This window comes from Lynx canadensis, chromosome E2, assembly GCF_007474595.2.
Source record: "Lynx canadensis isolate LIC74 chromosome E2, mLynCan4.pri.v2, whole genome shotgun sequence".
NCBI lineage: Eukaryota > Metazoa > Chordata > Mammalia > Carnivora > Felidae > Lynx > Lynx canadensis.
In genome coordinates this window covers 54430434-54499004 of record NC_044317.1, presented here as the reverse complement: position 1 = coordinate 54499004, position 68571 = coordinate 54430434, and the positions used below count along the sequence as shown (strand labels likewise).

The following is a 68571-nucleotide window of genomic DNA, read 5'->3' as shown; positions in this document are numbered from 1 at the left end:
AATGAAGGGAGCTGTCAAGATGTTATCAATAGCAGTCAGAATGGCACCTAGCACAGAGTGTCTATTCAGTCTCTGGTCTCAAAGATGGACCTCCCGGGGCGCCTGGGTGGCTCAGTCGGTTAAGCGTCCGACTTCAGCTCAGGTCACGATCTCGCGGTCCGTGAGTTCGAGCCCCGCGTCGGGCTCTGGGCTGATGGCTCAGAGCCCGGAGCCTGCTTCCGATTCTGTGTCTCCCTCTCTCTCTGCCCCTCCCCCGTTCATGCTCTGTCTCTGTCTCAAAAATAAATAAACGTTAAAAAAAAAATTAAAAAAAAAAAAAAAAGATGGACCTCCCTTTCTGGAGACAGAGTAAGACACCCAACAACCACGAGTGACATGTATTGTAATGGGGGCAGCATGGGACTCTACAGGAGATGGATAAACGTGTTATATTTGTTGAATGCTTACCAGGTGCCCAGCACTGTTGTAAGACTTCAGATGGGTTAATTTGCTCAGTCGCCCCGCGACCTGAATTGTTATTACTTCTTAATAGATGGGCCAGCTGAAAGAGGTCCAGTGACTTGCCCAAGGTCACATACCTAATAATGGCCAGCATTGAGATTTGGACCCTGGTGGTCCACTTCCAGAGTCCATGCTCTAAAAAAAAAAATTTTTTTAATGTTTATTTATTTTTGAGAGAGACAGAGAGAGAGAGAGAGAGAGAGAGACATATATAGTGTGAGTGGGGGAGGGGCAGAGAGAGGGAGCCAGAATCCGAAGCAGGCTCCAGGCTCTGAGCTGTCAGCACAAAGTCCGATGCGGGGCTCGAGCCCTTGCACCATGAGATCATGACCTGAGCTCAAGTCGGATGTTTAACCAACTGAGCCACCCAGGCACCCCTGAGTCCATGCTCTAAAGCATTGCATCAAGTACACACTCAAGAGGAGCCCAGCCCCAGAGTGATAATCAGGCTTACAGCAACAGAAAGTGGAGGAGTCTGTGAGTGCCCAGGGGAGGAAAAGATGTACTCTTCCTTGAGAAATCACAGAAGACTTCCTGGAGGAGGGGGCATTTAGGCTGAGTCTTGAAGGATGAGTAGGAGTTTACCAGGAAAAGAATATAGAGAAAGACATTCACTCCTTTAATTAACATCTCCTGAGGCCTCCCAAGAAGAGCGCAGCCCTGAAAGGGTGATGCTGGGGACACACAGATGAGTCACATCTGGGCTTGGCCCTGCAGGGGCTGTCCACCTGATGAGGAGGAGGGATGGGGATCGAGGCAGGTAGGATGGGCGGATGGGAAGGGCAATGGAGGAGAAGAGATAAAAAAAAAAAAAAAAAAAAAAAAAAAAAACGGGCAATGTTCTCAGGACTTGGCCAAGATCTGGTGGTATTAAGAGAAAAGGAAAGCACTTAAGTTCCAGGTATGTTGGGCATGTGGGTCCTTGGTGGGTAGCGATATGAAGGGGATGGGGTAGTTTATGCCAAGAGTGGGTTAATCCAGTTGGGACCATATTTCCTCAACCTTCTAGGAGAGAGCTTTGTTCTTGCGGGAAGGGGCCTGTGGCTCCTTGTGGTCTCTGCTTTGCTCAGTCTGTATCTTCCTTTCTCTCCTTCTCTCACCCCTGATCCTTCTATCTCTGTCCTTCTCTCTAATTCTTTCTCTCTCTTTTTCCCTGCCTTGCCCCATCCTGCCTGCCTCCTTCCTACCGAGTCTCTGTTCTTTCTCCCAGCCTCAGCCTGCTTTCTGGAAGGGCGTCCTCCTGCCCAGGACACTGGTCACAGCTCACCACAAGCTTCATTCAAGATAAATTTGCTTCCACCTCAGGACCCAGCCTTAGGAATCATCTTCCTATCCCTCTTCCTCCTCCAGATCACAGGATATCCTGTATCCAGGTCCCACATCCCCAGATCATGGGAATGAGGGTTCCCCTCTCTGGAGATCCCAGGGCCCCTCCCTCATTCCACCAAGCCCTGCTGGGGGGGGGGGGTCTCCCGCATCACCTCCATTCCCAAGGCCCCCAGTCAAGGCTCCAGGGCTTCCCCCTCCTCCTGGGACATTTCTCAACCCAGATTAATCACAGGGGCGGCCCCAGAGAGGAGGAAGGAGATGGCATGGCTTACCTTAAAGAAGCACCCAGCGCCCCAACGCATGCTCAAGACCCAGGCACCCCGAGGTCATGAGGCTGGGACTCGTCTGTGCTCTGCTTTCTCTCCTGACAGGTGAGGCTCCTGCTGCCCATCCTGCTGCCTGTGCCCACGGCCCCCTGAGAGACCCCTCACCCCCTCCCCCGCTCTCCACCCCCCCCCACGCTTGCCCTTCCCCTTCCTGCTAGGTATCTCCCAGGTCTCCCCCAGCCCTCCCACCGTGATTGTCATTTACCCCTCTGCCTCCACCCCACCCCAGGGCACGGCGGGGCAGATACCCGAGCAATCGGGGCCGAGGAATGCCGCCCCAACTCGCAGCCTTGGCAGGCCGGGCTCTTCTTCCTCACCCGCCTCTTCTGTGGAGCTTCCCTCATCAGTGACCGTTGGCTGCTCACAGCTGCCCACTGCCGCAAGCGGTGAGCGACCCGGGCACCACTATGTGTCGAGGGGGGGGGGGCGGTGAGGAGGAGGAGGAGGAGGGGGGAGAGGATAAGGAAAGGGTGGGGGTGGGGTCAAGGGGCCTTCGGAGGGAGGGAGGGAGGGAGCTGTGGGCAGGAAGGATTTAGCCTTCATTTCTTTTCCCAAAAGCTCAACTGTTAGAATTGACTCTCCAAATTCTAGAGTCCCAAGTAATCTAATTATTGGAGTCTAAAATTTGAAACTCTTAGAAGCCTGGACTCTGACCCAGAAAAATCCAGAGTCTTGAGCTCCTGAAATCTCAGATCCATGAAATTCAGTGAATTCTAGAATCAGAGATTCAGAGAGTGGTAGAAACTTAGGAGTCCGGCTCTACCCCCAGAGGATATAATCACTCCAGCCACACTGGTAAGTTTACATTTTCTAGTACGTGTATTACAAGAGTGAAAAAGAAATGATTAACATTAATGTTAATAATAGATTTGCTTTGACACACTCAAAATATTATTTCAATTTGCAATCCACTTTTAAATGTTTATGAATGACCGTTTAGTCTTTTTTTTTTTTTTAATACTACGCCTTTGAAGTCAGATGTACGTTTTACACATACGGCACCTCTCAGTTCAGATGAGCCACATTTCAAGTGCTCAGTAGTTGTATAGGATAGCACAACTCTAGAATCTTAGATTCAGTTTCTAGGTAGGTTCATTGAATATAGATGTTCATGGTCCTAGAATATTGTATTCAGAGTATACTAGAATACTAAGACTTGCAGAATCCTAGAATCTTGCATCAATAGAATTCTAGAAGCTTCTATTCATGAATGTCTAGAATCTGGTGAATTAAACATCCCAGAATGCTATCATTCCAGATTCTTAAAATCCCCCAGGTTTTAATTCAGAGAATTCTAGAGCCTCAAACTATTTGAACCCTAGCTTCCTGAATTTCGAAAACCATTGATTTATAGAATTCTAGAGTGATGAAATTCATCTTATAGTCCCAGGATACTAGAATTCTAGGCTCTTTCAGTTCCTGATTTCACTCAGGTAATTTAACACCCCCCCTCAGACTTTTTGATCCAGAGAAATCTAGAATGTTAGAACATTGAATTCATAACATTCTAGAACATAGAATTCTAGAATTGTGAATTCCTAACATGTTAGAATCTTAGAATTCTAGAATTTAGATTCTGGGCATTCTAATGCCCAGAGTATGAGAATCTAAATGATTCAGTAATCTTTTCTATATTATCTCTGGAAAGGAGTCATTCACCTTGTTCCAATATTCTTCCCTCCAGGAATAAAGCACATGGGGTTGGTATAGAATGTTGTGTGGGAATTTCCCATCAGTCATTGCTCCACGATAGGGTCTCTTTCAGCTCAGGTCTGTGCTTCAGGCTAGGAGAACAATGCTCAGATTTCAGCCCCAAAGGCCAAGGAGAGAAGCAGAGATATGGAGGTAGAAAAGATTTAGGCATTGGGACGAGTTGGGGGGGATTGATTTCCCAGATATGGAACCAAGGCAACGAGGTGACAGAGAGTCAAAGATAGAAATAACACCTCATACTCCTTAAATCCTGAATTCTCAATCAGAAGCCTGTTCCCTAAGGAACAGAGGTCAGAGGCTGAGGAATGGACACGTATACTCCCAGATAGTCCCCAGCTGTCCTGGGACGTGGACTGGGCTTGCAGTGAGAGAGCTTGAGGGTAGGCCTCAGGAAGACACACACTGAGGGTAAGGCATACGGCTACAGGAAAACCCTGAGTTCACGGATGACCCCTAACTTGGGGATTTTCCATTTCCCATCCCCTTCCATGCATACACACACACACCAACACACACACAGAGCCACTCCCCGCAAAAGCCACCAGACCTGTGGGGGCAGGAGGTGGGGCTGTTGTTGTATGGTAGGTGGAGCCTCCATGTGCCTACACACTTCCAGGGGACCCAGGTCACCTTTAAGGCTCCAGGTGGGGCAGGAAGGAAGGCGACTCACTTGGTGCGGGACTTGGGAGGGGTGTGAGTTTTGGGGGGAGAGCTACAAAGGTAGAGGCAGATGAAAGGATGGAGTGAGGAGCTGGGGCCCAGAGAGGGTGTATACCTTGCTTAAAATCACACAGCACTCTGGGTCGTACAGAGATGATGGGGGCCCAGGGACAGTGTGTGGCTTGTGGAGCACCCAAGCTTGGTGGACACCCAGCTTGACCTCTGAGGCCTGTCCCAACAGGTATCTGTGGGTCCGCCTTGGGGAGCACCACCTCTGGAGATGGGAGGGTCCAGAGCAACTGTTCCGGGTCACGGACTTCTTCCCCCACCCTGGGTTCAACAAGGACCTCAGAGCCCATGACCATAATGATGACATCATGCTGATCCGTCTGCCCAGGAAGGCACATCTGGGCCCTGCTGTGCAGCCCCTCAACCTCAGCCAGACCTGCGTCTCCCCAGGCACCCAGTGCCTCATCTCAGGCTGGGGAGCCGTGTCCAGTCCTAAGGGTACAGTGTTGCTCACAACTCAATCCCTTGTGTCTCACGCTGACGGTCTGAATCCCCTCTGTTTGTCTGTCTCTGCCTTTTCATCTGATAGATAGGGAAAAATTTTAAGACGCTATACATTGAAGGTGCATCATTATTTTACAACCACTAAGAACAGGGGGGAAATAAGGTCCCATTAATCCTTGTATGACACCATTTGCTGGAAGACCCTTCCTGGATGTTGGAGATGTTTCAATGTGAAAATACATGCATCTTGGAATGGAAATGAGGTGTACAGAGTGACTCTCTCAGAGTCACCGATCAGCAACCCATTAGCCATATTTAGCTTCCTCGCATCAGTTTTCAGAGTGCCTTGAAAAAACAGTCTGAATTTGTTGCTGCCAACAACTAAAGCCTGGGAGATTTTACACAAAAGCCAAATTTCTGCGTTTGCTGGAAAAATTCAAAGAACTGGCAACGTTGGAGCCACATTGCCTAAATAGCGGCCATTGGGCAGAATCGGTGGAGGCTGCCCGCTTCAGACCGGATGTGGGTTCTCTGGTTCACTACAGTGCCCCCCAGTGGCTGCTGTGGCTGCACAGTCGCCTCCACCCACTTCTATTTGCTTGTCAAGCCCAACAATGCCATCAGTACCCCTCCACCCACTTCTATTTGCCTGTCAATATCCATATACATGGGTATATGGATATGGATATCTATATTATACATGCTGTGTCTCCCTGTCTGTATCTAGTATCTTTTAAGCCTTTATCTCTCTTCCAATGACCATAAATATCTCCTCCCTTTATCTCACTGTCCTTGGCATTTCTGGGCCTCTTTCCCTCTCTTTCTTCATTGCTTCCTGAGAATCTCTTTCCCCTTAAGAGGTCTATCTCCTGGTATGGTCTCTGCTTTTCTCTGTGTATCATGTATCTCTTCTTGGTTCTTGACTCTCTGACTCTGTTTCTCTGGCTCTCTCCCTCTCCTCAAACATCTGTTTCTCTTTCACGCTGTGATTTCTTTTTGTCACTGTGTCTTGTTTCTATCTTTGAGAGTCTTATGCTGTGGTTCTATGGGTCCTCCTTAGGGAAGGGTCTGGATGGAGGGGCTTCTGAGTGTGATGGGCACAACTGCTGATCCTCTATGGGTTGACCTCTTTTGCCAACAGTGCAGTACCCACTCACGCTACAGTGTGCCAACATCAGCATCCTGGAGCACAAACTCTGCCATCGGGCATATCCGGGCCACATCTCTGACAGTATGCTCTGTGCCGGCCTTTGGGAGGGGGGCCGGGGTTCCTGCCAGGTGAGTCCCGCTCTGGGGAGGCGGGGAATGGGTATCTTGCCAGATTCCTGGGCCCTAGGGAATTAGGGAGTTGGGCCCCAGACTTCCTGGGTGAAAGCAAGTGGGGATCTGGGACACTTGGGTCCTGGGAGAAGATGGGGCCAAGACCAAGATTCCTGGATTTAAAGGGGACTGTGGGCCCAGAGTCCAGGATCTAAAGAAAGAGGAGACTAGTCTTAAAGAACAGACTTTAAGTCCTGAGGGAAGAGGGGACTAGGATCCCAGAAGGCTGGGTGCAGGGTTGAGGTGAGGGGTATGAGCTTTTACTCCTGGGTCTGAGGGAGGAGGGACGGGCCGCCTGGACGCCAAGGTGTCAGGAGAGGAGGGCTTCCTGGGAGAAAGGTAATATCGTGAATACACCCGCTTAACAGTTTCATTGCTCTTCTGCCGCGCACAGGGTGACTCTGGAGGCCCTTTGGTTTGCGAAGGGACCCTGGCAGGTGTGGTGTCTGGGGGTGCCGAGCCCTGCTCCAGACCCCGTCGCCCCGCCGTGTACACCAGCGTATGCCACTACGTGGACTGGATCCGAAAGACCATGGAGGACAACTGAGCTCTCGCGCCTCAGGACCAAGAGAGAAGGGTGGGCGCAGGGGAGCCGGGAATTGCCGGACTCCGGCCTCGGCAGCGCGGAGACGCACTTTGCATATTCAGGCTCCGCCCCCTGTTGGCCGACGGCGTCGAAAAGGACAGGGAGACACCTCCGCCCCTGTAGCCCCGCCTTCTATGATGTCACCGAGAGCTGGCACCGCCCCCATGGAACAGCTTCGCCTAGGGCTCCGCCCGGGGAGCTCCTCCCCTCGGAGCTTTGCCCAATGAGACTTCCCCCTCTGGACCCCGCCCCTTGTAACCCCGCCTCCTCCGTGAGAGATCCCACCCCCGTGACGTCAGGGGCGCGGCAGCTTCCCCCACTAGGGACTGAGGCGCTGTCGGGCTCCGCCCCTCATGGCCCCGCCCCTGGGCGTTTGAATCCTGGCGGGGTCCCAGCCTGAGAACCCAATGGAAGATTTTACAATAAACGCGCGTAGCCGCGCCTTCCGTACGCCTGCTCCGTGGGATGAAGGAAGGGCAACGGGTGGGCGGCGGTGGGCAGACAGGGAACGGCCACCGTACAGCAATTCCCCCTAAGCCCCTAGCAGGTCCTGCCTAAAGTCTGTCTCCATCAGCCCTATTGCAGCAAGGCCGCTGGGTTCTGCTTGGGCCGGTCCCGTCTCCCCCAGGGGAAGGGGAAACCAGGTCACGGTGCCTCCCAAACCTGCCTTCCCACATCCCGGATCTCGCAGGGGGCAGGGGGCGGGGCCAGATCCGCCCTCAGAAGTCGAGACCAAGAGGACTCACCTTCCTTCCATTCCGAGGTAGTGACAGCAGCCCCCTGCTCCCGCAAGAACCCAGGCTCCAAGTCACTCCTTCTAAAAAGACTGAAGAATTCAGCCCCCAACCCCCTGCTCCCTCAGACCAAAAATTCACGCCTATATTATCCTCCCTCCCCTCTCAGACCCAAAAGTTTGGGTCCCCCGCTCCCCCCAACCGTCAGACCCAGGAGTCCAGAACGCCAGTCCCTCCTCCCTGAGACCCAGAGTCCAGAATCCCAGCCCCCACTTCCAGACCCGGAGTCCGGGCCTCAAGACCCCTCCTTCCTCAGACCCAGGAGTTCAGACGCCCAGCCCCTACCTCCCCTGAACCCAGAGTCCAGGTCCCCGGCCTCCCCCCGCCCCCCCCCCCCCCTCGGAGCCAGTAGTCCGCGTCCCCAGCCCTTTCTGATTCAGACCCAGGAGTCACAGCACTGAGGTCCTTCTCTCCCAAGCCCGAGGAGTTCCAGATCCCAGCTCCTCCTCCTTCAAGATTTCTCTTTCAGCCCCTCAGTTCCTTCTCAAACACAGAGTTCCAGTTCCCTGGTGCTCTGCAGGCTCCAGAGGGGGAGGAGGCGGAGCAGGAGGCGGGGATTCCCAGTTAAAAGCCTCCAGAATCTAGTACTCGGCAGACGGAGCTGAAGTACCGGGGCCTCTTCCTCTGGGTCTGAATCAGTCGGTGACCCCGCCCCCTGGATTCTGTAAGGTGAGAGGCCAAAGTACTCAGACACAGGCATCAGGCCGGAGCCCCTCCTCCCCCAGGACTACCCCTTCCTCCTTCAAGAGTTAGGAACCTGGCCCCTGGCCCCCTTCTCCACCCCCCTGCCCCAAGACTTAGGAATCTCAACTCCCAGTTTCCTCTTCCTTCAGATCCTGGAGTCCAGGACCCTAATTCTTCCATTCCTTGGAATGTAGGAATCCAGCCCCCACCTCCCCTCCTCAGATTCAGAAATCTGGGGTCTGCCCCCTTCTTCCTCAACCTAAGAAATCTGGATCCCCAGCCCTTTCCTCCTGCAGGACCCACAAAAATGGCTTCGGATGCGCTGCTCCCTTATTTCAAGATCCTCCTAGGATTTAGCTCTCCCCCCTCCTCAGGTCTCAGCCCTGCCTTCTCGCTCTCCCAGACCCCACCATGGGACATCCCCCAGCCGCTGCAGTCTGGATCTGGACGTTTTTGCTATTGGTGCTGGAAGCCTGGACAGGTGAGGGGGGCCTGGCGGGAACCTCGGGAATGCCACAGTGGGTGCTTGTGATGGCATGGGGGTGGGGGGTGTGAAACACACGATCACGTGTGGGAGCTTCTTCAGGCTTTCCCGAGGGCGGATGGGGGCACACACACATGGCAGCTGGCAGGAGTGCGTCAGGTCCTGCTGCCCATTGCATGAGCACACCAAGCCTGCAGGGCTGCCTGCTGAGGGGCGCAGATACGCACGGGAGTATACGGGCGTGTGAATGCATGTGGAAGCATGCTTGGGTGTGTGACTTCGTGTGACTCATGGGCTTCAATGAGTGTACGTGTGCATCTGTGTGGCAAGCCAGGGACCTCGCGTGTGAGGGCGTGTGGACATGTGAGGTGGCAGGCAGACGACTTGCCGTGTGTCTGTTTGAACCCATAGCGGCTTTCTTGGCCCCTCCACTGCCGCAGGGGGTGGTGATCCAACCCTCTCCCTCCTGCTGCAGGACACTTGAGGGCACAGGAGTCCAAGGTGCTGGGTGGCCAGGAGTGTGAGGCCCATTCACAGCCTTGGCAGACAGCCTTGTTCCAGGGTGTCCGGCTGCTATGCGGGGGCGTCCTCATCGATGACAACTGGGTCCTCACAGCAGCCCACTGTAAAAAACAGTGAGTTTTTGCCTGGGGCAGAGGTGGGCTGGGGCCTGAGGGGAGGGGCAAAGAAGAGAGCTGGAGACTGAGCTTCTGAAAGAGGAGGGCTGGAGGAGGGAGGAGGGGGCCAGGGGCTCATACTCCTGCCTGGGTCCCAGACTACTCTCCACCATTACAGGAAGTACACGGTACGCCTGGGGGAACACAGCCTGAAGAAAAAGGACAGTTCAGAGCAAGAAATGGCTGTGGCTCAGTCCATCCCACACCCCTGTTACAACAGCAGCAGCGAGGACCACAGCCATGATGTCATGCTCATCCGACTGCGTGGTCAGGCATCCCTGGGGCCCCAAGTGAAGCCCATCAACCTGGCGGATCACTGCCCTCAAGTTGGCCAGAAGTGCACCATCTCGGGCTGGGGCACCGTCACCAGCCCCCGAGGTAGTAGGAGGCAGAGGAGAAGCTGGCTGGCCCGCTGGACCCCAAGCCATTGGCAAAGCTCTGGCTCCAGAAGGAGACAGAGAAGGGACAGTGATTGTGAGCTTGAGACTCACAGGTGGCCCATGTTGGAAACCCCAAAGATCAGAATGTTAACAGGAGTGGTGGGAGAAAGGAAGCAAACTAGCAGACTGTTAGAGCAGGTTCCCGAAAAATGAATGGATGCGTGAGTGGTGGAGAGTGCCATGTTATGAGAACTTTCACAGCACAGGGTCTTATATAATCTTAACAGGCTTGGGGTAGATGGGCTCCTCCGTGGCCCAAGAAAACAGGCTCCTACGATCTTCTCCCTCCTGAACCCACGATTCCTGGCACCAGAAACTCTTTTTCTTTACACCCAGGAGTCCAGGCCCTTCCTCCCCCAGGACGCATAGTCTAGTGTCCAGCTCATTCCTCACTCTGGACCCAAAAAGTCTGGACCTCCATTGAAGCCCTCCCTTTGGGACTTCAGAGTCCAGGCAGCTCCTCACCCTACGTCACAGTGAAAGAATTGAGGCTCAGCTCAGAGAGGCGTGTGATTCACCAAGAAGCAGCAAAGCCAGGACTCTTACTTCTGGCTCTTACTTCTAAGGAGACAAGGGACACTGTGGAAACCCACTGGCTCATGAATCAGTCAGGTCAGTTCACACCATGCTCTGCCCTTTTTTCTGGGCAAGTCCCTTTCCATCTCTCGGCCTCACTTTCCTCATCTGCAAAATAGGGATAATTGACCAACAGATTTTTTTGAAGTTTATTTATTTTATTTTTGAGAGAGAGAGAGGGAGGGAGAGGGAGGGAGAGGGAGAGAGAATGAGTAGGGGAGGGACAGAGAGAGAAAATATCCCAAGCACACTCAGCACTGTCAGCAGAGCCTGATGCGGGGCTCAAACCCATGAAACGTCAGATCATAACCTGAGCAGAAACCAGGAGTTGGACACTTAACTGACTGATGCACCCAGGTGCCCCTGACCAATAGATTTTTAAGCTCCATAAGGGTTCAGGTTAAAGCTCTTTTCTTCATGGTGCATTCCTAGTGCTCAGGATGGTTCTTGGTATACAGTAGGTACTCAATAAATATTTGTTGAATGAATGCATGGATGACTGAATTATGGGTGAATGAATGTATCCCTCTTTTAAAAAGCGATTGTGAGTTCAGATGTCTTACAATCAATGAGATTGTGAGTATACAGCTTCTGGAGAATGGAGGTGCCAGATAGAAGTTTTTTCCCTTCAAGTCTATTGCTCAAAGGTTAATAAGAAAGACTAATTCCATTTTCTTTCTTTTTTAAATTGAAGTATAATTGGCACACAATATTCTATTATTTATTTTTAATTTTTTAAATTTTATTTTAGAAAGAGAGAGTGCAAGCTAGGAAGAGGGGTGGGGGTGGGGAGAGAGAGAGAGTCTCAAGCAGACTCCATGCTCAGTGAGGAGCCTCGTGCAGGGCTCAATCCCACGACCCTGGGATCATGACCTGAGCTGAAATCAAGAGTTGGACACTCAACTGACTGAGCCACCCAGGTGCCCTGCAATATTCTATTAGTTTTGTGTGTAAATATAATGACTGGACATTTGTATACACTGAAAACTGATCACCATAATAAGTCTAGGTACCGTCTGTCACCATACAAAGTTGTAACAATATTATTGACCATATTCCCCGTGGTGTACATTACATGGTTAATTCCACTTTTAGTCATTAATTCAATTTGTTTGTAAGCATCTGGCAGTCCCAGCTGCTGTATTGTGTGAAGTCCCTATCCTATGGATTTGCATGCTAGGTGGGGGAAATAGACAATAAACAAAAATACATATAAAATGAATTATTAGGTAGAGTTAAGTGATATAATGAAGTATCATGGAGAGTTAAGAGGATAGGGAGAGATAGAGGGGTGGTGTCTTCATTAGAATGGTCAGGGAAGGCTTCTAAAATGAAGTGACTTTTGGGAGAAGTAGGATTTAGCTGAATTGGGGTGGTCTGGGGATGGGAAGATTGGAGAGACAGGGTCATAGGTGTCACAAGGGGGCACCTCCATGTCTTTCAGTCACCTGATCCTTAATTTGCGAATGACTTTGGGATGGGGTACCTGGGTGACTCAGTTGGTTATAAGTATCCAAGTCTGAGTCTCAGCTCAGGTCTTGATCTCAGGGTTGTGAGTTCAAGCCCCACATTGGGCTCCACACTGGGTGGTGAAGCCTAGAAAGTACGAAAGAAAGCAAAAAAGCAAGAAGGAAGGAAGGAAGGAAGGAAGGAAGGAAGGAAGGAAGGGAGGAGGGAGGGAGGGAGGGAGGGAAGGAAGAAGGAAGAAAGAGAGGAAGAAAGAAAGAAAGAAAATGACAGGACTCTGGGCAAGAAACAGAAGGTAAGGTCCAACAGCCTTTCTCTAGATGTTGGAAAGGAAACTGCAGGGGCCATAGCTTTGTTTAATGTGGTGAGACGTGATGTGCCCTGCAAAAGGTGTCAGAAAACCCTCCTGTGCAGCCATGCATGTACAGAAGGGAGGTTAGATTCACCTAGGGACTGAGGGAAATGGTTACTCTCTCTGGGAACTCACAACCTCTGCCCCCTCAGAGAATTTTCCTGACACCCTCAACTGCGCAGAAGTAGAAATCTTTCCCCTGAAGAAGTGTAAAGATGTCTACCCTGGGGAAGTCACAGATGGTATGATTTGTGCAGGAGACAGCAATGGGGCCGACTCATGCCAGGTGAGTGACTTCTGAAACCCCCTTCTTCCCTTGGCCTTCAATGCCCATGGAGGCTTGGGGCTTGGCATCAGGGGAAACTCAAAGATTTAGCACCCATAGAGGTTATACTCCATCTCTAGAGTGGGAAGCAGGTTCAGAGAAGGCCACACTCTCCCTGCAGGTCACACTGCACAGGGATCAGGAACGCTAAATTGTCGCTATCATTTTCTTGGGAACTCTTGTCTTCAGGATAGGGTGCAGACAGAGGAAGGGATAAAGGGAGCAAGAGAAGATGTCCATGCGGGAAAGAGTCTGAAGCTAGAGGGTGAGCAAGCTCCCTGCTCCCTTCCGCAGGAATTTGTGCTGACTCTATCACTGACCAGGTAGCCAGCCACCTTTCTTTGGGACCTGATTGGGTTTCCTAGCATGGTGGCCTTCTCCTGTGATTTGTTCCTTGGGAAGCAATACTCTCTTGCCAACTGGCCAGAGAATGGTGCCATTGACTTTAACCCTCCCTCAATGAGCTCCCCATCCCCAAGATGACAAATCTTGGGATTTGCCATAGATGTAACAGTCGTTCTTATTTGGCTGCAGTTTCAGTCTTCAGGGCTCCCCCAGCTTTGTCTCCCTCATGGAAGTCCCACCCCCTTTGCTAATGATTGGTCCCTGAAGACAATGCTTCCATGCTTTCTTTCCCATTGGCCAGGAACGAAATCATTTCCATCAGTGTCCTCCCAGGAAATCTAATCTCTCAGGATGGTTCCAGTTCCATAGAGACAAAGATCTCTTCCCAAAAAACCCCACCATTGCCCCTTGCACGTGTGTGTGTGTGTGTGTGTGTGTGTGTGTGTGTGTGTGTGAGACCACAAGAACTCTGCTCCTTCCCTCTCTCTTTGGTAACCGGATTCAAAGATCTGTTCGCCACTGGCAGGAACCAAGACATCAGCTCAGTCCCCTCCATGTAATCCTCACTGTCTTCTTTCTGACTTGGACGTTTGAGACATCATTCTCTTCCCTCCTTGGTCAGGATGTCCCCCGTTGCCCTTGCACACCCAGTGTGTGTCCCAGTACATGAAGCCCCACCTTTCTCTGTCACCATTGGTCCCAGGATACAATGCTCTTATCCCTATTGGTTAGAGGAACCAATCAGTTACAGAACTAGTACTAAATGTGGGATGCAGCGGGGGATCTTAGGTGAAAGTATTCTCTTACTCTCCCCTTCCAGGGAGATTCCGGGGGCCCGCTGGTGTGTGATGGTGTTCTCCAAGGCATCACATCCTGGGGATCAGACCCCTGTGGGCGGCCCGAGAGACCTGGTGTCTACACCAACATTTGCCGCTACTTGGACTGGATCAAGAAGACCATAGGCAGCAGGGGTTGATGCTAGGACAAGCTCTGGACCCGCTTCAATAAACTCACAACTCAGCCTTGCTCCTTGCCTGTCTGTGCTTCCTCCTTGCTGGGAGGGATGGAAAGACAGGGGTCTGCGCCTTGCTGGGACATTTGATGGGTGGTCTACAGAGATCAGGACCACCCCCCACCCCATGGCCACTCTGGCTACCACCATTGCCTGGAGTGACCCTCTTTATTTCTGGAAGGGCTTGGAGGAATGGGAGGTTAAATTCAGAGGAGAAGACACACAAGGATTTCCAAATATCCAATGGGTTGGCCTGCAAAAGACACATTTGAAAGAATTTCTTTTTTTTAATTAATTAATTTATTTTGAGAGAGAGAGCTTGTACAAGTGGAGAAGGGGCAGAGAGAGAGAGAGAATCCCAAGCAGGCTCCACCTTGTCAGTGACGTGGAGCTCGAACTCACAAACCATGAGATCGTGGCATGAGCCGAAATCAAGAATTGGATGCTTAACTGACGGAGCATCCCTGGAAGAATTTCTGTTTAGTTGTTCCAAGCAGCTAAAGTGTTTCTAAGTTTTGCAGGGAGAGTTCCCCTTCCCCATTTTAAAAATTATAAGAGGCATGCCTGGGTGGCTCAGTCAGTTAAGTTTCCGGCTTTCACTCAGGTCATGATCTCACGGTTTGTTGAACTCAAGCCCCACGGCGGGCTCTGTGCTGACAGCTCAAGCCTGGAGCCTGCTTGAGATTCTGTGTCTCTCTCTCTCTGCCCCTCCCCTGCTTGCACTTTCTCCCTCTCTCAAAAACAAACATTTAAGAAATTTAAAAAAATTATAAGATATGTAAAGTGCAGGAAATACACCAGCACCTTAAATATGCACCTATGGAACTACCACCCAGGTGAAGAAATAGAACACGGACAGCCCCCAGAAGTCTGGGAGACAGATTATTTTTCCCCCCTTAGGAGAAACAGAAATCTTTCTCACAGCTTAGAGCTTTTCTGCTGTGGTATGAGGCAATGAGTCACTTCATTGAAGGTGCCCAAACTGAAGTATGGAGGAAAAGAGATTTGGAGGGAGTTTTCATCAAAGCAGAGGCTAAATGTAAGTCGTCTTGAGAAAGATGTGCGTGGAGTGGGTAGTTATTGTAAGGATAGAAATAAATTGCAACAGGAGTGCGGGGGGGTGGGGACTAGCTCCACTCTATCTCATCTCCATGTATGTTTCATTCCTTTCTTGCTACCAACCTCTAACTCATTTATTTGACTCTCTGGCGCCTTTCTCTACATGCTTCTGCATTTTCATGGTGCTGGCTCCCTGGTGCGCTTATCCAGTCTCTCTCCTTACTTCATAACCGCTGAACTTCACCTATACCTGCCACCAACTGCTTTGCTTCCTGGGGATTTCCCACATTATATACCAATAGGAGAGAATCCCATTGGTCCAGGTCAATTTTTCTCCTTCAGCCACATGATAGGTTATTGAATGGCCAATAGTTTGACTGCATTCTGGTCAGGTGACCAGTCCCATCCAATCAGTGGCTATGTGGAATCAGGGGCTACGAGTCGTCTGGGACGTGGGCTGTGGGTGGAGCAATTCTCCGCAAGGGGTGTGGGTGTCTTGCATGACACACATCAATCTCTGTCCTCCGTGAAAGTCCCCGAATACCAGAAATCCTGAGGAAGTCTTTCATGCCTGATAGTAAACTCCTGGAGCTGGGGATGCATTTCTGGAGGTGAGACTCAAGGGTCATCTCGGCCTAAAGAATTGTTTTAGAATTTTTATTATGAATAATTTCAAGCATATATAAAATGGTGTAGAAATCCTTGTACACCAACTGAATCAAAACCAGTTCTTTCTCCTCTACTACACACTTCTCTAATGTGGGAATATTTTGAAACAAACATTAGCTATCATTTTGTTCTCAAATATGTTCATTTGTATTTTTAAAACAGTATGGCAAGCTACAGTTCATGGGCCAAATCTCAAGAGGTATAAATAGCTTTTACTACTTGATTTGATGCCAGGGAGCATTAATTTTGAACCCTAATTAAGCAAGATGTTATCCCTCCAAAAGAATTCCATTTTGCTGACTAATAGACCTGTATGACAAAAATTGGTAACAAATGATTATTTTGAATTTCATCAGTTAAAAATGTTGGCGGGGGGGCCTGGGTGGCTCAGTTGGTTAAGCATCTGACTCTTAATCTCAGCTCAAGTCTTAATCTCAGGGTCATGAGTTCAAGTCCCTCATTGGGTTCCACCGTGCAGCCTAGTTAAAAATTTAAAAATGCATGGAAATTTATTTTCTTTCTTGTTATGTAGATACCTACATAATACCCTCAATTTTGCTTCATGGTCTAGAAAGCCTAAAATATACACTATTTGGTCCTTTATTGGAAAAGTTTGCCAACTCCAGCTCTAAAATATAGACTCTTTTAAAACATAAAAACCTTATGTTATCACCGCTTACAGAGTTAGTAATAATTCCTTAATATCATCCAATATCCAGGTGATACTTAAATGTCCCCAGTGGAATATAAACCAGAGAATACTTGAAGATTGATTTATAGTATTAAGTAGGGGCATGACTGAGGTCAGTGAGGGGAAGAGACTTGTCCAAGGCCAACCAAAATTCAGGAATCTGGGAGGGGTCAACCAAAATTCAGGGGTCTGGGAGGAAATCAGAGCACTAGGCATGGACAAAAGCTGGAAGGAGCCACTTAGTCAGGGAGCTTTTGGATAGCAACGTCAGAATCCAAAATGAGTTCAAAATGGCTTATGTACAAGAAGAGATTGATTGATTTAGGTGGCTAAGAAGGCTGTGGGGATGGTTCATGATGTCAGAGGATGTGACATGGGTACCAGAGTCTCAAGTACTTGAAATAGTGACTTAAGCCAATTAGCTCTCTCTCACACACTCACACACTCTCTCTCTTTGACACTTTCTCTCTGACACTCTGCCTACTTTTCTCTGCTTCTGTTTTTTTTTTTTTTAATGTGTAAGCTGTTTTTCAACTCTGCTTGTCTCTTTCCTTCTCCTTTGGGTCTCATTCTAGCCCCTGTAGACAGACTTTTTCAGAGGAAGGGAACCTAGCAGCTACGACACACCCAATTAAGCAAACACAGTAGAAACAAAGATCTCCATTCTCCTGGCATCTTCATATTACTCCCAGGGAAGAACTCTGATTGACTGAAGAACTCAGCTTGAACTGAGCCCACCCCTTTGGATCAATCACTGTTGCCAGGGAGGAAACAATGCTTTTGTCGGCTTGGCCTGGGTCATGCATCAATCACAGTGGTTGGGTGGGCAGATGGTAAGGTTTGGAGAACTATGATTGAAACTCTCACCAGAACTATCTGAAATAAAAGAGCAGCTTCCCCAAAGAAGTGGGGAGCTGTTCTTGAAAGAAGAGGGAAGAGAATCCAGGAAGTCAGAAACAATAGGCCTTCGGAACCCAAGAGGCTGAGTCAGGAGGTTCCAGGGTCACAGTGTCCAGGATCCCTCAGGGCAAGGCACAGCTGGCAGGATAACCAGATGCCTGTTCTCAGGCATGATCATGAGCTGGAGGATGAATCATCACGCAAAGGTTCAGGACACAGGTTTGAGGGCAAGGGAGATATGAGGCTGGGTATCTGTGTGGGACTTGAGAGCGGGTGCTGGTGCGAAACCCACAGGGCACAGGAGGGCTGGGACTTGGAGGTCTCACCAGCGTGGGGTGATGCATCCTTAATAGGCTCATAGGGTCCTGAGTCCATTTGGAGCCAAATAAAACTTCCAGGGTGTGTGACAGTATCCCAGGAAAATTTTCTTCTCAGAGTGTGGGTTTGTACAATCATAATGCTATGGGCAATCCTCAGCATTTGAATTCTGCTTCTTCTGACTCCTTAGCTATATGACTTTGCTCAAGTGGTCGAACCTCTTTTAAACCTCCATTTTATCATCTATAATATGGGGAAGACAGTCCTAACTTGGACCCATGTGAGAAATAAAAATGAGTTCTGAGAAGTGCCGGGCACGTCACACTGTAGGTACACAAGAAATGAAAGCTGTTTCATTCTGGATTGATGGGGTAAGGAAGCTAATATTAACTCAGCATATGCTGTGTGTATGTCCATTTTCTTTTAATAATTTTATTTAATCCTCCCGTTTGCCTTGAGAAGTAAATTTTTCTCTCCCCCACTTTATTTATTTTATTAAAACGTTTATATATTTTTGAGACAGAGAGAGATAGAGCATGAACGGGGGAGGGTCAGAGAGAGAGGAAGACACAGAATCTGAAGCAGGCTCCAGGCTCTGAGCTGTCAGCACAGAGCCCAACGCGGGGCTCGAACTCACAGACCTCGAGATCATGACCTGAGCCGAAGTCGGACGCTTAACGGACTGGGCCACCCAGGCACCCTCTCCCCCACTTTAAAGAAAGGCAAAGTGAGGCTCAGAAAAAATGAAGTCACTTACCTGAAATCACAGGACTGGCAATTAGGATTCACACCTGGGTTGGTCTGACTTGTGAGGCCAAGTTCTTTCTCTCACACCACATGGCTGAATGGCTCAGGGGTTAAGGAAAGACAGTCTACAGTTGGCAAATCTGTGGATGACAGTGGTTTGCAAACTAGTATACTAGTATTTATTTAAGTACCTCCTATGTTCCCTGGTGTGGGCTGGGTGTGAACATCAGGTTTGTTCCTTCTGCTCATGTTTAGGTGTTTAGCAACAACATCAGATTAAATAATTAAACACAGAAAGACAGACATTCAGAGCACAACAGAGGAGAAGTTCAGGGGATGTATGAATGAATAACAGGGCTCCAGAGGAATGGGGCTCCTTTCTTCTTTCTGGCAGAATGCTGATGTGGCAGGGAGCTGAAGAGAGAGTCCAGGGATAAAGATTTGGGCACTAGAAGACAAATTGGAAGTCTTACTAAAATTTCCCTCCTTAAGAAGCCAGGAGAGAAAGATAGATTACTGACTCACAGGGCTATGAGGTTAAGTGGCCTGGGGTCTACTCCTTCTTGATTTGGGAGCCCAAGTCAGGAAGGCTGACATCCCTCAAGGCCAGGGTCCTCCTGTGGAATTGGTGACATCAGGAGTCTGAGTTCTGGGGTCTCATTTTGGATTTGATGAGAGTAAGTGTCTTAGAAAGTTTGGGGACTTAGCTTGAATTTAGTCAGTATAGGATCAATATTAGTATGGTGTTAGTTGGTAGACTTTATTTTAGAACTTGTATGAAACAAAGAGTCAAGGTGGTGTGTGGAATTGGGAAAATGAAGGCGGGGGTGGGGAAAGGAGTTGGGCATGGAAATTAATATGGAATTTCAGATAGAAATTGGGTTGAAGAGGAGAATAGGGCTGGAAGTGGCGCCAGAGTGTTAAGATTAGTGTGATTTGGGGGTGAGTTCATGGAGAATATGTCAGTGTGGGCCTTCTGGAATATTACAGGGATGGGCACTATAGTTGTGCATGGGTCAGGCTTGGGACTGAGGCTATAGTGACATTCAGTTTTGGTCAAGGTTGAGTTTGGTTTATGGTTAGGGATTCAGGGTTTGGGCCAAGGTTTATGGTTGATTGAGGTGTAAGCCATAGCTCAAGCTAACATTTGGAGTCAGGGACTTGGTCAAGTAAGTTAGAATTGGACAAGGATAAAGCAGAATTGAGGGTTAGGTTTGGGTATGAACTGAGGTTTCAGGTTAAGACTCAGGTTTGTGTCAAGATTGGTGTTGCAAGGGGTGCCTGGGTGGCTCAGTCGGTTGAGTGTCTGACTTCGGCTCAGGTCATGATCTTGGTTCGTGGGTTCAAGCCCCGCATCAGGCTCTGTGCTGACAGCTCAGAGCCTGGAGCCTGCTTTGAATTCTGTGTCTCCCTGTCTCTCTGCTCCTAACCCACTCGCATTCTGTCTCTGTCTCTCTCAAAAATAAATAAACATTAAAAAAATTTTTTTTAAAAATTGGTGTTGTGAACTGTGTCAGTAAGAATTGTGCTTGAAGCCAGTGACTGAGGTCTTTCTCACCTTCTCATGAGCACTTGATCATATCTGATCAGGCCTTCTCAATGGCACCATCATCCATCGAGCAGGAGACTTGAAGTCTTAACAACTGTCTCTCACACCACAACATCCATTTAATCCATGCCTAACGCCTATTGATTTTCTTCTCTGAGCACATATTGAATCTATTCTCTTATTTCCATCTTCACCTCCTAAATGGCCTTATCCAAGTCACCATCATCTCTCATCTGGATTATAGCAATAGTCTCCTTATGTGTCTACATCCCCTTAAAATCCATCCTCCATATAGCAGGTAGAGTGACATTTTGCAAACACAAATCTTGTTATGTCACTCTGTGACTGAAGTCCAAGTGGTTCACCATTGTCTACAGAATAAAGTCAAACTCGCCATGACATACAATGTTCTTTACCATCTGGTTCCAGCCAACTCCCTGTCTCTGAGTTCCATCCATGACTCCTTTCCATCTCAGAGCCTTTGCACATACAGTTTCATCTAAATGATATACTCTCCAACCCCTTCCCATTTTATTCTAGTTAAAATTTACCGTTCTTTCAACTCTTAGCTCATTGCCACTTCCTGGGTCAAGGTCTCCAGGAAGTGCTTTCCTTCAGAGCACACATTGGACTTGTAATTTTACATTTATTTATGAATTATGCATCTTTATTTTACACTAGACTGTCAGCTCCTTGAGAGAAGGAACTCTGTCCAGGTTTGTGCACCATAGTATCCTCAGCATCTAGCCCAGCCTGTGTATATAGATGGTGCTCAATACGTATGAAGGATTGGATCTGAAAGGCAATGTGGAAGGAGGGCTGGAAAGAGAACTAGTAGGATTGGAGGCAGGACTGGGTTTGTTGATTACTGTGGCTTCAAGGTACAGATTCAAGTTAGAATTGGGTTTGGATTCATGGTTTAGGATCAGATTTGAATTTAACATTGAGGTTTTATTAAGGAAGATTTTGGCTGTAGGAACCAAAAACTCCAAATCAGATAGGAAACCTGAAGAAGTCACAAGATGAAGAAGCACCATAGTTGGTTAATTCACTAGCTTAGAGACCTCATCAAAGACCCCATTTATCCCTATCTCTCTCTTTGGCCATCTTCACTGTTTTGGCTTGGTCTGCCAGATGTTTCTCTCCGTGGCTCCAGCAGAACTGCCACAGTTCCATAACTTACATCCAAAAGGGACATCATCTGGCAGAAGAAAAGAGAACTCTTCAGGTGTCACTTTTGAAAATAAGACAGTCTTTCCTAGAAGTGCCCCAATGATCTTCCTCTCATTATTGGCCAGGACGGCCTTTCATGTCCGTGTCTAAACCAGTCACTGGCAAGCAGAGTATGGGTTTCATGTTTGGTGCTTTACTGCACTGAAGTGTAAGGATGAAAGATTATCCAATCAAAATTGGGGTGCTCATAGAAAGGCAGAAGGAGTGAATGCTTGGGTAGGCAACAATAATGCCTATTATGTTATGGGACAAAGGTAGAATAGGGTTGGGGTTGGCATTCAGATAAGATTTGGGCTGATAGCTGAGGAACTAGTCACATTTTGGAGGTCTGCTTTGGAAGTTGGGGCAATTCCACTTTTAGGAATTTGCCTTCAAGTAATAATCAAATAATGGTTCCCATTTCATTTAAAGTAAAAGCCTAAGTTCTACATTGGTCTTCAAGACTCTATGTCCTTTGAGTCCTGTTATGTCTCTGATCTCATGGTCTGACCTTGTCTCCCTTGGTCATTCAGCTCCAGTCAAAATGTCTTCCCCGTTAGAATATTCTAGTCTCACACCTGCATGTTTGCCCTGCCTGGAACTCACTACCCGGAAGTCGCTACATGGATCCATTCATCATCTCCTTCAGGATTTTGCTAAGATGTCACCTTCACATGGGAGTCTTTCCAATCATTGTTCCCAACTATATAACCTTAGGGATTTCTGAGCGTGGAGAGAACCAAGAACTCCCTATCCCTCTTCCTGTTTTTATTTTTCTCCGTAGCACTTACCACCACCTAACAAACAATATATTTTATGTACTTATTTTTGTATTCATGGTCTCCACCTGCTAGGAGAGCCTCTGTGAAGGAATTTTTGTCTGCTTTGTTGACTGCTGTGTCCCCAGGAGCAAAACAGTGTCTGGCAGAGTAGATGTCCAAAGGATACTTGAATGAACACAAGGAACGAAGATGAATGTACAAAGAAGTTAGTTCATCCCAGCATTATTATAACTAAAACTATCCGAATATACTCCAGTTTGAAACATTACATAAATCATGGTACAATCACAGAATGGAATACTATCTGTGGAAGGAAGGAAGAGGAAATTATCTAAATAAACTACCAGGAAAAATTGTTCAAGGCATTTTACAGAGGAAAAAAAAAGTTATATTATGGAATGCCCAGTACAGGGTTTTTGGTTGTTTTTTTTTTTTTGTTATAAATACATAGTATGATAGAAATCTATGTATACGATGACAACAGTGAGCATTTAGTAGGGTGGGATTAGGGAAAACACTCTCTTTTTAATTCATATCCCTATATCAGGGCTGGGAGTGGGTTCAGGCTCAAAGGCACCACTAGGATCCAGACTGGACAGGTTCCCACAAGCTGGTCAGAATTAGGGCACCGGGGGTAGGTCGCCCCTGAGGGGGAACGAGGACAAGAAAATGGCCCCAGAGGAGGCCAATCCCAGAGCTCAGCCCTCCTTTGACTCCAGCTCCCGTGGCCCCCCTCAGAGCTAGCACCTGGTCTCTCCAGCGACAGGCCACGAGAGACGTCGGACCAGAAGGGGCGGGGGCGAACTGGCTGGGTACCGCCCGACCCAGGCCTCCAGAGGGAGGGTGGAGAAAGAATTGAGTGCGGCCGATTGCTTTAGCCGCCTCAGGGCTTCGAGATAACTGCGAACACAGGAAGGGGGGTGTCTCAGAGCCGGCTCCACCTGCACCCCAGGGCGCCGGGGGCGGGCGTGGGGGTGGAGGTGGTATAAGAGGGCCGCCCCGCACAGGGCTGGACACGCTTGGCTCCCGACTGAGTCCGGAGCCGAGATCACATCAGACCCTCCAGAGGTGAGAAGGGGCCTCGTTTGGGGTGCGGGATGAGGCTGGCTGGACAGCTGGCTCTGCTCCTAAGGGGAGGGTTCTGAGGGTTCTGCCCCGGTTCTGAGGGATGAGGGGCTGGAAGCCTGCCATTTGGCGTCTGTCGGGGAAAAAGGAACTGAGGACCTAGACTTGTAGATGGGGAGGGATGGGAACCCAGATTCCTGGGTCCCAAGGAGAAGGGAGGTCTGGAGGCCTGGCCTCCTGGGTCTGAGGGAGGAAGGGCTGGGGCCGAGACCCCTGGGTCTGCTGGGGGAGAGTTGGGGGCTTGGACTACTGCTTCTTGAACTCTTTGTCCTCCCCGGTCCCAGCAGAAGAGGCCCTTCCTCGGCCTGGCAGCCCCTGGCGAGGCTCAGAGAGGCCACCATGGCAGGATCCCTTCTCTTGCCACTGCAGATCCTACTGTGGTCTCTAGCCCTGAGATCTGCTGCACAAGAAGGTGAGTGCTGAACTGGGAGGCCTGGCTTCACCCCTGGAGTCTCCCTCCATGCCCACTGACCCTTCCCAGGGCCCTCTCTCTCCAAGGACTCCCTGAGTCAGGACCCTCCCCCTGCAGCGGCTCCCGCCCAAGGAAAACAAGACTCTTCTGCCTCCTGCCCTATTTTTTCCTGCTTCCTTCTGACTCCTGGGGTCTCTGTGCCCTCCAGGCCATCTCCTGCACTCAGTGTCGCTCCCATAAGCTTCAGTGGTTGCCTCCAGACAAGATGCTTCTCCTGGGTTTCTGGGCAGACTCCCTCTGTCTCTCTCCACCGCCACGTCCTGCGTTCTCTGCACTGTTCTCCATTTCCACCTCTGCATTCTCCTGTCTCTCTGTCTCTTTCCATCTTTCTCTCCAAAACCATCAGCTGCCTCTTCAGCCCCCTTGATGCTCGCTACCCACGTTTCCCTCCATGTCTCTATCCAGCCCAGGGTGACAAGAGTGGGGAGAAGATTATTGACGGAGTCCCATGTACAAGAGGCTCCCAACCCTGGCAGGTGGCCCTGCTCCGGGGCAATCAGCTTCACTGTGGAGGTGTGTTGCTCGACGAGCAGTGGGTGCTCACCGCTGCCCACTGCAAGATGAGGTATGTGGCAAGGACTGTGGAACCCACTCTCTGGGTCTCTGTCCCCCTTTCTCAGGGTCTCGGTCCCCCTCCTTCTGGGTCTCTCTCCTCCTCTCTTGGGGTCTCTGTCTGCTTCCCTTGAGGTCCCTGTGCCTTCTCCCAATGACAGAGTTTCTCTCTGAATGCCACTGTCTCGCCCCAGTGAGTACCAGGTGCACATGGGCAGTGATCAGCTGGGTGATAAGAGAGCCCAGAAGATCCGGGCCACACAGTCATTCCGCCACCCTGGCTACTCCACTCAGACCCATGTTAATGACCTCATGCTTGTGAAGCTGGATCACCAAGCCAGGCTGTCGTCGAGTGTGAGGAAAGTCAAGCTGTCCTCCCGCTGTGAACCCCCTGGGACCACATGCACCGTTTCTGGTTGGGGCACCACCACCAGCCCGGATGGTAAGGCTGTCTCAGGGACCCAAGAGCCCTGGCTCCTGACTCCTCCTCCCTCGGACCCCAGAGACAAGGAGTCAGGCCCATTTCATGACTTGAGGGTTGAGCCTCTAGCCCCATCTTCCTTCAGGGTCCAAGCACTCTGGGGGCCCCAGGTCCAGGCCTCTGACTGACCACCCCCTCTCTCCACCAGTGACCTTTCCATCGACGCTAATGTGCACAGATGTCAGACTCATCTCCTCCCAGGACTGCAAGAAGGTTTACAAGGACCTGCTGGGAAAGTCCATGCTGTGTGCCGGCATCCCCAACTCCAAGACCAATGCCTGCAACGTGAGACTCCACCTGTCCCCAGCCCTGGCTCCCCTGTCGTCCCCACAATACAGAATCTGTGCACCTGACCCTGGTGCCGAACCTTCCCTTGTACCCCATCCCACCCGAGGGCCAGTTTTCCTAGCTCTCTCTATCCTGTTCTCTGCTGGGGCAGTAGTGGGAGCCCAGGACCTGGCATGACCCTGGGGATGGGGCAGAACGGCAGTGGGAAAGAAGATGTTGAGACAGGCAAGTGAGGCACTGGCTTCAGGCCCAAACTTCAAGTGGATGCCAAAATAAATCATATTCTACTAATGCAATATTCTACAAAATTAGAATCCGTGCAGGGGCGCCTGGGTGGCTCAGTCGATTGAGCATCCGACTTCGGCTCAAGTCATGATCTTGCAGTTCGTGAGTTCGAGCCCCGCATCAGGCTCTGTGCTGACAGCTCAGAGCCTGGAGTCTGCTTCGGATTCTGTGTCTCCCTCTCTCTGCCCCTCCTCCATTCATGCTCTCTCTCTCTCTGTCTCAAAAATAAATAAACATTAAAAAAATTAAAAAATAAATAAAATCCATACAAAAAGTCCATGATGAGCAAAATATCAGAATTTTCAGTAAAGAGCAATCAGTCTTACTGAACCACTCATTTGCCTCGGTCTCCAGTAATGATGCAGCATAGCACTGTACTGACCCTGTCTTTACCTAAAGTTGGGATACCGTGCTCAGCATGGACTTTTTCATACCAAATTTGATTTTTTTTTAACTATTGCATTACAATACTATTTAGTGCAATTATTGAGATTTTGTGCCCAGAGCTAATGTCTCCTCCACCTTATCCCGGTCCTACTTTTTAGGAAAGGAACTATCTCCCCTTCCTCTTTGTTCCTCCTTCTTCATCTTTTTATTTTTAATATTTATTTTATTTATTTTGAGGGAGAGAGAGAGAGAGAGAGAGAAAGCAGGGAAGGAGGAGAGAGAGAGGGAGAGAATCCCAAGCAGGCTCTGAGCCTGTGCCAACAGGCACAGGACATGGGGCCTGACCTCAGGAACCATGAGATCATAACCTGCGCCGAAATCAAGAGTTGGATGCTTAACTGAGCCACCCAGGAACCCTGTTCATCATCTTTATAACCTCCTTTCTGTCTCTAAATGTCATCGCTTTCCATCTTCCTCTCTCTCTCTCTCCCTCCTTCTCTCTCTCTCTCTCTCTCGTCTGCCACTGTCACTCTTTTTATTTACCTGTCTCTACCTGTGTTCATCTTTGCTTCACCCCCTACATTTCTTCCTCTCTGTCCCCCTCTTCCTTCTGCCTTCTTTCCACCCTTCTTTCTGTACCCCCACTCTCTTTGCCCACGTCGGTACAGTTTTCAGGGGAAGTGGGGTGGTGTGTGTTAGAGATGGGGGGGGATGAGACAAGGATGTATGTCCTAGAGAGTGGCAGGGGGTGGGGCTTTTTCCCTAGTGAGGGCCGGCTTCATGAATATGCAAGTTGTGCAGTGGCACAGGGCTTCACTCCACACTCGGGAGAGTCCCGCACATGGTTTAACGCACTTCTGTTGTTGTCTTGAATCTCTTAATAATTTTTGAACAAGGGGGCTGCATATTCATTTTGCACTGCGGTCTGTGAATTATGTCATTGGCCCTGCCCCTGTTCCCCTTTCATGCTCAAGGGGCATGTATCCATTCTCTGGGGACGATGCTCCTTCTCCCTCTGGCTTGGCGAAGAAGAGTCCTTAACGAGGGGAAAGTAAGTGGGACTCTAACCTCTGGAAGCTCCCTCACCTCCCAGTGGTTGGTCCCATTGGCTGGGGCACAAGTCGATGTCTTCAGATAGCCGTTTGGTTCTCTCCAGGACAGCACTAATTTGTGCTCTCCCACTGGTCTCCAGAGACCATGAGTCTTTTCCCATTGGCCAGAGTGGAAGTTCATGGTCTGGCAGGACAGAGATGTGATAACTACACACTGTGGACATGTCTGTGGTGGTTGCTCTGAAACCAAAGCTAATCTGCTCTTTCTTCTCCAGGGTGACTCAGGGGGACCACTGATGTGCAAAGGTACCCTGCAAGGCCTGGTGTCCTGGGGAACTTTCCCTTGTGGCCAACCCAATGACCCAGGTGTCTATACCCAAGTCTGCAAGTACTTCAAGTGGATAAATGAGACCATGAGAAGGCATGGCTAATCTCTGCATACCTCCCATCTCTTCATCTATACTCCTGGAACAAGAAATTTACAGAAATAAGGACGTGATGAACTGTGGTCATTATTTGACCTTACCTTTCCTCAAAGACATATTACAACCTCAACAATATGCCATGTGTGTAAACCAATCAAATTAACAAAGGCCTAACACACAAAAACCTCAGTATTGGTAAAGACCAGCACTCTTAACCAGCGGAACTGTAAATCGTGCAATTTTCATGGAAGGCAGTTTGGCAAGGTGAATTGAGACCCTTAGTTACCACCGTTGACCCTGTGATTCTGGTTTAGAAAGATATTACCGAAAAAATAAACTAAAAATCCAACTGCGGAGCAAGGTTTGAATTCATCACAACAGTATCCTGGCAAAACAGTGGAAACACTGAACATGTCCCAAATCAGTGGATTGTTTAGATCAATAATAGGCCTGTTTGGGACAAGGATGTTAGGAAGCTGTTAAGGATAATAACTTTGCAGCATGCTAGTGTTATTCAAGAATGTTTGTGTTGTATGATGGAACATGAAAAAAGAGATACAAATATGTGTATGTGACTCTAGCCATGTGAAATGAAATAGTCACAGAATAAAATCCGAAAAGACATGTACTAACCTGCATTCAGTGGTAGTTACAGGGTGCCTCCTTCCTTCCATTTATTTTCTGTGGGTGTGCACTTTTGCAACATGCAAACAAAGGTGGAAAAGCTCTGAAGGTCTAAGGCTGGGGGAGAGGGACCCTTAAGAGAGGGAGACACATCTGATTTCGAGCCCTCGCCCTGCTCCCTGCCTAGTGACCCGTTTCTGTCCATTTCCCAGATTTTAGTTTTCCTCATCTGTAAAATGGGGGAGACAGAGAGATAGAGAGCAAGAAAAGGTCAAGAGGGAAGAAGGAAGGGCGGAGGAAAAAGAGAATAAGCCTACCTCATTGGGGTGGAAAGGACGTGAAAGTGTTCCTGAGTATTTCACAGGTGGCAAACCAGGAAAGAAGGAAGTTTTCGGGAAGGATAGGGCTGGCGGGGGGATGGGACACCTGAGTCCCCCAAGAGCCCACCCAAAGTGAGCAGCTAGCATCCCAGGTGCCAGAGAAAGATGGGGGAGGGAATTTGGGTTGGTGGGGTCCTATTCTCAAAGAAGGCAGGGGAGGGACCTCTGGAAGAGAGGAGGGAGGAGTCGCCTGTGACTCAGAGACTGGCCATGCCCCTGGCTTCATGCCATCCGAGGCTCTCTGGGCAATCACACCTCAGACGCTGCTGACAGAGGGATCCTCTCCAGCCCAAGGCTCACCCTCCTGCCTCCTTGCCAGTTTCTCCCCCAGAATTCCGAGCCACTGTCCTCCAGATCCTTCCTCTCCCCATCTCATCTCCTTGGCAAGTCTCTCCTAGCCTCCAACTCCTCTACTCCTCCCCATATTGCAGAAATCATAGGAGTCCAGACCCCTCCTCAGACCTAAGCATCCCTGCCTCCAACACCTCTCCCCTCAGACCCAGGTGTCCCCTGGCCCCCCCTGCCTCTGTATCAGTGTCAAGTTTAAGTAAGGAACGTCAAGGGTTTCCAGCCACCATCCTCCATGAAGATCCATCAACTTTTCCTCTCCCAGGCAAGTCGCCCCAAATCAATATTCGATCTAAAGTTTAAAAAGTAATGAAACCTCGAAGTTGCACTAAATCAGCCTGGAGACACCTGGCCCTCCCTTTTGGCAGCTCCCATATACAAGTGTGGGGTTGGGTTCGTTTGCAATGACTTGAGATAGTGCTCTTGTTGGATTGTTTAAAAAATTACTTCCTTTCTTTTTGGACAGACAGCTCAGCATAGTAGACAAAGGCACTGACTGCAGAACCAGGCTTCTTGGATTCCAGCCCCTACAAGCTATTTGCACATGACTTCCCCATTCCTCTTCCTTCATCCTTGAAGTGAGAGAAATAACACCTATTTCCCAGGTGTGTTATGAAGATTAAATAAACTTAATATTCAGAAAGTGCTAGAACAGTGCCTAACATGGAATAAGCCGTCAGTTGAAGCCGTATTGGCTCTTATTGTCTGTAATTTCTGGCACTTTTTTCCTTGCGTACACTCTCAAAGTTTTCTTGTAACACGTTTTCTTTATTGAAGACTTTTGCAGAGCACGTCAATTTGGAGAAAAACGTCTTGTACATAAGCATGCGTGGCACGCAGAGAGGGCAGAATCCTAAAGGTCACTGGCAGATGCCTGCAGTTGGGCACTTCATTATCTCTCTTCTAGAGGCTCTTAGAGGTGGAGCTCCACACCGCCTATCGCCTCCCTCCTTTCCCACGAGGCTCTCTCAACAACTCCCCCTAGCCCTCCCATCCCTTATTCCAGTAAGGTACACCCGGTGGGAGCACCAAAAGGTGGATCATGTCTACCGCCATGTTGGAAATTGAGTTCCAATCCAAAAGGCCCCACCATTTCCTGGGTGTTGGATGTTGAGTAATTAACTTCCTTCTCTGAGCCTCAGTTTCTTCTTTGTAAAATGGGAGTGGGTGTAATGAAGTCATTTAATCATTTGGTCAACATTTTCTGAGGCTTCCTCTGGGCCAGGTCCTGTGAGGGCACTTGGGACACAGGGGTGACTTAGCCTTAGTGCCTGCCCTCAAGGAGCTCATGATCCAGTGGGAGAGGGGGGTGATGTGGATTCAGATGCTTACGGTCCAAGGTGACCTGGGGGAGGCACCTGCTGTGGGAACCTAGGTGAGAGAGTGACTAACCCAAGTGCAGGGAGTGGAAGTTGGAAGGTGTTCAGGGAAGGCTTCCCGAAGGAGGTGATATCTAAGCAAAGACTTGAAAGACAAGTTGTGGCCAGGGGAAGGTGAGAAGAGCATTTGGAGAGGGAGAATAGCATGGGTGAGGGCCCAGAGGTGAGAGAGCAATCTTCATGGCTGGAGCACGAGACCCATGGGCAGAGCTGGGCTGTGCAATGTGGTGGTTTCTGACCACGGTGGCTCCTGACTTGTGAAATGTGGCAAGTTTTAAATGAGATGCGCTGTAAGGGAAAGACACATCAGATTCCAAACACCGTGCAAAAAATAAGAAGGCAAACTATCTTTAAACATGTTCTTATTTCGATTTCACATGGCAATATTGGATGTATTGGGTTAAATGAAATATTAAAATGAACTTGTTTCTTTTTACTATTTATTTTAAATTTTTTTTAATTTTTAATTTTCTAAAAATTTTTCATATTTATTTATTTATTGAGAGAGAGAGAGAGAGAGCCCAAACAGGAGAGGGACAGAGTGAAAGGAGACACAGAATCTGAAGCAGGCTCCAGGCTCCAAGCTGTCAGCACAGAGCTTGACGTGGGGCTTGAAATTACGAACCACATGATCATGACCTGACCCGAAGCCGGACATTTCATTGAGCCACCCAGGTGCCCGTAATTAATTTTTTTTTTATTTTAGAGAGAGAAAGCAAGCAGGAGAGAGGGACAGAAGGAGAGGGAAAGAGAGAGAGAGAGAACCTTAGGCTGACTCTATGTTCATCATGGAACCCAATGCAGGGCTCAATCCCACGACTCTGGGATCATGACCTGAGCCAAAATCAAGAGTTGGATGCTCAACTGGCTGAGCCACACCTAGATGTCCCTCTTTTTACTATTTAAAAAAAGAAGTGTGGTTATTAGAAAATTTAAAAGTGCACGTATACTTGGCATTATATTTCTGTTGACCAGTGTTGCCCTGGATGCCGAAGGGTCTCCCAACACCTGGCTGAGAGGCTGGGACTTTGTCCCAGGGATGATGGGACAGCCAGAGCAGGGCTATGAGCAGGAGAGGGGCAGGGTCAGCTCTGGGTGCAGGAAGACCCCTCTGGGGTCAAGGGAAGGATACAGAGAAGGGGGAAGAGCCCAGGGTGGTGCTCCAGGTGGGCGAGAAGCAGGTCTGAGCTGGGATCAGGGACATGGGGATAGAGAGGAGGGAGCCAACAGAGAGAGAAGGTGCTGGGCCGGGCTGTGAGAGATCCAGCCGGCTGTCAGGGAGGATGGCGGGTTCTGAGAAGATGCTGACTTCAGTGGGAACGTGGGTGTGAGGGGCCTGGAGGAGGTTGGGAGCATGGGAGCAGTCTGAGAGCACTTTGAATGCCAAATGTTGACTTTCACCCCCCAGTGCCAGGCCCAAGCTGGTGCCGAGGTGGACATTTCTGATACCAGTTGTCCTCATGTCCAGTGATCGGCCCACAAGTCCCCATTTTCCTTCTCATGCTCTGTGCTCATCACATCCATTTTTATTTCCCTCCCCGAGGCCACGCTCCTGCTCATCAGCCCACATCCACCAGCCAGGTGCCCTGCTTCTCCTGACCCCAGGCCCGACTTTCAAGGCCCAGCTTCAAAGGCACCTCCTCAAATCCCCCTGGATCCCTCCAGCACCCGAGGCCCCCATTTCGCACTCCCACATCCCTCTCGCGTTTTCTTGCATCCTTGCGTATTTCCCAGCCTCTCCCTACACGTTGAATCTCATCGTAAACGCCCCCTCCCCCCCCCCCCCCCGTCTCCCTAAACTAACCCACATCTGGGCAAGGGCACAGGCTTCTCATGGAAATGCAGGGGAAGCCGGGGGAGGATAAGCAGACAGAGATGTGGAGAGTGTCAACAGAGACTCAGAGAATAGGGAGAGAGACAGACAGAGATCCAGAGAAACAGATGGGGAAAGAGGCGGAGGAAACACAGGAAAACAGAGAGAAAGAGAGAGACGGATGTGGAGACACCCTCACCGTGGCCAGAGGGGACAGAGGTGGACAATGAGACATCAGAGGTGGGCAGACTTAAAGCAGGGGGACCAGGAGGGTCAGAGGTCCTCATATCCGGGCAGAGGTGGGTGGACAATCAAAGGACAGCAACAGGACTGTCAGACAGGGACAAAGGGAAGCTATTGACACAGCCGCCCGCCTGCCCGGAAGAGAGGTTGAGAAACGGAGCTTCTGGGAGCATGGCACTGGGTGTTGGGGGCGGACAAAGCCCGATTGTTCGAGGCCCCTTTCCCCACAGCGCCAGGGCCTGCGCCCCAGCCCAGGGCAGAGGCGGATGCCAGCTTGGTGACACATGCTTTCTCACTGGCTTGCTGATTACGGTGGGGACACGGAGGTCGTCAGCACCCACAGAGGGACTTACGGGCAGGTGCGTGAATCACCCCAACCCCACTGACCCACGCGGCCTGGTTTTCAGCACCTGAGGGCAGCAGGCCCAGAGGTGGTGGGATCCCTGCAGGCTGGGGGGGCACTGTTTGCTCCCCTGGGCATTGGTATTTGGGTCCCCAGACATCTTCTTGCTTAAGGACCTAGAAGTCTAGGGACTGAGGAAGACAAGTTCCCATCTTTCCTCCTTTAGGCTCAAAAGTGTGCATGCCTAGGCCCTTCTCCTGAAGGTCTAGAATTCTAGGGCCCCCTCCCCTCCTCCCTCAGAACCCAGAGTCTGACCCCCAGCCTCTCCTCCTTCAGACCCAGGAGTCCAGACCCCCAGCGCCTCCTCCCTCAGACCCAGAAGTCCAGGCCACCAGTGCACTCAGGGGCTGGTGTTCCCTTCCACGGGAGCCCAGTCAGGGGTCATCGGGAGCAGGGCCATGGGGCCGTGGGGATGGAAGGAATGTGTGTGGGAGGTCTGGGTGAGGAGGAAAGGGTGGGGCGGCCTCCTGCCTCAGGGACCTGGGGAGACAGGGGTTAAAAGGAAGCACCAGGAGTGTCTGGGGACAGGAACAGCCTCTTCCAGGGAGGCCAGGAAGCCCGGGTGTCTGTCTGGCCTGGGCCCCACAGCCCATACATCCTCTGCTGTCTGTCTCACTGGGTCTGGCTCCTAGGCACCCTCTCTGCTTTCAGTGTCCCGTCTCTCCCCATAACACCCTGCATTTCTGACTCTCTCTGCCTCTTTGTCTATCTGCCTGCGCACGTGCTGTCCCTGCCCCAACCCAAGAGCCCCTCGGCCAGGAGTCCTCTGGACCCCCGGGTAGCCGGCCCCCAGCAGGTAAGATCACACTGCACCCCAGAGCCTCCAGGTGTGGGGTGAGTGACAGGGTAAGCACAGAGCCAAGGTGCAGAAGAAAAACCCCATGGGGAGGGAAGAAGTTCAGAGCCCCTCCTGGGCCATGCCCTTCTGTGGGCAGGCAGCCACACTGGAGCCCAGAGGAGTAAGAGACGAAGCAAGAATCACACTGTGAGCCGCTGCCCGCCCCAGCGGTTCCGGCTTCTCGCTCAGCCCGCCCTCGTGGGACCCCAGGACGGAAGTCATGGTTAGAGTGACAAGAAATCAGGAGGCTAGGTGAAGGACAGATGTCAAGGGTCAGAAGAACATGCAGGCTGGAGTGGAGGGGGGTTGCGGAGGATGGAAGGAAGGGCCTGGGGCGGGGGGTGGTCTGAGGCAGAGACTGAGGAGCATTTGGCTTCCTTTCTCAGGAATGGGCACGAAGACGCTGGTAGTATTGATCCTGATGGCCGCAGGTGGGAAGAAAGGGGACAGGATGGGGCAGTTTGGGGTGCAGTGGGGGCTGCTGATGGGAAGGAGTTTGAGGATGGGGATGGGCTTCGCACAGATATGGAGGTGGGGTGGGCTTGGAGTGAGGAGGAAGTCGGGAGCTAGGTTCAGCATGGGGGGGGGCACAGACAGGAAGGGGAGTGGGAGGTGGTCTGAAAGATGGGGAAGAGTTTGAGGGTGGGGGTGGGAAGGAGATGACCTGGGGTTCACCCTGGGGGATTCACCCGGTGTCTCCAGGCCTCCTCCCTGACTCAGACCCTTCCTCTCTCAGCCTGGGCGGAGGAGCAGAATAAGGTGCTGCATGGCGGACCGTGTGAGCAGACGTCTCATCCCTACCAAGCTGCCCTCTACACATCAGACCACTTGCTCTGCGGAGGGGTTCTCATTCATCCACTGTGGGTCCTCACCGCTGCCCACTGCAAAAAGCCGTGAGTCTCCCCTCTGGGAGTGAGGAGTAGTTGCAGTGAGGCCTGATGGGTGTGTGGGGGGGAGGAGGTCTTGCAGATTTCAGGCACAAAGTAACACACACATCCCCCTGCCCCAGCACAAGACCACCTGGTAACCAGGTTCATCCGGCCAGTATTTAACTGAGCATTAACTATCTGTCAGGCACTGTCTGGGGCCCTGGGGATACAGCAGTGAAAAAGACAAGCAAAATTGCTACCTTTACGAACAACAGACCTTCTAATTGGGGAATCAGATCGTGTGGGGTCCTGTAGGCAGCAATGGCTCGTTGGATTTCATTCTTAGTGCAGGGAGAAGCCATTGGAGACTTTCATTCAGGGAAGCAGCACCATCTGATTCACATTTAAAAAAAAATGCATTTATTTTTGAGAGAGTGCAAGCAAGGGAGGGGCAGAGAGAGGGGGGCAGAGGATCCAAAGCAGGCTCCCCGCTGACAGGCTGACCACAGTGAGCCCAATGTGGGGCTCAAACTCACGAGCCAGGAGATCATGACCTGAGCTGAAGTCGGATGTTCAACCGACTGAGCCATCCAGGTGCCCCCGATTCACATTTCTTTAGAGCACCCTGGCTACCATATTGAAAGTGGGCTGGGCAAGGAGAAATGAAGGGATCCATGTGGATTAACCTAAGGATGATGGCTTGGAGCAGCGTGGTGGCAGTGGGGACGGAGGACAGGTGGAAAGTTTGGGAGGTATTTTGAGACTCAGCTAGCAGGACTTGGGGATGTAGCATGGGAGAAGCAGGGCTGACCTCCAGGTATTTGACTCAAACAAGTGGGTGTTTTGTGGTGTCTCTCTGAGTCAGGGGAGAGGGAAAGAGAGCCAGGTTGGATATGGGCAGAGGAGTGTCAGACATTTTGCTTTAGCCATGGTGATTCTGAGATACGAGGGAGATGTCCAAGAAGCATGAAGGTCAGCCACTGGTGCTCCGGTGAGAGGTCAGAGCTGGAAGTAAACATAAAGGTGTCACCACAAATAAGTGGTATTTAAACACAGGGTGGGATGAGATCATCCAAAAAGTGGACACAGGTAGAATAGCAAAGAAGGCCCAGGACTAATCCTCAGGGCACTAATGACCACTAGTTAGATTAACAGTTGCCATTTTGTTCAACGCTAACTACGGACTGGGTGCTGAGTTAAGCGGTTTATATATATATATATATATATATTTCCTGGAATCTCCACAGTAAGGGACTCTTGGCCCCATTTTGCAGATGAGGACACTGAGACTCAGAGATGTAGTAAGTGGCAATTGAAGTGTTTGTAAACCTACAGGTGCCATTCCCCTCTGTGGGGGGAGGGGTTTAATCATGCAAGGTTATGGACTTAAGGGTCCCCTGCACGGTCTCCCCCCATGCTCAGGCATTGCGCTCACCGTTCTCGTTCATCCATTTGGTCCACATTGATCAAAGCATCTGCTAAGAGCCAGATTTGAGCTGAGCAGTGGGGACTTAGCGGTGGATGAGAGAAATACAGAGCCTCTATTCTTAGGAACACAGGAGCAGAAAGGCACAGAATGTTTTTTAACGAACAAGTCCATGGAAAACCATATAATTACAAATTACCCTAAGTCTGGTGGAGGAAAAGAACAGGGATGTTCCCTAAGAGAAAAAAAACAGAGGTACCCACTTTAGATAGAGGAGGGTGTCAGGAAGGACCTTCTAATGAGATGAAGTTCAAGCTGAGGCATGGAAAATGAACAAGGGTAGACAAATGAAGAGGGAGGAAGAGCATTTAGAGCAGAAGTGCAAAGACAAAGGCCCTGAGGTGGAAACAGTCTGGAGTGCACTAAGAAATTTACCGGTTCGCAGCAAGGTAGAGGATGGTGGAAGGAATTTTATTCCAAGGGCAATGGGGAGCCATGGGAAAACTTTGAGCAAAGGAGGTGACTCTTTGACCCATTTCACAAATGTTCATTGGTTATCTATCATAAATATGACAGACACAGGTCTAGGCACGGAGGACGCTATGTCTGAACAAAACAAAAATCCCATTTGATATTCTAGAGCTGTGCCACCTAATGTAGTAGCCACAAATGGCCAATTAAATTGACATTAAGAAAAATGCAATGGGATGACAAATCCAGGGGCCACATGTCAAGTGCTCAGTAGCCGCTTGTGTCTAGCGGCCACCATATCAAACAGCTGCATGCCTGAGAAAGGTCTATTGAGCAGTGCTGCTATGGTAGAAAGAAAGAAAATACAACAAGTAAATATTTAACAATAAAGGTATATCAGATGGTAATGGTAGGTTCTCTGGTGGCAAAGAAAGCAGGAAGGGGAAATAGGACTTGCATACTAGGATGGATATTTGCACTTCAATTGGGTCATCAGGGAAAGCCTCACTGAGAAGGTGGCATTTGAAGGAAGTGTGGGAGGGAGCCATGCAGCTATGAGGGGAAAAGAGTTGCTGGCAGAAGGAGCGGCCAGTGCAAAGACCCTGGGGTGATAGGATGGCTGCTGTGTTCAAGGAAAGGCAGGGAAGCAAGTGTGGCTAGAGCAGAAGGAGAGAGGGGGAGAGTGGGTTGAGGTGATATCTGAGAGGTGATGAAGATAGGATGTGCAGAACCTTGTGGGTTAGGGTGAAAACTTTAGCCTTTACTCTGAGTGAGATGGGAGTCATGGGAGGGGCCTGAGCAGAGGAGGGACAGGAGGAGGCAGGATATTTTATGTCATTAAAATTTCTCCGGTTGTTTTGTGGAAGATAAACTGTGGAAGGGCAAAGGCAGAAACGAGGAGTCCAGTGAGGTGGCTTCTGCCAACATTCTAGTAAGAGGTGATGGCTCCAGACCAAGATGGCAGCAGTGGGGGCGAGATGTGGTCACGTCCTGGATATACTTTGGAGAGCCAAAAGGATTTCTGGACAGCTTTTGTGTGACGCATGAAATAAAGAGAGTCAAGAATAGTCTCCAAGGTTATTCTGGAAGGATGAAGTTGTCATTTTCTGAGCTGGGAGGAGAACAGGACAGATGGTTCATGGTGCACCAGGCTACCCTTTCTTGCCATCACAGCCCTCTCTGAAGTCTCAGCTGCAGTCCAAGGGCTCCAGGTAAGACCCAGCCCTCCTCTTTCCCAGGAATCTTCAGGTCTACCTGGGGAAACACAACCTTCAGCAAAGGGAGAGTTTCCAGGAGCAGAGCTCTGTTGTCCGGGCTGTGGTCCACCCTGGCTATGATGCTGCCACTCATGACCAGGACATCATGCTGTTACGCCTGTCTCACCCAGCCAAATTCTCTGAACGCATTCAACCACTCCCCCTGGAGCAAGACTGCTCGGCCAACCACACCAGCTGCCACATCCTAGGCTGGGGCAAGACAGCCGATGGTCAGTAGGAGGAGGGTGATGGGGAAGCGCCAATGGGTGACAGGCTATGGAGGAGGTGGGCTCATAGTGAGGACCAATGGGGCAGTCTGTCAATGTGTGAAAGGTCAGTGTGGAGGGGAGGCAAATATGGGAGTAGGGCGAATGAGTGAACAGTCAGTGGAGAAAGTAGACCCATGAGTGAATGGTGTGGAGAGATGGGCCATAAGATGGAGGATCAATGAAAAAGGAGGGTCAGTGGGAAGATTCCAATCAAGAAGGAGGCCAACGATCAAAAGAAACCAGTCAGGACCACAGATGATCAAGAAGAGATAAATGGAGGATGGACTAATGGAAGAAGAGGTATCAATAAAGCATGGCAGCCAGCTGAAAGATGTTAATTGAGAGTGCAAATGGGGTAGAGAGTGATAATAGAGAGGAACCAATGAGGAAGAGTCAATGGTCAAGAGGAATCACTAGACGGAGGACTGGGGGAGGAACAAGTCTAATAGGTCAGCAGGAACCACTGAAGGTGGGTGGGCCGGTAAGTGAAGGGCCAAAAAAGGGAAGGTGGACCATTGGGTGAAGGACCAATAGGAAGGGAGAGCCAATGAGGGAGGTGGGTTCGTTTAGAAACAGCCAATGAGGGAGGAGGACCACTGGATGAAGGGCCAATAGGAAGGGAGAGCCAATGGGAGCGTGGGCGGGGAATGAAACCAGTTAGGAAAGCACCAATGGGCAAGTGTTGGCCAGTCAAGATGAACCAATGGAAAGAAGGGTCCAGTGAATGATGAAAGGGTGGAGGAGGGACTAGCAGAATAGAGTCTAGAGGTCCCTTGGAACAACTGAAGAAGGTGGGATCAATGAAAGAGAAGAGTAGAGGCAGAACCTTAGAGAAAGGGAAAACCAATAAGAAATGAAGATTCCCGGAGAAAAGGTGATTAATAAGGAAGAAGGGCCAATGAGAGGAAAGAATGATGTAAAGGGGGACCAATCAAGAGTCAGAGCCAATGGGTTTTTATGAAAGAAAGACAAATAGGAAGAAGGAAATCAGTGGGAAGTAAGGACCAATAGGGGAGAGGTGACTCATAGGGGTTGGAAGATCGCTGGTGAGGATGTGAGAAGGACAGGTTGTGAGATGAGCCTGGCCCATCTTTCTCTGCAGGTGGATTTCCTAACACCATCCAGTGTGCATACATTCATCTGGTGTCCCATGAGGAATGTGAGCGTGCCTACCCCAGCCAGATCACCCGGAACATGGTGTGTGCTGGGGATGAAAAGTACGGGAAGGATTCCTGCCAGGTGAGGCCACCAGGACCTGCCAGTGACATAGCCAAGAGCAGAGACAGGAAGAGAGAGATACACAGACCCAAATAGAGCTTTCCATGCTGGGAGACAATCCCAGGGAGAGAGTCTTAATTTGATACTCAGAGACACAGCCAGGAACAGGCAGAGATATAAAGACAGCCAGTAGAGACAAGGACGGAGATGGAGAGGTGAAGAACCAGAGAGACACAATAAGGAGCCAGAGGGTGTGAGGGGACCATCCTTCCTCAGACAGAACCCCTGAAAGTCCTGTTTGGACATGGCCGAGCTCTGGAGGTGGGCAGACCACAGCTGCAAAGAGACAGGGCTCATCCCCACTCCCAAATACCTCCTTTAACTTGGGGGTTTTGTTTTCCCCATCATCCATCAGATCTCTCCTATTTATGGCAAAATTTACCCCAGTGCATTGAGGGACGTGAAGAGACCAGTCAAGAGGGAGAAAGAGACAGAGACAGAGAAAACGATACACAGCAAGTTGGACGCAAAGAAAGGGCAATCAGACAGACCCCATTTCCACAACTGTCTTTTCTCGCTCCAGTTTTGTCGACATGCATGCATACATCACGGTAGAAGTTTCAGGTGTATAGCATAGTGTTTGACTTCCATATATTGTGGAATGATTGTTGCAGTCAGTTAACTTAGTACCCATTATCCCCTGTGGATTCAATAAAAAGAGAAGCAAAAAAGATGGGAACCCAATCCCCACTCCCCAGATTAGAAATAGTGTGAATTTGTTCAGATCTGGCTTTTGTAAAGAGGGGCCTGATTACAACTAATAGTTTCTCTTTTTTTTAATGTTTTGTTTATTTTTGAGACAGAGAGACAGTGAGACAGAGCACGAGTGGGGAGGGGCAGAGAGAGAAGGAGACACAGAATCTGAAGCGGGCTCCAGGCTCTGAGCCATCACCACAGAGCCTGACACGGGGCTCAAACTCACAAACTATGGGATAATGACTTGAGCCAAAGTCGGACGCTTATCCAACTGAGCCACCTAGGCGTCCCCACCCCCCCCCCCCAAGAGATTTTATTTTAAGTAATCTCTACACCCAACATGAGGCTCAAACTCACAACCCCGAGGTCAGGAGTTGCATTCTCCACCGACTGAACCAGCCATGAGTCACTGTCTCTCTTTCTTTTCTCTGTGTGTGTTTCTGTATCTGACTCTCTCCCTCTTTTCCACAGGGCGATTCCGGGGGCCCGCTGGTGTGTGGAGACCGTCTCCGAGGTCTTGTGTCATGGGGAAATGTCCCCTGTGGATCCAAGGAGAAGCCAGGAGTCTACACTGATGTCTGCAGATATGGCCACTGGATCCGAAAAACCATTCAGGCCAACTAACCCTGACATGTGACATCCAACTCTTGACCTGTGACCCCCACCTGCTGGCTCCAGAATATCTCTGACCAAGACTTTACCTTCCCCCCACCTGCCTAGATCCAACCCTTAATGCTTAATAAAAGCAGCGACGTGACAGCACAAATTCACCCTGATTTTACCCCGGCCCCATCCTCGCATCACTGGGGGCAAGTGGGGATATGAGCTAAGGTCTTACCCCCACCACTAAGAGAATACAGGAAAACTCCTTCCAAGCATCTCTTCTTTCCTGGTTGTCTCATGGGCTCTACTCCTTCCTGCAGAGGGGTGGTCACAAGTCTGGCAAATTTCTGCTCCTTGCTGGTCGTCTGCCCTTAGGAAGTGACTTCCTTCACTGTGTAGATTTTCTCATCTGTAGCATAAGGATAATGACAGGACATTCCTCATTAGGTGGCAGCTGTCATTGGGAAGATTCAAGATTCCAAACATGTGGAACACAGACGAGAGGCCCTGACACCCTAACACACCCGCTTGAACAATAAAGAGTGGATTTTATTATTATTGTGATTTTTTTTTTTTTTGCTTTTATTCCATGTCTGCCTCTCTGAAACCCGGGTATTCTTAGTCACCTTTTACAGCCCAGTTTTGTTTCTCCTCCCCTCTAAGAAGACATCTGTGAGTACTCCACCTGGTTCTAGCCTTCATGGTGGCTCTCTCCCCTCCACTCCTTTTGTAGCAGTGAAAGCAGGGGGGTGAGAAGGCTGGGAGGTCACTGTGTGTAGATGGGAGAGCAGAGCAGGAGCCAGATCCCAAAAGACCGCGGACCCTAGGTTGAGAGGCTAGGACTTTCTCCTGAGGGTAGTGGGGAGCCATGGGAGGCTCGTGAGCGGGGGCAGCACTGTGGCTTTGTACAGGATGGACCAGAGAGGGGAGACTGGAGGCCAGGGAGGAGATTGAAATGACGGTGCAGGGAGAGAGGAGGGCTGAGTGGCGGCTGGGTGGTCTGGGGAAGGAGGCTGAATATGGGGTCACTGTATGGAAACGGTTGGGCGGATGACATTCTCATAGAGGAGAGAACCTGTAGAAAGTCCCGGGGGTGTGAGAACATCAGGTGTGCCCCAGATGGCACACCACTCAGGTGATGGCAAGTCATTCAGGATGGGGGAGCCAGGGTTTGAGGAAGGAGGAGTGGGTGGTGTGGCTGAAAGTGTGGGTCAGTAGACGGCAGTGTTGGCCTTGAGTGCCAGGAAGAAGCACTTGGCCTTGATCCCGAGGGCCTTGAGAAAAGGACAGGGTCAGATCTGTGCACCAGAAAGATCTTGCTGTGGTCCATTTGAAGGGAGAGCAATGGGCAGAGGGGAGGAGAGACTGTAGGTCCCCCTAAGAAATGAAGGGAACAGACACCAGGCTTCTTCATGCTTTCTGGGCTTCTCCCACCAACATGCACCATACGTGATCCCTAACCAATGTACACACCTCTACCCCCAAGTCCCAGGCCTGTCCCTGTCCTCAGAGAAGCCTTCTTTTCTTACAACCCCTATGCATCATCTCTGAGGAAGGCAAAACAGCCTCTAAGCCAGGTGTCCTTCCGGGGAGGTGAGTGGGATGGGTAGGGGCTCCCAGAGAGAGAGGGAAAAGAGGGCTCTACATGGGGGCTGGATTGAAGAGCAGAGAAATATTTAGGAACAGAGGGAGAATCAGAGACAGCAATTCATCTGTTTCAATATTTACTGCAACTTAATTTTTACCCAGCACAGCATAGAACAAAATTGGAAGTTGCTAAACATAGCAATCGCATCATAGGAAATGTTCAAAGTCAGTCGTGTGTTATTCTACAATGGGAGAGTTATGTGGTCCAAAGACAGAGGGAGTCTTAAAAGAACAGAGACCCTCAGTTGCAACGGTCTTCAGATTTAGAGAAAAAACATACGTGCATGTCTTAAAAATCTAAGGTGAAAGTTGATCAAGCCACATGATGGCGGGGAGTGGCTGATTTTTATGTGTACATGGAAATATTGTCACGTGAATGGCCTGGGCCCGCCTTGACCAATCCCTCCTGAAGGTTATGAATGACAAATAGGGCCATGAAATGCGCCAGAGTCACCAGGAGGAGCCAGTCAGTGGATGTCCAGAAGAACTAAATCAACTTCAGTTAATTGAGAGAGAATTGTCTTCCTTTTTCAAAGATATTGATTTATTTTGAGACAGAGAGCGCAAGCAGGGGAGGGGCAGAGAGGGAGGAAGAAATGTCAAGCAGGCTCCACACTCAGTGCAAAGCCTGACGCGGGGTCAATCTTGCAAACCGTGAGAAATCCGCTGAAATCAAGAGCTGGACGCTTAACTGACTGAGCCACCCAGGCATCCCAAGAATTATCTTCTTTAATGGATACGACTAATAATAAACACCTACTTAGCACATGCCAGGCACTGGTCTACGGGCTTTATATATTAACTCACTTAATTTCCATAGCAAGCCTATGTGCTAAGTTGGAGTCATACCAAATTTACATCCAGTGTTGGGAGACTGGAAAGACTATAACGTTGATCCTATGCACAAGTGTGATGTACACAGGTGTGTAAATTTACTTAAATGCATGTCTAAAATTTGAAGGGCCTCCGGAAGAGACTGAATGTGTTGGTTTTAGAAATGTAGTTTAAAATGTTTGAAGATACTTGATTGGCTTAGTTTGTAAATGAGACCAAACATTATTGTAAAGAACCACTTAGAATAAAAAAAAAAGACAGATCTAGAATTGAAAGGGCGGTAAGCCAGCATTGAAAGATTAAGAAAAGAAGTGACTGGGCCGCTGGAATTGTCACTTTAATGTATGCAATATAAATTATAATCAAGATAAACCTCAGAATAGTTTCTTTTCCCCCTACACACGGAAAGCAACCTCAAGGTCTCTAAAACCTCTGGTTCAACAGGTGCAGGCTTACAGACGTGAGCAGTGCAGTTCGGTTTTACCCTCAAGGAATGTGAGTTCCAAAGGGATCATCTCCCGGGGTCCTTGTCTGGTTTTTTTCACCTCAGTCTGGTACCCCGTAAGGAGCTGTTGAGTGAGTAAGGGGCTCTTACATCCCAGTGCGTCAGACTTGGAGACACTGTTAGAGACAGATGCAGAGAGCTGGGGCCAGACAGAAAGAAGAGACCAAATGGAGAAAAGATCAGGAAAGGCAAGCCCAGATGACCTAGGACTGGTGATAGAGAAGCCACTTTTTGGGCTCCCCACCCAGTGCCCCATTTCCGACAGGGCCAGGAGCCACCCACCCTTTATTCTGGCCTCTTTCCCCGTCAACAGGTGGCCCTGCCCAACCCTCTCACCCACGCCTGGCTGTGCCAACCCAGTCAAAGCCTCTGCGGGGGGCGGGGGGCGGGGGGGGCGCCCTCCCCCCCACCGGACTGGATTCCTGCCCCTTTCTGCCCTGTGGCTCCCACCTCAGGGTGAGGGACAGGAGGAGGGGTGAGGGATCCCTTAGCAAAGTGGCTTCCAAAATACAAGGCGAGGGAGGCTGAGGGACAGAAAGACACAGAGATACAGATACTCAGAGCCAGTGAGAGACAGACAGAGACAGAGGGACAGAATGATGTAGACGCAGAGACAGAAAGAGGGAGATCAAGAAGGATAGAATCACAGAGGAAAAAGAGGTATTAGAGAAGGAAGGATGCAAAGAGAGACCCTGAGGTATAGACAGACGGAGACTGAGAATCACAGGCACGTAAAGGGATAGGAGGAAACTTAGGGGGGTGATGGATTTGCTCACTGTCTGGGGTGATGGTTGGGTGTATGTATGTCAAAACTCATCTAATCGTACTCATCAAATCGTACACATTAAATATACGCAGTTTATTGTACTCCGGTTATACCTCAAAGCTGTAAAAAAAAAAAGAAAAGAAAGAAAAAGAGAAGTAAAGGAAAATAAGATGAGAAGTCTAGGGGCGCCCAGACGGCTCAGTCCGTGAAGCATCTGACTCTTGATTTCGGCTCAGGTCACCATCTCACAGTCCTGAGACTGGCTCCAAGCTGAGTGTGAGCCTGTTTGGGATGTTCTCTCTCTCTGCCCCTCCCCCTCTTGCTCTCTCTCTCTCCGCCCCCCCCCCCCAAATAAATATCAGAACCATTAAAAAGAGAGAGAACCTCAGAGGCAGATAAAGTGCTTGCAAGGGTTAGAGACACAGAAAAAGGCGGGGGGGGGGGTGCTGAGAGACACACAGAGAGAGGCACACAGAGAGACGGGAATCCTAAGGTGGGGGGCGATGTGAGGTGGCCGCGGGGGGCGGGATGTGTGATGGGGGGGAGACACCCAAAAACAGATACTTGGTGGACGCTTCATATTGAGAGATTCTCAGAAAGATTTAGAGGGACGCAAAAACAGAGAAAGAAGGCTGTAAGAGTTTGGAAAAAAAACAAAAACAAAAAAACAGAGACACGGGTGGGAAGGCTATAAGGCGGGGACAGAGAGAAGCGGAAGGAGTATAAGGCATGGAAAATAAAGAAAAATCCTGGCGCCAAGAAGAGCGCCCAGAGCAGGTCAGAAGCACGAATGCGAGGCTGGGGGGCAGGGGCTGCAGGTCGAGGTGGCCCAGCCCCGCGGAGACCCCTCCCCATCCCCCGGGCCAGGGAATTAGGGAGTGGCCTTTGGGACTGGGTGGGGGGGGTGCTCTGGAGGTGGAGGTGGGGGGCAGGCAGGAGGAGTGATTGCTGAGGCCTGACGGGGCGCCTCACTACCTGGGAATGCGCCCCGGGGATCAGTGGGTGGTTATAACCCAGGCCGGGTGCCCGGAGCCCAGGAGGAGGCGCGGAAGGACGGCGCAGGCCTGAGAAGTCTGTGGCTGAGCTGGGAGGCGGTTCCCCACCCCCTACCAGGGGGGACGCTCGCTTGGCAGGTGAGGCCTGGGGAAGACCACTGGGAGGGAGAGGTGTCTGCCTCTGGCTCTGGGCTTGGATGCACCCCCACTCTCTCTATCCTCCCTCCTTGCCCAACTGGAGAGGGCTGGATGTCTGCCCTCTGAAGTCTGTAGCTCTTGGGGGATTGGAAGGCAATGTCCAATGTCTCCGCCCTGGGAAATGGGACAGGGAAGGAAGGGACGTGAGGTAAGGGCTCCCAGAATCACCTGGGCCACCCTGCCCTCTGTCCTTCCCACCAGGTCCAAGTGGCCATGGCTACAGCAGGACCCCCCAGGACGTGGATGGTCGGTGCCCTGATCACAGCTCTGATTCTGGGGGTGAGAGGTAACCAGAACCCCTGTGTGTGCCTGTTGGCAAACTGTGGGTGGGGCTCTGGGTGACTCTCTGAGTGACATTGGAGTGTTTGTCCCAGGGAGACTCGGTGGGTATGGCTCCAGGACTGGGTGACTAGGAGTCGGTGTCCGTATTTGTGATCAAGTGATTGTGTATGGCTGTGTGCCTGTCACCGTGTGTATGTGTGGGGGGGGGGGGGGGGGGAGGGGACCTTTTCCCATATCAGGTGACTGCCTGTGACAGGTGCATTACCCTGGAGGCTGTGTGTGTGCGACTGTGTGACTGGGTGTGTGTGCATATAGGATCGTGTGTGGCTCAGGGTCTGTGCGGGTGCTTGTATGCACGTTATGTGTGTGACTGTGTATGACTGCAGGGATCTGGGGCTCTTGTCCCTGTGTCACCAGATTGCAGGTAACAAACGGGCTTGTTACCATGAAAATGTGTGGCCAGGTACTTGCAGATAGCCGTTTGTGATCGTGTGATTGTGGCTGAGTGCAGACTACGGGTGGCTATATTTGGGTTGTGTGACGGCTTGGGGTTCTATGTGTGCGTGTTTGTGACTGTGTGTTTATAGGGGGCTGTGTGACGGCACAGCTGCGTGGGTGGAGTTTCCATTCCTGCCTTAATAGAAGTGGCTGTCACTAGGAGGCAGTGGCTGTGTGCGGGTGGCTGATGCCAGGTCACTTGCACTGTCCCACGCTGGGTTTACTGAGTGTGATATTGTCACCAGGCCAACGTGCCTGTGGGCAGAAGTGCATGTGGTGGTCCCTACATAGATGTATACGTGCATTCGTATCACTGAGACACTGGGTGGGTGCACGAGGTCTCGTGAGGCGTTCACCGAGTGCGTGTACCTGGGAAGTGTGTGTACCATGAGACGGAGCTGTGCCTGTAGCCATCCCGGGGGAGACCACGCGTGTCTGTGTGTGTGTGTGTGTGCGTGTGCCTATTGGTGACAGCCGTTGTGCGCATGTTTCTTGGAGTGTGTGCATAAATGAAGGTGGCACCAGTGCCTGGCATCTCTGGGTCATCGGCAAGAATGTGAACAACTAAACGGACTATGGGGGACTGGCGACGGAGTGAGGTATCCGTGTCTGTCTGTAGGGGGGACGGTATTGGCAGGAGGATTCGGGAGGTACGTTGGTGTTTGAGAAGGCAAAAAATCAGGCCTGCGTGCCGCCGCCACCCGGCCCCTCTAGCTGAGCACTCTCCTGGTTCTGCTCCCCCAACTCTCGCCCCGCCCAAGGGCTCTGACTCTGCCCCCTTTTCCTCAACCGCCCTACTAGTCCAGGCTTTGTCCATAGTCCGGGTCCCCTTGGGCGGCGCAAGCCAGGCCCCACCTGGAAGGCTCTCCCTCCTTTCGGCCAGGTTCCACTTCCGGTCCTGTCTGCAGCTCTTAGAGCCCAGCCCCTACCTCCTCGCCCAAGTCAGGGCTCTTTAAGAGACCCTGGCCTCTCCAGCTGCCCCCTCCAGGCCTGACCCCACTCCCTGAGCCCAGGTCTTGCCCTGAAAGCCCTGGTCACCGGTCCATTCCCCAGGCTCCACCCGCTGAGCCTTGGCTCGGCCTCTGGGGTCGTCCGACTTGACCCTCCCTGGCCCCGCCCACTAAGCTCTAGCCACTCCCAGGAATCTTGAGGTGCAGTCAGAGTCCAGTAAACCACCTGATCCTGGACTCTGTCCTTGAGTTCTAAGCCCTGCCCCTCATCAGAGATTTCACCCTTAGACTCCAGCCTTCGCCCCCAAAGCCCCGGGCCCGCCCCTCAGTGTAAGGGCCCTTCGGAAGTCAGACGACCTCTGGCCGGCCCCGCCTCTTGGCTCAAAGACCCACCCCCTGCGCCCAAGCCCCGCCCCGTCCCCAAACCCCGCCCATTCTCTGCCCCTAGAGCCCGTTCTCGCAAACGATGTTACCTCTTGCGACAACCCCTCTGACGCCGGCGCGCGGCCCTCTGGGAGCACGCGGGACCTTGGAGCTGGGGCCCGGGAGGACACCAGGGCAGACGAAGGCAGCAGCAGCCGCATCGTGAACGGGACCGACTGCGAGAAGCTCGGCCAGCCTTGGCAGGGTGCACTGTTGATGCATCCCAACCAGCTCTACTGTGGGGCCGTGCTGGTGCATCCGCAGTGGCTGCTCACCGCCGCCCACTGCCGGAAGCAGTTGAGTGGGGCTCTAAGAGCAGGACTGGACAGGGCAGGGGGCAGGGGTGGGGGCATGGAGATGAGGGTCCGGCGGGGATGACGAAGGGGTACAGTTGAGATGGGATTAAGGATGGAGATGGGGTGCAGAGGGCTGAGGCTGGAGAAAGGATCGCGGCAGGGGTGGCAGTTGGGCGTGCCTTGGGTTTGGGGTGGGTGCATATGCTGAGTGGTTTGGAATGGAGATGTGATTCAGAGTGGCTTTAGAGTTTGGGAGGGGGTGGGGCGCAGATACATGGGGTTGGGATGGGGCTGAGGGTAGGGTTGGGATTAGAGTTACGGGGAGTTTTGGAGGCGGTTGGGTTTGAGGTTGGGGTGTTTAGATCGTGTTGGGGATGCACACGTGGCGGTTTCTGTGTACAGAAAGGATTCAGGTTGGGGACGGGATGGGTGGAGTCGGGGATGGGACTAGACTTGGGATGTGCTTGAAACTGGATAAAAGCATAGGGTTCGGGGTTGTTGGTAATCTGCACCATCTTCCTTAGATTTTTCAGAATCCGTCTCGGCCACCATTCCCTGTCACCCGTTTATGAATCTGGGCAGCAGATGTTCCAGGGGATCAAAACCATCCCCCATCCTGGCTACTCCCATCCCGGCCACTCCAATGACCTCATGCTCATCAAACTGAACAGAAGAATCCGCGAAACTCAGTATGTTAAGCCCATCAACATCTCCTCCCGGTGTCCGTCTGCTGGAACCAGATGCTTGGTATCTGGCTGGGGAACAACCAGCAGCCCCAGCAGTGAGTGTCCAGGCCCCTCTTGACCCCACCCCTGCCTGCCTTCTCCCCCTCTCTGCCTCTGAGCACTGCCCCTCCCCGTCTTCCTCACCGCTCACTGTGGCCCTACTCTGTGTGTCTCTGACAGTTAAATTCCCCAAGGTCCTCCAGTGCTTGAACATCACCGTGCTAAGTATCGACAGGTGCAAGGAGGCCTATCCAAGACAGATAGATTCCACAATGTTCTGTGCTGGTGACAAGGCTGGCAGAGACTCCTGCCAGGTAAGGCTTGAGACCTCTGCATTTGCTCAGCAAATACACAGCAAGTGCCAACTCTGTGACCTGAAACCTTGCTAAGTGCTGGGAACCCAGCCCTGTCCAGTAGAAATATGTGAGTCATACATGTAATTTTAAATTTTCTAGTAGCTGCATTTTATTTATTATTTTTTAACATTTATTTTTGAGAGGCAGAGACAGAGAATGAGCAGGGGAGGGGGCAGAGAGACAGAGAGAGAGAAAGGGAGACACAGAATCCAGAGCAGGCTCCGGGCTCCGAGCTGTCAGCGCAGAGCCTGACACAGGGCTCGAACCCACGAACCGTGAGACCATGACCTGAGCTGAAGTCGGATGCTTAACCCACTGAGCCACCCAGGCGCCCCTATAGTAGCTACATTTTAAAAAGAAACAGGTAAAGTTAGCTATTTTAATAATAAATTCTGTTTAACCCCATGTATCCCAAGCACCATGATTTAAAAATGTAGAACATATAAAACATTTGTAAATGAGATTTTTTACACTCTTTTTTAAAAAGTTTATTTTTATTTTGAGAGAGAGAGAAAAAGAGCACATGGGAGGGACAGAAAGAGCTACCATATTAGACAGCACTCACTGGTCTAGAGGGAGAGATCAAGTCTGCTTTGTATGGTTAGGCAGGTTGTGCACTGCAGATATCACATCTAAGGGGGCACCCTTCACGTAATAGATACTAGTTTTGTCTGTTTTGGCAAATTCCAGGCAGATGACAGTTACATATCTTGTCCCCACAAAATCTGTAGTATGAAAGTTTCCTGACAAATGCTAGTAAACTGCCTTGAGGAAGGAAAACAAAAACTTTCGCTAGGTATTTGAAAAAAGAGAATATTTAATACAGAGGCTTGATTGCAAACTTGTTGGAAGTTTGTTGGAGGGCAGAAAAGGTTAAAAAGAAAAAAAAAAAAAACCTCCAATGGTTGGGCACCTGGCTGGCTCAGCTGGTACAGCACGTGACTCTTGATCTCAGGGTCGTGAGTTCAAGCCCCACATTGGGCATAGAAATTGCTTAAAATAAAATAAAAAATAAAATTATTTTTAAGCCCCAATGGTCAAGACACTGCATAACTAGGGTAATTTCAGAGAATTATAAAACATAGTTTTATGATAGCAAGTGATGAGGGACAATATTCAAAAGGGTGTTTGGGGAGCATCTGGCTGGCTCAGTCGGAAGAGCATGAGACTCTTGATCTGGGGTTGTGAGTTCAAGCCCCACACTGGGTGTAGAGATTACTTAAATAAATATATTTTTAAAAAATTTTAATGTTTATTTATTATTTCTTTATTTTGAGGGGGAGAGAGAGAGAGAGAGAGAGAGAGAGAGGCAGAGAGAGAATCCAAACAGGCTCTGCACTGTCAGCACCGAGCCCAGTGCGGGGGCTCGATCTCACAAACCACTGTGAGATGATGACCTGAACAGAAATCAAGAGTCGGACACTTAGCCGGCTGAGCCACCCAGGTGCCCCAATATATATATATATATATATATATATATATATATATATATATATTTACTTATAAAAGAATGGTTAGGAGGGCCTCCTTGAAGAGTTGGGTAGAGGCTGAATGACACGAAGGAGTCAGTCTTGCAAAGGCTAAGGGTAAGAAAAACATGTGCAAAGGTCCTGCAGCAGGGAAGAGTCTGGCTGATTCAAAGGACAGAAAAAACCAGAACGTTTGGGAGACTGAGGGAGGGTGCAGTAGGAGTTGAGCCTGGAGAGATGGGTGGGGGCAAATATTCAACAAATACTCCTTGATCCCCAATACAGAACTTCTTTATGTCCTCATGGAAGCTCTATCCTTTGAGGATGACAGAAATTAAAATTATACTGTTGCAGGGATCAGGACCCTTCCCTGTATTCAGGCCCTCAATGGTTCTAGAGGGATATAAATTCAGGTGTTCCCTGCCAGCAGGAGGTACACTTCAGTAACACTGGCAATTAGTAAACACATCATCCCATTCTGATGGCCGGGCAACCCCCTCCCCGCCCCCCCCCCAAAAGAATTTTACAAACCTGACAATTGCAGCAACTTCCCAATATCATCTCTGTCCCCACGTAACATGGAAACACGTATCTGGAGAGAGAGAGGGATTTTTATCAGAAGAAAACGCATCTAATCCACAGGTCCCCATTTAAAATCACTGTCGCTTTTCTGGAGCCCCGTTTAGCACTGTGTTTTTCATTCTGCAGACCTCAAGTAGCTTTTCATACCAGCGTGTGGTCAGGGTGTGGCCCCTGGGAGCAAAAAGTAACAACACTAATACTATCATAATAATAGCAGCTAATCTCAGACCCCGCTTTATGTCGTTTATGTGCGTCGATGAGCTCATTAACTCACTTAGCCATTATTGATAGCTCTGTTTTACAGAGGAGGAAGCAAGCTCAGAGCAGTGAACTAACTGCCTCTCAAAGGAAACTCTGCAGGGATATTAAGCAACATACAATGAAAACAATTAATCTGCAAGAAAGTTGAAAGTTAGAGGTTCACAGGCAGCCAGGCTCTTTTGCCTTGAAACAGTGCTAACAAAGAAAGAGGCCAGGCTCTGGATTTCTTTATACTGGATACCAGTATCTCGCATAAGCACTCATAAGAAATGACAGTAAAGAGTGGTATTATTATAGGAGAGGAATTGCCGGAGCTGTGGGGAGTTAAACACAGGCAACCCACAGAAGTGGTTCTCAACCTACCCCCAGACCCACCCCAGGGGACACATGGCAGTGCTTGTTCATATTTTTGGTTGTCACAGCTGTCCCCTGGGGAGGAAGGGGGTTACTGGCATCTAGTGCATAGAGGTCACGGATGCTGCTGAACACCTTACAATGCACCAGGATGGTCACCACAGCAAAGAATGACCTGGCCCCGACGTCAGTGGTGCCCAGGATGAGAAAGCCTCATCCGAGGGCTGAGAACTACCTCTCTGCAAAGATGAGGTGTGTAAGAACAAGGTGGATTGCTGCAAGGGCAGGCGAAGAGTGAGGAAGGGAAAGGAAGGCATGTCCAGTAGGAGAAATACAATGATCGAAAGCTGGAAAGGAGAAACAGAAATAGGGACAGGGAGACCCAGTGAGGGCGCGACACAGGTGGGGGTTGGGTAGAGAGGGGCAAACAGAACTTCTAAGGTTTGGATTTACAGTGATACGTTAACATTCTCTCCCCCTCTCTCCTTCCCTCTCTCTCACCTACGTCTCCGTCACCTCTCTACTTTTTTCTGCCTCTGTGTCTCTATCTCTTGCCACCCTGGCCTTTCTTCACCTGTGTGTCTCCCTCTCTCCACCTCTCCACATCTCTGCCTCTCTGTGAGCACCTTTCTCCTCCACAGGGTGATTCTGGGGGGCCTGTGGTTTGCAATGGCTCCCTACAGGGCCTCGTGTCCTGGGGAGACTTTCCCTGTGCCCAGCCCAACAGACCCGGCGTCTACACCAACCTCTGCCAATTCACCAAGTGGATCCAGGACACCATCCGGTCCAACTCATGAGGCATCCCGGGACTGGGCATTCTGATGTGCCCCATCCTCTGCGGTCCTCACTCTTGCAGGGACCATGACACTCCCTCCAGACCCCTGTTCCCTAACAGGGATTAGCAATCTCAATCTCTCCAGCCCCTCCAAGTCTCCTGGAATCAGGGTCCCCCTTCCCCAACAGTGGGCTGATGCTGTCTCTCCATTCAGGTCCTAGAGACAGTTCCCAGAATGACCAATGTGAGGGCTGCACCTCGGTCTCCCCGGTGCTTCCTTCCTCAGACCCAGAGGCTGTCCCTGCTCTGCAGCTGTGACCCAAATCTGGTCCCAGAAATAAAGCATCTGAGGAGAAGTGGACTCTTGTGTGGTGTCCCGCACTCACGGAATGACCGGGCAGCCAGGAACAAGTCACTTCTCCCGTCCACGCCGCTGTGTTTGCTCTATTGGGTTCTTTCTTTTTTTTTTTTTTTTAATTTTTTTTTTCAACGTTTATTTATTTTTGGGACAGAGAGAGACAGAGCATGAACGGGGGAGGGGCAGAGAGAGAGGGAGACACAGAATCGGAAACAGGCTCCAGGCTCCGAGCCATCAGTCCAGAGCCCGACGCGGGGCTCGAACTCCCGGACCGCGAGATCGTGACCTGGCTGAAGTCGGACGCTCAACCGACTGCGCCACCCAGGCGTATTGGGTTATTTCAGTCCCAAGAAGCAGAGATCTGCTCAAGCCGCTCTGCGTCTTCTTCACAAATGCTGTTTGAGTGGGTATTATGTGCCAGGAAGCTTCCAGATGCTGAGACTCCACAACAGGCAAAACAGCAACTTCCTGCCTCACGGGGCTCCCATTTTCACAGGGGAAGACAGACAGTAAAGAGATAGACAAATAAACTATGTACTATAATAAGCATGTAAGTGATATGAATAGAATGAGCACAGAGCACAGGGAAAGAGGAGTGTTAGGAGGGTCCTTATAAGAAGGAGTTGTCGGGGGGGAGGGCAGTAAGAGTGAGAGATTAGAAGATGCTACAAGATGGTTCTGAAGATGAGGGAAAGGGAGAGGAGCCTAAGAATGTAGGTGGCGGTCCAACCACTCTCTGTAAGCAAGCACGCGATGGGTGCCATGGTGCAAACTACGGACAAATAATACTGACGTAATTGCAGGTGACAGAGATAACTCAAAGTTGGAATGTTAGGGGGCAAAATGTAGAACAGAGCAGAATGCTAGCTGAGGGGCAATCTTGAGTATCTTTTCCAAAACGATGCTGTTGGTCGATCTGCTCTTGGCAACAGGAAAAAATTCTAAGTGCCTTGAATAGTTAGGTTTTAACTTTGCGTACCAAGAAATCCAGGTAAGGGCTGTCAGTGCTCCAGTTCCACTTCTCTCTGCTTCTCTTGGTTCTCCTTGGTGTGTGGTTCCTCAAGATCAATGACAGCAGCGAGTGTCTGTTATTTTTTTTTAATGATTATTTTTGAAAGAGAGACAGAGCATGAGCAGGGGAGGGGCAGAGAGAGAAAGGGAGACACAGAACGTGAAGCAGGCTCCAGGCTCTGAGCTGTCAACACAGAGCCCGACGCGGGGCTCGAACCCACGGACCGCGAGAACATGACCTGAGCCGAAGTCGGCCGCTTAACCGACTGCGCCACCACGGGCCCCCAGAGAGTATCTTTCAGAGAAGGGTAACACTTCCCCAGAAACTGCCCCAGCAGAATTCCCTTCATTCTTACTGGTCAAAATTGGGTCACATGCCCTTTCCTAAACCAATCGCAGGCTAGAGGAAATGGATTAACATGGTTGATTTGCACCAATCAGGATTCATTTTCCGAGACTGAGCCCAGAATGTCCCCTGAGTAGTGGAGGCTTGAGGAAAGGAGCTGCTCCCTGAATAAAATGAAGATTCTCCTATCAAAGAAGAAGAGAAACATGGATGGTAGGTAAACAGCCAAGCGTGTCTCTTATAGGTGTCCTTTTAGCAATATTTTCAAATTAACTTTTCATTGAAGGATAATGTACAAACAGAAATGTGCCCTTTTCATGAGTATTATAAACTCGATGAATTTCCACAAAACATCCCAGCACCAAGATGGAGAAGCGAGATATGACCAGCTCCCCCAGAAGATCTAGGGGCCCCCTTGTAGTCACTACCCTTTGCCAAGTGCAGTGACCTCCTGACTTTTATCACCATCCATTGATTTTGCCCACTTATAAACTTCGTATGAATAGATATAAATGTATTTTTATAGATTTGTGGAAATATAATAGATGCATATAAATAAAATCACACAGTGCATTGTCTTGTGTTTGGCTTGTTTTGCTCAGTCTTATATTTGTGCGTGGTTCACCCAGATTTTTGTCTATAGTTGTGGATGTCTCTTCATTATGGCCCTGTTTACTTTTGTGTAAATGTACTCCAATTTATTTACCCTTTTTACTATAAATGGACATCGGGTAGTTTCTAGTTTTTTCAACGGTTTAACAGATTTGTTAATGTTTATTTTTTTAAGAGAAAGAGAGACAGAGTGTGAGTGGGGGAGGGACAGAGGGAGAGAGAGGGAGACACAGAATCTGAAGCAGGCTCCAGGCTCCGAGCTGTCAGCATAGAGCCCCATGCGGGGCTCGAACTCACGAAGGGTGAAATCATGACCTGAGCCGAAGTCGCACACTCAACCGACTGAGCCACCCAGGCGCCTCTCTTCAACAGTCTTAAAGGCAATACGCTGATCTAACACCTGCCAAAGCTATGGTGAAAAGTTTAGGAGAAGCACTGTGCTTGACTCCCCCACCCCCTCCCCTGTCCCCATGCTTCTTCCTCCTGATGGCACAGCCTGGAAGCATTCTGGGTCAGGTTTAGACTCAAGGTTGAGCAGGAGATCAGAAGGGAGGTGTGTGGGCCCGGAGGCAGAGATTGATGTGTTGTGATCTTGTCTGACTCAGCACAGGGCAGCCTGGGCAAAATTGAGATGTAGTTGTTGGATTACCACACAAACCCAACTATTACTCAGGGTGGCACGTAATCCGGATAAAGATGTTCTCCCTGCATGTGGGTGGCCAGGTGATCCAGTTTTAAGCCCAAGATGTAAGCTGAAACCCAGTGGGTGGATTTCCCTGGGAAGTTTTTGTTTTGCTGATAAAAGGGTGGGTGTTATGTTTGGAACCTATCCCCTTGCCACCAAGAACGGGGATGCCCAGAGGTGGATCGGCCACTTGGCACCACGAGGATAAAAGCCACGGGATAAAGACGACTGCAAGAAGCAAAAAGAAGCCTGCACTCTTGGTGACTTGCGTAAGCCTCTGCTCCAGGCGCACACTCCCAACATCCGAACTTGAAACAAGAGAGGACAGAACCTCCAGCAGCTGTGCTACTCTAGTTGGTGTTAGGTATGCTGATACAGAGGAGTTGATGGGAGAAATGAAGTTTCTAGGAACAAAACCTGAGCTTAAGACATTGTGCAGATTTTCCTGGGCAGGATCAACTCTCTCTTCCTGAATGAGGATGTGCCTTTTTCAGTGTGAAGCCTGGCTCCAGAATCAGGAGGGAACAGATGTCTGCAAATGGCTCCTGTCAAGGGTGGAGAGGACCAGTGTATTTCCTGCATGGTGATGTAAGTGGTAAGGAGAATAGGGCTGTGGTGGTGCAAGAAATAAGCTTCTTGCCCTACCAGATATGAAGACAGGCTGCAAAAATAAAATAATGTCGTTTTTCAAGTGTAGTGTTTAAAATAATTAAATTAAAAAAGTGTAGTGTTAGTGAGTGCAGGAGTAGACAAATGGCTCAGTGAGACAGAAGAGAGAGTTCCGAACTCAATATATTATATACTATATGGGGAGTTATAAAATATGGTAAAATAGCAATCCAAATTAATGGGAGGAAGATGGTAAGCATAGTAAATAGCGTCAGGAAAACTGGCTTCATGTGTGGAGAAAAATATACTTAGATATCTATCTAACAGCACACACAAAGGTAGACTCAAGATGTATTAAAGGCCAATATGTGAAAGATACACTTACAAAGTAAACAGAAGAAAACCAAGGAGATTATCTTCAAATCTTTGTGACAAAGAACAACTTCTTAAGACTTGGAAAGTACAGATCATAGAACAGAACATCGATTAGTCTCATTATGTCAAAATTAAAAGTAGACTAAAATGGGCCATTAAAACATTTATCAGAATGGGAGAGGTTGGGGTGCCTGGGTGGCTCAGTCGGTTAAGCATCCAACTTCGGCTCAGATCATGATCTTGTGGTTCGTGAGTTCAAGCCCCATGTCAGGCTCTGTGCTGATGGCTCAGAGCCTGGAGCCTGCTTCAGATTCTGTGTCTCCCTCTCTCTCTGCCCCTCTCCTGTTCACACTCTGTCTTTCTCTGTCTCTCAAAAATGAATTAATATTTAAAAAATTAAAAATTAAAAAATAAAAGAACGGGAGAGGTCATTTGCAATATTCATAATGTACTAGGGACTAACACCTATAATATGCAAGAAGCACCTGTGAATTAAGAAAAGGGATGGGCACCCTTACGGGAAAATGGGTAAAACTTATGAACAGGCAATTCGCAGAAGCAGAATCTAAAAGCTGACATGCATAAGAGGAGATGTTCAAACTCATTTATTATCAGAGAAATGTAAATTTCAACAGCAGTGAGCTACAATTTTACACCAATTAGGCTAGAGACAATTAGAAGGATGGGCAGTGTTCAGTGTTGTCAGGGATGTACAGGCATCCTGGGATGTTCAAGTGCTACCAGGGTAAGTGTGGGGCCTTCAGCTCTGAGGAAGGATCTGGCACTATTTCATTTAATTAAGTATATACATACCCCATGACTCAGCAATTTCTTTCCCAGCTATACATCCCAAAGAAATTCTTCCACACCCACAAGGGGTCACGTACAAGGATGTGCCTTGCAGTGTTCTTTGTGGTGGCTGGGAGTTGGCAGCCACTGCGTATCCATCCCTAGGGGGATTGTTGAGTAAACGTGTGGATGCCCATCATGGAGTTCGATGCAATGGGGCAGATGTGTGAACACAGCAATATGGTTGGGTCTTTAAAACAAAATGCTGTTTGAGGGGCACCTGGGTGGTTCAGTTGGTTAAGCATCCAACTTCAGCTCAGGTCATGATCTCATGGTCCATGAATTCGAGCCCGGCGTTGGGCTCTGTGCTGACAGCTCAGAGCCTGGAGCCTGCTTCAGATTCTGTGTCTCCCTCTCTCTCTGCCCCTCCCCTGTTCATGCTCTGTCTCTCTCTGTCTCAAAAATAAATAAATATTAAAAAATTTGTTAAAAATGCTATTTGAAAAGTGAATTAGAATAGAATGATATATATAATCTAATGCCAATAACATAAGTTAAAATTACAGGCCCATAAGAACCACACTACACATTTTGTAAGACCAAGGGAGGGTGGGAAGAGAGAAGAGAAGGGAGGGATGGAAGGAAGGGGGGGCAAGAGAAGGATTCTGTACAAACCAGTGATGATAATGATGCATTTGACATTGAACCTCTGCCCCTAAGGTCTAAAGGGAGTAAAAAATTAGCTTGTTAAATTGTCAAGCCACACCTTGCATATAGATAGTGTCCTGAGGCTGAGCCCCTCTGTGGGGCTGGGAAAGTTGTGTGCATTTTGTGTGTCCCCGTTCACTGTGGCCATCTTTTGATAGTATTCGGTATCCTTGAATTGTTAAATCAGACACTAACCCAACTGCGGCTGATTCTTGCTTGATTCTGCACTCCCCCGAAATGCACAGACTTGGCTCAGGACCTCCTCGGAGAGGCTGTGACTGAGGCCCCAAACTGTCATCGGGTGTGGCTTGGAAAGTTGGTGCGTCCTCCACCCGGTGCCCTCGCTCTTGGGATGGTTGACCCTGGCTAAAAACCGAGGTCAGGGAGTGGCCCCAATTTTGTTGGTGGGAGGATCTTCCCCATGCATTCCACACACCAGATAAGCATCTAATTGTTAGCTACAGAGAGGCTGGCTGTGGGTTACCTTTTATTAGTAATCATAATGATGATGATGACAGCAGCAACCATGTATCGAGTGCCTGACACCTCGCTGCATTCATTGCATGCCTCGTCTCTCCCAGTTATGACAGCAGCCTCAGGAGGGAGGCCCTCAAAAAGTCAGTGAGGGGCAGTCAGGTTGGGAGAATTTGGCTCAGTTTCTGCAGCTGGTACGTGGCAGAGCCGGGATATGAATCAAGGGAGTGGGAGGCCTGAGCCTTTGCCCAAAACCACACCGCGCTCCGGCCAACAGAAGCAAATGCAGGGGCACCCTGCCAAAGCCGAAGCTGGGGAGTCTCGACTAAGGCAGTAGGGAGAGAGGGAGGGGGTGAGAGAAGGAAGAAAAAGGGGGGGGGACGAGGAAGCGGAGACACTGAGCTTTACAGAAACGGAGCAAAGAAGATTTAAAGACAAATTCAGATGTAAAGAGATTCAAAAAGAGAGGGAGCTTTGGGGAACTTTAGAAAGAGGGAAAGTGAAATAGAACCATAGAAAAAGGTTCTGAAGAAGGACCTAGGGAGATAGAGAGAGGGACTCAGTAAGATAGATAGGAAGATAGGGACAGACAGAGAGAAAGGAAGGAAGGATACCTGCCTTGGGAATTTTACAGAGGCAGTCGGGGATCCCAGATTCCCTTTGCTGACCCTTAACCTCACTCTCCTTCAATTTCCAGATGCCTAAGTGCCCCGTTCCACCCCTTGGCTTTGCAGCTAGACCCCTAGCACCCAGGGCTCCGTTCTCTCAGATCCTGGCCTGGGTCGCCCATGGAAAATATCCCTTCTATGCTAAAGAACAGGCAGGCTGGGGATGCCTGGGTGCCTCAGTCCGTTAAGCATCTGGCTCTTGATTTTGGTTCAGGTCCTGACATCGTGGTTCATAGGATCCAGCCCTGCATCGGACTCTGCACTGACAGTGCGGAACCTGCTTGGGATTCTCTCTCCTTCTCTCTCTGCCTCTCCTTTACTCATGCTCTGTCTCTCTCAAAATAAGTAAATAAACATGAAAATAATTTTTAAAAAAATAAAGAACAGACAGGCTGGATTCAAACCTGTGTCTATTTCCTATTCTGAGCATTAAGGGAGAGAATGCACGTCAAGGCAAGGGTACAGAGCCTGGCGCAGAATAGGCATGTAAAACTAGTTGCTTCTGTGATTATTATGACCATTATTACTCTTGTCCTGGAGTTCCTTGGCCAGCCAGCACAGGTGCCAAGAGAGTCATTGTGCCGTATCAGCATCTCCAGGGAGCTTGTTAGAAAGTGTAAATTCTTGGCCCCTCCTCAGACCAACTGAATCAGGAGTTGCATCTTAACGAGATCCGCTGGTGCTTTGTGTGCACTTTGGGGTTTGAGATGCGCCCCTAAGCACCCAGGAAGAAGGAATTTTAAACGCGAGGTATGAGAATCCACAACTTGCTCCCGGGCGCCACCTTGAGGTCTGTGGAAGACCTGACCCTGGAAAGCCATGGGTGTGAAGTCCCACAACCCTGGGTCCTGGTTTCCCAGCTCCCCTGGGTTCTTAACTTTGGAATTTTTGGGCAAGTTAATTGATCTCTCTGAGCCATGGATAGGTCACACTTCTTACCTGTAACACCAAGCTCACAACTGCATCTCATGCACAATGCCTGCTGCAGAGTTGGTGCTGATAAAATGTTATCCCGTTTTCAGAATGTGCCACTGTTTCGAAGATGGAGCCTGGACATAACTTAGAGGGCAGACTACTCAATCCACTGTATTATGTGTTACACTGTGTCCTCCAAAAATATATGTTTTAAGGTCCTAATCCCGGAGACCTCAGAGTGCAATCTTATTTGGATATTGGGTCATTGCAGGTGCAATTAGTTGACATGAGGTCATACTGGAGTAGGTTGGACCTTTAATCCCATACGACTGGTGCTTTTATAAAAAGAGGGAAGACAATGTGAAAACATACACACAGGGGAGAAGGTCATGTGAAGACAGAGGCAGAGATTGGGGTGATGCAGCTACAAGCCAAGGAACTCCAAGGATTGACAGCCATTGTCAGAAGCCAGAAGAGGCAAGAAAAGATTCTACCCAGAGTCCCAGAGAGAGCACAGCCTTGTCAATAGCTTGATCTTGAACTTCTGGCCTCCAGGAGTTCTGGCCTCCTGCTATGGACACTGTTACAGCAGCCCTAGGGAACCACTACACATAGGAAGGTTGATCGTCTCTGTAGGTCAGATAGAGATATTAGAATATCTCCAGAATCCTTCCCTTGAGAGGAAGAGGTCAAACACAGGTCTACTTTACAACAGAAGATGTATGAATGGCCAATAAGCACATGAGAAGATGCTCAACATCTTTAGTCACAAGAGAAATAAAAAACTGCAATCAGACACTACTACATGCCCATCAGGTTGGCTAAAACAATTTTTTAAATCCCCCAAACTCATAAATGTAGCAGAGATGTACAGTGACCAGAACTCCCACACATTGTTGCTGGGGATGTACAATGGCATAACCACTTTGGAGAAAGGTTGGGCAGTTTCTTGCAATACTGAACATGATCTACTCTATGCCTAGCAGTCCCACTGGTGGGTATTTCTCCATGAGAAGTGAAAGCACACGTCCACACAAAGACTTTTACACAAATGTTCACAGCAGCTTTCTTTGTAATAGCCCCAAACTGGAAGCAACCCAGGTGTCCATCGACAAGAGAAGGGATAAATGAACTGTGGTGTATTCAAACAATGGGCTATGCCTCAGCAATTACAAGGAACAAAATGCTCAAGGGGACTCAAGACGAAAGGAGTCTTATACAAACAGTACACACTTACGTCTCCATTTACAGGAATTTCTAGACTGGGCAAAGCTACTCTATGGTGGAGAGACATCAGAACCCTGCTTGCCTCTTGGGGTGGAGGCTGGGACAGACAGAACTGATGTGAAGAAACTTGCTGGGTGATAGTGTATGTTCTGTGTCTTGACGGGGGTTGGTGTGCATGTTGGTCAAAACTCACAGAAAAGTACAGCTTTTGTGCATTTCATTGTATATGAATTTTACCTTAGAAAAGAAACATGAAGTTTGAGTTGTAGTACATGATAGATGTGTTTGAGAATTTAAGATCAAGTGTACTGATGTCTGTGACTTACTATGGAATGCATCAAAAATAAGATGGATAGATGCTTAGATGGGTGGATGGATGGATGGATGGATGGATAGATAGAAGGATGGATGGGTGGATGGGTAGATGCATGGATGGAAGGGTGGATGGAAAGTCAACAGACATGTGACAAAGCAAAGATAGCAAATTATAAACAGTGGAATCTAGGTAGTGGGTATATGGATGTTTGCTGTAAATCTCTTTTATTTTTGCTATGTGTTTGAAAATGTTCATGATAAACATATGGGGGGAAATCAGACATGTGTCTAGTTAAGTTGCAGTGACTCAGTTCTTGTCCATTTTCATTGCCACTACCTTAGCTGGAGCTGCTCTCCTTTCTTTCCTGGACATTCATTCATTCATTCAACAAACAGTTACTGAGCACCTACTGTGTTCCAAGCACTGTTCTAGGTTCCCAGATCATAGCACTGAACAAGTTGGAGAAAGTCTGTTTTTGTGTAGCTTTTTTTTTCCCTAGAGGAGGAGAAAGACAACCATGTGTAAGCACATAATACTTCAATGGGGACATTAAATGTTATGAAGATGAGTAAAGCAATCAGGGTAAGAGGACAGAGAGAGCTGGCAGTGGGGCTGTTATTTCCCATTGGCTCGTCAAGAGAGGCCCCTGTGGGAGGTAACTCAGACCACAGACCAGAAGCAGCAAGGGAGGGGATTGTGGGGGTGACAGGGGAGGCTCCAAGATGTGCGGCCAACTCCGACACAGACATACTGGGCTGCTGCAAACACCCTCTTCACTTCTCTACACTGGTCTCTGCTTTTGCACTTGCTCTGCTCTGTCCCTCAACTGTTCTCCCCCAGAAAACTGAGTTGGGGGGGGTGGCATTGTTTATAGGGAAGGAGGCACCTTCTCTTCTGCAGCTGTCGGCAGCATGGATTGTCAGGCTGAGTAGGGCTTTCAGGGGAGTTTGGTGGTGGGGATGGAAGAAGCTGGACCACTCTGCTCACTAGTGAGACGATCTGAGGGTCCTTGCTTGGGTGGGTCTCCAGGAGGTAGGGGTGGAAGAGAAGAGGTAACAGGGAAGAGGAGAGAGGAGCAAGCAGTGTGGTCAAAAGCAGGGCAGGAGACCTGGAGGGTCTTTCAGAAGCCAGCATGCTGAATGGTCAAGGCTGAAGTCTTTACCTGGAAGTTGATCCTTTTTGGCAAACCCTCCATCAAAAAGCCTCCTGCACTTGGGACTGCCTGGGCTAGCATTTGGGGTGGAAATCAAAAAGTGTGTCCCTTCAGGTGACAGTAGGATTCTGAGGTGGTCTAGATGGTGGGGCTAGTACTTCTAATGGGGACCAAGGGAAGACTTGGCTGAAGTCCCTTTTCTGCTTAAACACCATTGATGGCTTCCCATTACTTTTGGAATAAACCCCAAACTTGCCACCGGAGCCTTCAGAGGCTGACACGATCTGGACTCTGTTAGTGTCCTACTTTCCCACCCAATCTGGCAGCACAATTCTGCCCAATACCTCAGATGAAGCCCGAGTTGGAGGAGCCCCTTGGGGAACCTGAAAAATAGAAAGTTTCCTTTTTTTTTTAATAAATGGTCTATAATCAATTTTTGTTTCACAAGAAGAAGGAGAAGAAGAAGGAGAAGAAAAAGAAGGAGAAGAAAAAAAAGAGGAAGGAGGAGGAGGGGAAGAAAGAAAAATTTGCAAAGATGAAAAAAACCTAATAACGCTTCCCAGCCACACACATTGGTGAGTAAATCAAGTGGGTCCACAAATCTGTGGGTCAAATTCTCTTAGACTGTTGAGCAAACTCAGTATTCTCTATCAAGCATGATTTATTTTTTGCCTTTAATTTAGACCAAGGGTGGAAAAGGCTGTGTTCATCATATGGCAAATTTGCTGTATTCAACCAATTTTTCCCCCATTGTCTGTTTGTCTGTCTATTCCCTTCCTCCTCTGGGCCCAAACTAGAGACAAATGAGGTATTTTGCCTCAGGAACAAAATTTAAGGAGTAGTGCAAAACCTCCGAAATCAAGACAAACAATATTTGAAAAAGTCAAAATGAATGCAGACAAGTCCACACAGGGATCTGACTCTGCACAGCGTGATTCATATGCCTCAACCTAATCCCAGTCCTGCTGCACACTGTCTTTATTTTAAATCTTGGTATCTTGTTCATCCTAGATTGGTGCGTTAATTTGGAGTTTTAAAAACATCGCATTAAAGTGTTTATTCCTGATTACTGAGGTTTTTGGTCATGCCTATGCTTGTGCCCAAGACCCTCTTCCCCCTCCTCCTGGTCTTCTGAGCTTTGCCCTCAGGTAACCATCCTATCATGTCTCATTCACATCTTTGTGTTTTTGCGTGTTTTTATTGCCATAAGTGTGCCAAACTACCAAATCTGAGGACACGGTTCTTCACAAGATTGCCCTTGTTTCAGACACCTGCTGCAATTTTGGGGGTCCGCGGGGTCGCCTCCCCGCCTTGAGACCAGCTAGCTACAAATCTGGAGTCCCCACAGACTCCCTCAGGCTTGACAAATCACAACCATGGGATTCAGGAAAGTGCCAAACTTACAACTGCAGTTTTATTATAACAAAAGGACAGAAATTAGAAGACAAGCGTAGGGGCGCCTGGGTGGCTCAGCTGGTTAAGCATCCGACTTCGGCTCAGGTCATGATCTCACGGTTGGTGGGTCTAAGCCCCGCGTCGGGCTCTGTGCTGACAGCTCAGAGCCTGAAGCCTGCTTCAGATCCTGTGTCTCCTTCTCTCTCTGCTTCTCCCCCACTCACACTGTGTCTCTCTCTCCCTCAAAAATAGATAAACATTAAAAAAGAAAAAAGAAACTAAAAGATATGCATAGAGTGAAGTGGGAGGTGGTTCCAAACGTGAAGCTTTCATCATCCTCAGGGATGTGTTATTTGTCACACATCAAAGTGTGACAATTCCCAAAGAGTATTGCCAACCAGGGATGCTCACTCAAACTATGACACACAGAGTTTTTAATGGGCTACATTACGTAGGTGTGATTGATGGGTCAGCTGGCTACAGATTTGGGGGTTCTCACTACCCCTTAAGATTCAATATTTCGTTAGACCGACTCTCAGAACTCAGGAACATGCTATACTCATGATTACAGTTTTATTATAAAGAGTGTAAATCAGGCCAGATGAAAAGATGAATAGAATGAGGTCCAGGAAGGTCCCAAACATATTCTGTGCATTCTGTCCTCAGGAGCTGTCACACCCTGTGTGTTGCCAAACAGGAAGCTCATCAGAGCTCCAGAGTCCAGAGTTTTTATTGGGGTTCCATTATAGACACATGGTTGATCAAATCACTGGCCATATGATTGAACTCAGTCCAGCCTTCTTTCCTCCATAGGCTGATATCAAGTGGCCCAAAGCTCCAACCTTCTGAACCACATGGTTTGTGTTTCAAGTACTTTGAGTGTGGCCCTAGGGGCCTACCATATATAACAAAGGTATTTCTATCACTCCAAAGGTTTAGGGCTTACTTCCCAAGAACAGGGGACAGAGACCAGCCAAATTCTCTTGATTACACATTTATAAAATATGCAGGGATTTTTGGTTCTGTGCATATATTTTTTTTTTAATTTTTTTTTCAACGTTTTTATTTATTGTTGGGACAGAGAGAGACAGAGCATGAACGGGGGAGGGGCAGAGAGAGAGGGAGACACAGAATCGGAAACAGGCTCCAGGCTCCGAGCCATCAGCCCAGAGCCTGACGCGGGGCTCGAACTCACGGAGCGCGAGATCGTGACCTGGCTGAAGTCGGCCGCTTAACCAACTGCGCCACCCAGGCGCCCCTCTGTGCATATATTTTTAATGCATGTAAATAATGTAGGTTATATGCCCCAAATTTGACCTTATTTTTTTTGTCACTCAGAACTATGATCTTAAGATCCATCCATGTGGATATATATATACACCTAATCTGTTGTTTTTACCAACACACAACTCCAAGCCAGTGGGCACTCACCACACCCTACCATCCACTACCCCAGAGATGGACACAGAGGTTGCCTCCAGCTCCCCATTTCCACCAACAGTGCTTTGTATGTGTCTCCTTAGAATCCAAAATCCAATTTATTTGGAACCTGTGGAGGTTCAAATTACAGCCACAAATTTTCGGCACTCTTCTCTCCAACAGTTGGAGTTGAATTTCCTTCTCTTTGAGTGTAGGTTGAACTTACTGACTCACTTCTCATGAACAGAATGTGGCAGAAGTGACAGTGTATGTTACTAGGTTGTAAAAAGTATCGCCTCCCTCTCTCTTTCCTCCCTCTATCCCTCCCTCTCAGATCACTGGCTCTGGGGGAAGCTCACTGCTGTGTTGTGAGGACACTCAACAGCCCACATGGTGAAGTTCACATGGTAAAGAACTGAGGTCTCCAGTCAACAGCCACTGAAGTCACCCATCCCGGAAATAGTCCAGCATAAGCGGAACCTTCAGGTGACTGCAGCCCTGATTAACATCTTGCCTATAATCTAGTGACAGACCCTGAGCTAGAACCACCCAGGTAGCCACTCCTAGATTCCTGATCCTCAGAAACCGTGTGAGGTTTTTTTTTTTCAAGTTTGTTGTGTTAAGATGATGAATTAGGGGTGAATACCCACCTAGCAATAGGCAACTAATATAGCGTCTAAACCTAGGAGTGGGACAAGTTCCTGGTTGAGCTGAGTACATATGCAATGTCCTCACAGAATTAACACAGAATTATCACACGCTGGGTGATAGTGTGGGCATATGGTTAATTTGACCAAGTAAAGCCAGGTCACTCTTGTGCACGGCTTTGTCCTCCACACTCCAAGGGCACAATTTGAGGATCCCTAAAGTTCAGGTTCCTGCTGCTGCTTGACATGACTCAGCTTTCTACCGCAATTTAATCGGTATAAAATGATAGCCTGCCACATTTAACTCGCATTTCTTAAATTGTTGATGGTTTTGAGCCTCTCTTCACCTGCTTGCTAGTTAAAAACGTAGCTCTTAACTTTCAGAAAACATGAAATATTCTAAAACGGTTACTCTAACAGCTGTAGCTTGTCTAGAACAAGCCTGTCAACAAAGTTTGCATCACATCATCTATATTAATGGCTCACATTTCATAGATGATCTTAATAAACCTCTGGTCGCCAGGGAGGTTCAGGCAAATGAGCCATCCAGGAGTTAATTCTGTGAGGACATTGTATACGTATCCAGCTCAACCAGGAACGTGTCCCACCTGGCAAAATTGGGGTTGCTGTGTTACGGGCGGCTGTTTCTCTAAACCTTCACAGTTGGTTGGAATACATATATACATTTTAATTTTTTTAATTAAGTGAACTTTGCCCCCAACACGGGACTTGAACTCACGACCCAAGATCAAGAGTCTCACGCTCCACTGACTGAGCTAGCCAGGCATCCTGGAATATATATTTTTAACTGTCTACTTTATCTTTTCCACAAAGGAGGGACAAACGAGGAAGCCCATACTAGTGCTCTGTGTGCTCAAAAGCACTTTTGCACTTTTTTTCCTCCTACGTGTTCTCATTATGTGCTACCATGCACATAGGCATGTGGATTTAGGTTTTACTTTCCTTGCTGCTTAGGCTTGGAGCTTATGGTGCTCTGTTTCTTTGGGAGCAAAAGGAAACAATATGTGGTGCAGATGTCAACCCAGAGACCTCTGGAAATGGTACAGAAGGAAGAGGTGGGTTCATTCTGACCTTGGTCCTGAAAGCTGTGTGTCGTCATGTGCGTGGGTTACGTGAGTGCAAGAGACTGACCAGTGGCTCTGAGGAACACTGAGGTGTATGAAGGAGGAAAACAAAACCGCCCAGTGATCTCACCAGCCAGAGAAAACCAAACAATGTTGCCATCTTTGTGCATGTGCTGTAGGGACACAGGATAGCTCTAGAGTAACACACAGCCTGCAAAAAACAAAGTGCCCAGTCCTAACCCTAGCCTTGCTATGCACTGGATGTGTGTGAAATGGCAAGAAAAAATGGCGCATTTTTCGACCCCATGGGGTTGTTTCAAGGATATTGGAACATAAAATACCCAACAAAGCTTTGTGTTTGGACCTGGGTTTCCAGAAAAACGGTCGAGCAATCGCTCTGGCAAAACACTTCTCTGAGGCAGCAGACAGATGAGTGAAACTGTTGGTCTCCACAATTAGGAGTCTGTGGCGAGCTTTAACAGCTTTTTAAAACAATGTACCTTAAGAAATAAGCCAGCCGAGCTTCAGGACTGTATCATTTACCTCCAGTGATAACAATTAAGAGAGTCATTAGTAATGTTCACACTTAGTCATTGTTTTGTAACTTATGCAACTGACTGAATGGTTTGTCAATAACTTTGTAAGCAACTCAGCATTAAGGGAGTCTTTTCATTTTTTTCAACATTTATTTATTTTGGAGAGAGAAACAGAGAGACAGAATGAGCGGGGGAGGCTCAGAGAGAGAGACACACACACAGAATCTGAAGCAGGTTCCAGGCTCTGAGCTGTCAGCACAGAGCCTGACGTGGGGCTCGAACTCATGAACCAGGAGATCATGACCTGAGCCGAAGTCAGATACTCAACTGGCTGAGCCACCCAGGCACCCATAAGGGAGTCTTTTTCAACATTTTACTTTTAATTGTAAAAAAAAAAAAAAAAGCAACATGAAATTTACCATTGTATCCATTTTTAAATGTACAGCTCAGTAGTGTTGAGTATATTCACCTTGTTGTACAACAGGTCCCCAGAACTTTTCATCTTGCAAAACTGAAACTCTGTAACCCATTACACATTTAACTCCCCATTCCCCCTCCCCAGGCACCTTCCCCAGGAAACCACCGTTCTATTTTGTCTGTTTGAATTCGACTATTTTAGATACTTCCTATAAGAAGTATCATGCAAGTACTTGTATTTTCGTGACTGGCTTCTCTCCCCTCGCATAATGTTCTCAAGATTCATCCCTGTTGTAGCATGTGACAGCAGATTCTTCCTTTTTAAGGCTGACTGATAATCCATTTTATGGAGACATCACATTTTGTTTATCCAATTCATTTGTCAGTGAACACTTGGGTTATTTTCATCTTCTGTCTGTTATCCATAAATGCTGCTATGAACACGAGTGTGCAAATATCTCTTCCAGACCCTGCCATCATAAGTGGGATGGGGGGTCTTTGATTATATAAAAAGGAAAAGAAGGTATCAAGTTCATTAATACTAAGTTGGGTGGGTTGTTTTGTTTTGTTTCTATGAATGTCCCTGGAGTCAGGCTGCCTGGGTTCAAATCTCAGCTTTAACACTTACCTGCTGTGTGTCCTGGGACAGCTCACTTCACTTCTCTGCTCTGTTTTCCCATCTGCAAATAGGAATACTAACAGAACCTACAAACTTCAGGCTTTTGTGCATGTAAGTGACTACATCCTCAAGGACATTATGATGAGTGGGGAAAACCCAACTTCACAGCATTTCATACTGTATGATCCCATTTATATCACATTCTCAAAGTCACAGAATTAGAGTGACAGAGAACAGACCAGTGGTTGTCAGGGCTTGAGGGTGAGGGGTGGGTGTGGTTCTTAAGGGATAACACGA

The 68571-nt window shown here is 49.1% G+C and overlaps 5 protein-coding genes across 6 annotated transcripts; all 5 read left to right on the top strand.

Moving 5' to 3' along the window:
- The first annotated feature begins 2158 nt into the window (after window positions 1-2158).
- Window positions 2159-6909, top strand: LOC115503279 (kallikrein-9). Its single transcript, XM_030299406.1, has 5 exons — window positions 2159-2201; window positions 2386-2542; window positions 4771-5041; window positions 6189-6320; window positions 6757-6909. The coding sequence occupies exons 1-5, from the start codon at window positions 2159-2161 to the stop codon at window positions 6907-6909; spliced, it is 756 nt and encodes a 251-aa protein (XP_030155266.1).
- Window positions 6910-8837: 1928 nt separating this feature from the next.
- LOC115503276 (kallikrein-8-like) lies at window positions 8838-14068 on the top strand. The gene is made up of 5 exons (XM_030299404.1): window positions 8838-8907; window positions 9386-9545; window positions 9706-9965; window positions 12575-12708; window positions 13913-14068. Exons 1-5 carry the CDS (start codon window positions 8838-8840, stop codon window positions 14066-14068), a joined length of 780 nt encoding a protein of 259 aa, XP_030155264.1.
- A 9427-nt stretch (window positions 14069-23495) lies between these two features.
- KLK7 (kallikrein related peptidase 7) lies at window positions 23496-27104 on the top strand. Its single transcript, XM_030299405.1, has 5 exons — window positions 23496-23568; window positions 24034-24193; window positions 24375-24622; window positions 24810-24946; window positions 26949-27104. Exons 1-5 carry the CDS (start codon window positions 23496-23498, stop codon window positions 27102-27104), a joined length of 774 nt encoding a protein of 257 aa, XP_030155265.1.
- Window positions 27105-32128: 5024 nt separating this feature from the next.
- Window positions 32129-40546, top strand: KLK6 (kallikrein related peptidase 6). 2 transcript variants are annotated; one of them, XM_030299403.1, is made up of 7 exons: window positions 32129-32244; window positions 33034-33084; window positions 33513-33557; window positions 33863-34019; window positions 37131-37378; window positions 38520-38656; window positions 39863-40546. In XM_030299403.1, exons 3-7 carry the CDS (start codon window positions 33515-33517, stop codon window positions 40013-40015), a joined length of 738 nt encoding a protein of 245 aa, XP_030155263.1. In that variant the 5' UTR covers window positions 32129-32244; window positions 33034-33084; window positions 33513-33514; the 3' UTR covers window positions 40016-40546. The 2 variants fall into 2 exon arrangements, with proteins under 2 accessions (XP_030155263.1, XP_030155262.1); XM_030299402.1 differs by lacking the exon at window positions 33034-33084.
- Window positions 40547-45152: 4606 nt separating this feature from the next.
- KLK5 (kallikrein related peptidase 5) lies at window positions 45153-51932 on the top strand. The gene is made up of 5 exons (XM_030299395.1): window positions 45153-45225; window positions 47118-47388; window positions 47913-48169; window positions 48294-48427; window positions 51777-51932. The coding sequence occupies exons 1-5, from the start codon at window positions 45153-45155 to the stop codon at window positions 51930-51932; spliced, it is 891 nt and encodes a 296-aa protein (XP_030155255.1).
- The last annotated feature ends 16639 nt before the right edge of the window (window positions 51933-68571 follow it).

What these genes read in the sequence shown, in the direction of transcription:
- LOC115503276 (XM_030299404.1), top strand. Translation starts at nt 8,838, where the DNA reads ATGGGACATCCCCCAGCCGCTGCAGTCTGGATCTGGACGTTTTTGCTA. An exon ending in GGTGCTGGAAGCCTGGACAG is followed by an intron (nt 8,908 to 9,385) that starts GTGAGGGGGGCC and finishes CTCCTGCTGCAG; the next exon opens with GACACTTGAGGGCACAGGAG. An exon ending in CACCGTCACCAGCCCCCGAG is followed by an intron (nt 9,966 to 12,574) that starts GTAGTAGGAGGC and finishes CTGCCCCCTCAG; the next exon opens with AGAATTTTCCTGACACCCTC.
- KLK5 (XM_030299395.1), top strand. Translation starts at nt 45,153, where the DNA reads ATGGCTACAGCAGGACCCCCCAGGACGTGGATGGTCGGTGCCCTGATC. An exon ending in GCCGCCCACTGCCGGAAGCA is followed by an intron (nt 47,389 to 47,912) that starts GTTGAGTGGGGC and finishes CATCTTCCTTAG; the next exon opens with ATTTTTCAGAATCCGTCTCG. An exon ending in CTGGCAGAGACTCCTGCCAG is followed by an intron (nt 48,428 to 51,776) that starts GTAAGGCTTGAG and finishes TCTCCTCCACAG; the next exon opens with GGTGATTCTGGGGGGCCTGT.
- KLK6 (XM_030299402.1), top strand. Translation starts at nt 33,515, where the DNA reads ATGGGCACGAAGACGCTGGTAGTATTGATCCTGATGGCCGCAG. An exon ending in ATTGATCCTGATGGCCGCAG is followed by an intron (nt 33,558 to 33,862) that starts GTGGGAAGAAAG and finishes TTCCTCTCTCAG; the next exon opens with CCTGGGCGGAGGAGCAGAAT. An exon ending in ACGGGAAGGATTCCTGCCAG is followed by an intron (nt 38,657 to 39,862) that starts GTGAGGCCACCA and finishes TCTTTTCCACAG; the next exon opens with GGCGATTCCGGGGGCCCGCT.
- LOC115503279 (XM_030299406.1), top strand. Translation starts at nt 2,159, where the DNA reads ATGAGGCTGGGACTCGTCTGTGCTCTGCTTTCTCTCCTGACAG. An exon ending in GCTGCCCACTGCCGCAAGCG is followed by an intron (nt 2,543 to 4,770) that starts GTGAGCGACCCG and finishes CTGTCCCAACAG; the next exon opens with GTATCTGTGGGTCCGCCTTG. An exon ending in TGTCCAGTCCTAAGGGTACA is followed by an intron (nt 5,042 to 6,188) that starts GTGTTGCTCACA and finishes CCAACAGTGCAG; the next exon opens with TACCCACTCACGCTACAGTG.
- KLK7 (XM_030299405.1), top strand. Translation starts at nt 23,496, where the DNA reads ATGGCAGGATCCCTTCTCTTGCCACTGCAGATCCTACTGTGGTCTCTA. An exon ending in GCTGCCCACTGCAAGATGAG is followed by an intron (nt 24,194 to 24,374) that starts GTATGTGGCAAG and finishes GTCTCGCCCCAG; the next exon opens with TGAGTACCAGGTGCACATGG. An exon ending in CCAAGACCAATGCCTGCAAC is followed by an intron (nt 24,947 to 26,948) that starts GTGAGACTCCAC and finishes TTTCTTCTCCAG; the next exon opens with GGTGACTCAGGGGGACCACT.